This window comes from Etheostoma spectabile, chromosome 22 (assembly GCF_008692095.1).
Source record: "Etheostoma spectabile isolate EspeVRDwgs_2016 chromosome 22, UIUC_Espe_1.0, whole genome shotgun sequence".
NCBI classification, from domain to species: Eukaryota; Metazoa; Chordata; class Actinopteri; order Perciformes; family Percidae; genus Etheostoma; species Etheostoma spectabile.
The window spans coordinates 20,519,519-20,583,052 of record NC_045754.1 but is presented as its reverse complement, the minus strand read 5'-3'; the positions used below and the strand labels follow the sequence as shown (position 1 = coordinate 20,583,052).

Genomic DNA, 63,534 nt, shown 5'->3' with positions numbered 1-63,534 from the left:
TTTCTCTGCAGAAGCCCCAAAAGTACAGATGAAGCTAGTGATGAAAATGTGTCCTGAGAAATGTCAGGAAGACATTAAGTCCAATACATCAAAGTGGAGCTGCAGTCCCTAAGCTGACTGCCAGCTGATGCTCCCAGCCTTTGGTTAAACGGGGGGGGGGGATTGGGGGACACGCCACAACCACACCACACCCACGCCAGCAACCATGCAATTTTTGCCAACTCTGACCATTTGTCCCACGTAAGACGAGCAAATAAAGACACGAGCGGCTTCCGTCCGAAGAATAACATCCGATACGACGCGGTGGGAATTTCATTAGTGTGCAAACGCCATTCTTCAGATCTGTCTGATCTCAATGAAGTGTGAGAGTGAGGGGAAAGAAAGGAAGAGGGGGAAATTGCCTTTTCATGTAGATTTCACTAATCGCCTCCCTGACAAAATACGGCCGACTTGTACTAATAAGTAAGTTAAGGCTCAGTGGACAGATGGAGTGAAACAGCGCACGGGCTAATGGAATTGAGAGCGTTCCATGCCTCCATGGGTGTCCTAATTGTCACAGGGAGAGTCTCGTAGCCTATGAGCGTTTTCGCCACTCGCCTGCTGGATTGTGGGAAGTCTAAATTGGAGTGCGACTCACTGGGCTTGTCTTAAGCCAGAGCTGCTCTCGTGCGTGCGAGCTGGATCCAATCCCTTCTCTAATGTGTGGAAACGAGTCCTGCGAGTCCCTCGTGTGTATTTGGGAACCGGCTTCAGCAGAAGTACACATTTCCGATGCAGCCAGTAGGAACTGCAGCAGACTCGCACCAAAAATCTATAACTTCTGCTGTTCTGTGCTTTTTCACCCTGCGCTCTCTCCTGGAATGTATAATGTGCTCATTTATTTATTTATTTTTGCGTGGATTTATTTACTCATAAATATTCATTCTGAATGTCATGTATGTGATACATTTGAAGAAAAGAGAAAAAAAAAATTGCTTTTTCAATCTCAGCCAGCCAGGATTTATTGGCTCTGGTTGCTATTGTTATCACAATATAACTTTTTTTTTTTTTTTTAATAGTAATCTTATTTTAGCTTTGCTGCTCTTCACCAAGAAATCCCAGCCACCGTGGTTCATTAGAGGGGAAATTGCTCGGCACGGGACTCCATGAGAGAAAGAGAGTGTGCTTTTAATCTAAAAAAGGTCAATGTGCGCCAGCTATTTTTTGAGATTCACTGCGGGCTTATAATTGGGGCCTTGTCTGAAGACGATGTAGAATTAAATGAAGACAAAGTTACCGAGCGCGTGGCTGGCCTTTGATGAGAATCAGGGAGTGAGGACCCTTCATTTGCAACCTTTAACCAGTCCAATAAGATCTGATTCGCATGCAATTCCAGAAGAAAAATAAGTAAGGGGAAGAAATGAAATGGTAATTAGTATTGATTACCTATGCGCCTATGACCCTGTGGTCACCTCTTGCATTCTTAAATCAACTCAAATTATTGGATATACTAATTTCATGGTCAGAGAGCAGTAGCCGGCCACATGGCAATGTTTCCACAATGAAGCGCGTGCCCATTGGGCACCGAGGACATTACAGCGATGGGAGGCATCTTTTGAGGCTGAATCCACCACGCTGGTTTAAGTTAGGGATGATAATTATTCCAGGAGGGTCCGGGGGGAGTAAAGGTGATTCAGGTAGCTCTTTCTTCAAATTACATTTCACGTCCCCGCGCTGTCGCTAAGCAATGGCCTCAGCCTGACCATATATGCATGTAATTACTCGCAATTAAAACAGAAAGAAAGGACATTTAGGTGGGGAAAAACAGCCCAATTACGTGTATACACAATTAATACACCCATGGGAAATTGAAAATGTTCTTTAAAAACGATAAGATTAATTCCTAATTATGGCCACAGATACATTCACATTCACGCAAGGCCTCGCACACTTAATCTGCTTTAGCAATAAGAAGCCCCCATGTAGTGGAAGTGTGAAGAGCAGAGTGGACAGCGACTGATGGAGGGAATCGGTGTCATAATGCACCCGGTGAACCCGGCCTCAGCCCGGGCGCCAGTGCTCTGCCGCCACCTGCTGGCCTTTGGCGACAACAGCGCTGGTGCATTCTGGGACTCTTTTTGAATCTTGTTAGACATAATTGGTTAACTCTGTCTCACGGTGCAGGTATTGTCTAGACGTTTCTTAATCAAGAGAGCACAAGATGCCTCTGTTTATTCCGTTTCCACATTTCATCCCTGACATCTTTGGATTTATTGGAAGTGTTTTGTTTTTTTCTCTTCAGCAGTCCAGTCCCTGAAAGGATCAGATTTTCTTTTCTGTCAGAACAGCAGTATTCTGATAAGATAATTAATGGATGTATTTTTATTTGTGGCTTTTATATGTTTTTTTTTTACTGTTTTGAATGCCAAACAGAGCACCATCAAGGAGCTATTTTTTTATATAAAAACCCACTAACATGGCTGATTTTAAGACACTTTGCTGCTCAATGATCCATCCAATCTCAACAAACAACGCTGTTCTTTTGAGTCTCTTTGTTAACAGTCATTTTAAACCGAGGCTCTGGTCCAGAGAAGCCCCCAAATAAAAAATAACTTTTAATAACTTTTTAATAACTATTTTTGTCGTCCAAGCTTTGGTGAAACCCAAAGAATTTGGGAATTTATTCAAATTCTAGCAAAGATCCAAATGTTTCAATGGATATCGCAGGCTGAATTTTTGGAAAATGTGTGTCAAATCAGGCCCAAGTTATCTAGTATATTGCCATTAGACAGAATGGTGCAGCCATAAAACCATGGAGTCGTGCGTTTCAATATTTCATGCAGTGAAAATCATAAAACTCAAGTGAAGAGCTGGAAAGACTGTGATAAAGAATAGAGTAAAATGTGTTTTAATAAATGTGGAGGAGTTAAGTCAATAAATCCAGAGACACTAATAGGGTCCACTTTTCAAGTGGGATTTTTAATCTGTGGGAAACATTAGTCTCTTACAGTACACATAGAACTTGTTGGTGCATTAGGACAGACAGACAGACGCAGTACAGCAGTGCCTACTGTTAATAAAATATCCATATTCACGAGCAAAATAAGAAACAATGTTAAAAAGATAAATATTAGCTTCAGTGTAAAGCACAGCACGCACTTCTCTCGACTTGCAGCAGTAGAACTGGATTGCGTCAGTCTCTAATAAATTTGCTGAACTTCCCACTGGTTCTAGGCAGATACACACGCTGGTTTTTCCAGCGGATTCAGTGTCTATTCTCTGAGCTTCAGAGCCTGCCTAAGCAACTGGACACAGAGAGAGTGCAATTTTAAAACAGCGGGGGCATTAAACATCCAGGGCAACAAGGGCACACAGCTGTGTGGACGTGTGCCAGAGCATGAGGGTGTTTGCTATTAGGGGCACTGCAGAGGATAGGTCCCAGTTCATGAGTTTGTCAAGACAAAACAGAGCGGAGTGACACACACAGGAAATGAACACAGTATGTGGCCAAACAGAGATGGCTGCTGATTACCGGAGCTCTTTTACTACACACTGACTCCTCACAGACATGTAGTCTTGCATACAGACTGCATTCTGTGTTAGGCCTTCAGATGGCTACTGAAGCGTCGGACTCTTTAGGCCGGTTGCGGACGACGTGCTCCAGCTGTCCGGAGTCGGACACGTCGAAGGTTGTCTTGTACTTGGCGAGGATCTTCATCAGAGGACGCAGCTTCAACCACCACTGCTCCTTAGGGATCCTGTGACTGCAGGCAGGCGAGAAAATAACAGATATACAGGATAAATACAGTATATACATAGAACAGGGAGCATGTTGATATGTGATACAAGAGTGACTTTAAAGGCTAAAACTGGTGTTTGGGTTCATTGATGGATCAGCTCGAATATGAATCCAACAATATTTAGCCTCATTCATTTTTAGTCATCTTAGTTTTGGCCCCACATCGTCACATTGGGGGGGCTTAACACTAACATGAACCACAACTAGACTAGGGGTTTAAATCACGCGTTATATCCTGATACGATATTATATCACAAAGTCTGCCCCGATATGATTTTAGATTCTATTCAGCGGCCTGCGACTGATACGAGACCATAAGCCCATTAAACCCAATCTTGTATATATTTACAAAAAGCAACTGAAATGATATTTGACAATTTCATTACTGAGCTCTCCCAGACAGTAAAATTAAAACAAACTACTTTATTTAATAAAAAGAATAAAATCTGAAGTGGGAATTTCAAAATACAGGCGCATCCCAAAGAGGACGATATGTAATGATATTTGCACTTTGTATTGATAATGTTGGACGATTACACCCCTAACCACGACTAGAACAGGGTTCCCACACCATCTTCAATATCAAATTCAAAGACTTTCCAGGCCCAGTTCCTTCAAAGTCAAGCATCAAACACGGCATAGTTTGAGACCCGGGTCAAGGTTAATTACTGCCACCATACTGGCAGTTTTTGTATTTTGAGTAAAATATATAAATTCAAGAACTTTTACTGATTTTAAGTGTATTTTCAAAAAACTTTAAGGCCTTGATCCCCCCCACCCCCCTCAAATTCACAACTTCAAAGGATTTCCAGGACCCGTGGGACCCATGTAGAAAAAAAGAAAGTGACATTGGTGGAGTGTGAGTCGTGTGATACGTACACAAAGTCGGTCTCGTCCTTGAGTTGAACGACGGGCTGGAAGACCAGAGCCCTGCGACGCATCCCCAGCAGACAGCAGGACTCCTCGGTGTTGGCAAACACTCGGCCTGCAGGGAAACACGGAGCAGTCAGAGGAGGAAACACAGGAACGTACCTGTCCCTTCGCTGGGTGCAGATAGACGTGGGGCAGTGGGTATGAGAGGGTCTACAGCGGGATGAAAGCAGCTCTGCGTGGATCTACAGGAGGAGAAAGCAACTGAGGCAACACCAAGCATCATAGGCAGACAAGAACATGTGGGGTAAAGCAGCAAAATGGTTCCACTATTGATACAGCTCACACTAGGAGTTCCCCGTCGTACAATTTCAGATGACTTAGGAACTGGAAATAGAGTAGCATGGTGGCTAATGCTAAATTCGTGACTTTGGGTCCTATCTTGCACCCGGCGCAGCGCAAAGCCCGACCAAAGTGTCTTTCCTATTTTAAGACTGACGCAGTTGTAGAGCAGGGCAATATATGGATATTACATCAATACTGATATATGAGACTAGGTATTGTCTTAGATTTTGGATATTGTGATTTGGCATAAATGTTGGTTGCTGGTTTTAAAGGCTGCATTACAGTAAAGTGATGTCATTTTCTGAACTTACCAGACTGTTTTTTATCAAAAATCTCATTTTGTGAAAGCACCAATAGTCATCACTACGTTATCTTAGTTTGCGGTATCAATATTGAGGTAATTGGTCAAAAATATTGTGATATTTTCTCCATATTGCCCAGCCTGATGCAGTTGGTAATTTCCAGTCCAGATCCTGCGTTGTTTAAATAAAAAATGCACCTGCGTCCATCTTTGGCCCACGGGCGTGCTGGTCTTACAGGGAGGTGTGTTCAGGTACATTCTGGGCGTGCTGGTCTTACAGGAAGGTGTGTTCAGGTGCATTCTGGGCGTGCTGGTCTTACAGGGAGGTGTGTTCAGGTGCATTATGGGTGTGCTGGTCTTACAGGGAGGTGTGTTCAGGTGCATTCTGGGCGTATTGCTATCTTGAGGCAGCGGGGAGTGATCACATCATTGACCAACAAGAACCTGGTCTGAAGTCAATAACGCAGCATTTCATTATTTTAACAGCAAATTAGTACAATGCAAAAGATTAAAAATAAAATATTACAACGTGAAATAGAATTATGATATGCTTATATGCTTTCACTTAACGCACAAGCAGATCAGTTTCTTCTCCTGAACGTCTCCTTCTTGTTCAGCAAATCCGCCATCGTATTAACATCGCGCCAAGATACAAACATGCCTGGCTGTTAAAGGGAATGGGAGAGGACTTCTGATTGGCTGTTAAAGGGAATGGGAGAGGACCTTTGATTTGCTGTTAAAGATTGATTGCATGTTACGCCCAAAACGCACCTCTGATTAATGAAGACACTAAGGACAACCCTTTAGGACCATGCGCCTGGCATACAGAGCCTTTTTCTCCGTTAAACTAGCTAAAGAGGATTCGTACGCGCCCTAAACACACCTGCGCCAGGCGCTTAGATCATTAAAATAAGACCCGAAGACAGTAGCAACACTAACCGGTCTTAGCTGTACCCCACAAGTGCCTAGACCGCCTGAGGGATCGTAATATGACAGAATAATCACAAAGACAACAGGGAGGCACATGGAGCTAGAGATGGAGATGGAGATGGAGATGGTCATGGAGCCAGCAATAAAAAAAAGATTTACCTTCGTCTTATGTCATCCATGTGTATGGGAAATAGACATAAAAAACAAAAGAGGAGTTTTAACTTTAATTGTAGCCTTTATACACATGCAGTGTATCACACATCACTCACAGTTGTTAGTGACGTTCTCATTAAATAGTTATGATGATGGGTGAATATGATCAATACACGATTTCCTTTCAGAGGACAGAAATACATCAAAATGTCAGACAGTGACTCCATGACAGAAGGGTCCGCCTCTACAGGGAGGAGGGATCCACTACCACACGTCGTCTCAGTAATACTGCAGTGGAGCATTGACCTTACCGTGTCTGAATGTCTCCAGCAGCTTTTTGCTAATCCACTGCATCGCCTTGGCAGAGATCTTGGTCCCGAAGTTACGATCGAACGGGGACGGTGCTCCTCCCTTTTAAAACAATCAAAGTGTTTCATTTTATCACATTTTTTTAACCCCAAAAAACATGAGGATGAAAACAACTTGACATTTGATGTTTTGTCCATATATGCTGTATTGAATAATTATAAGGTAAAATTAATTCCTGTATTGAATTAGTGATTATTTGGCTAAAGATTTCTATTTCTCTCTATCTACCCTGCTGACACTGAGCTTTATGCAAATGATTGCGTAACCCTAAAAGGTCTTAAAGTCTTAAATGTGACTTGTTGAAACCTGTAGAAACCCTGTATTCATCAAATGTATAGGACCAGATTCAAACCCAGAGCCACCAGGACACCCGCCAAACTTGTTTTTTTTAATTATATTTAACGGTTGTTATTTGTGCTATGTATTCTGGAACCAAATGTACTTTGATAATTCCTGAAACCCATTATTTGCTGCAGGCACAACGCACTTCCCCTTGAGGATCATCAAAGTTCAGTTTGATCCAGTTTTATCTGCTCTTATCTCGAGACACACAAAGCCGCAATACAACAAAGCCCTTCCATGTAAAATGAAGATCTGCATATTTATGATACAAATATAGAAATATGTTATTAAATCTTTCCTTAGTCGGAATTCATTTTTACTCCTGATCCAGCTACAGAAAGGAAACACACCCATTTAGTCAGTAAATTGTTTTGTCGTTGTACATTATAAGGTTTGGTCTCTAGACCTATTCTATCAGTAAAGTGTTTTGAGATAATTTCTGTTAGGATTTGACACTATATAAATGAAATTGTATTGAATTTAAATAAGAACCAGTGTAGCTGTGCCTACCTGCTGCATGTGTCCCAGCACATTCTTCCTGGAGTCAAACACTCCCCTCCCTTCTTCAGAGTACAGCTGGTAGATAAAGTCAGTGGTGTAGTTTTCATTACAGTTCTCATTCCTAAACCCAACACACACAACACACACACACACACACACACACCACACAACACACACACACACACACACACACCACACACACACACACACACACACACACAACACACCACACACACACACACACACACCACACACCACACACACACACACACACAACACACACACACCACACACACACACACACACACACACACACACACACACACACCACAGTTATTAGTCAGATGTCTGAGTCTACATAACCATTGTTCTTTCCTCACTGAGATCATGTCAAAGTGATCAGATGTCAGCTGTTTTAAGTGTTGACATCAACATTGCTTCTGTTTACTATACAAGCAGCTTAAAATCAAGTGCTGAGGACAGGAAATACTGGATCATAGAACTTTATAAATGCAGCAGCAGTACACGGGTTATGTGTCTGAATCTCATGATTACTAAGTGGCTCAGCCTTAAACTTAGCTGTGACTGTCTGGACTGCTGGAATCATCATGTTACCTGAGGACCAGTCCTCTTTGAATGCTGGTCTTCATTTTCTCAGTCAAATGTTCAACATTGGCCTGTAGGAATAAATAGGAAATGTGAGTGACCAGTAGATGGCATCGTACTGCTGAGGCCATCCCACAATTGGCCTGAAGGCTTCTTGTATATGGAGTGAGTGTGAGTGGGCATTCACACAGCCTACGTCGGCCGTCAAACACACACAGGTCTTTCCATTAATTTTGAATGTCGATTGTTACAGCAATCAGACTTGTCAGTCAGTATTGAGTGTGAGAGTTCTGTACAGCAAACAGGAAACATCACTACCTTCATCGCTGCCACAAGAAACTTTCTGAAACACAAAACACCAGCACTGAACTGCCCAGGAGGGGGAAACAGCTGTTTGCCAAACAACAAAGCACAGTGGATCTGTCTCGCTTGGCTCTTTGTCTTTTCTTTCTCTTTTACTCCGTGAAATAATGCTGCCGTCATGTGCAGTCGGATACAAACAATTTGACGGAAACTGTGAAATATTAAGTCTACTTGTGCTACATTGGGGGTTTTAAAAAACACAACAGGATGTCACACAAATGGGCAGTTTCTGTGACACTCCCACACCGCCGCACAACCCTGAAATCACCAGATCCCTATGTTGGCCTGAATGGGGCCTCAGGGAGTGAATGCCTTGATGGAGAGTTGAGAAATTAAAGATGAGGCAGTCAATGTTGAGGTGCATGTGTGCACGATACTAAGACATGATGTGTTACCTGCAAGTCTCTGATGTCAAATGGCTCCTCGTAGATGTAGGCAGCATCGGCTCCAGCAGCCAGGCCGCCCACGCTGGCCAGGTAGCCGCAGTATCCTCCCATGGTCTCGATGATGAACACGCGTCTCTTGGTCCCACTGGCCGACTGCTTGATGCGGTCACATGTCTGACACATGCACATGAGCTCACAATGTCAGTACACAGGATGTGATTATTACAGCTTAGCATTATGAAACTGTTAATATGTGAGGTATCTCCAGATAAATGTCATGTTTAACATATCAAAGTGCCAAAAAGTCAAACCAGCAAGGTCAGAAGGGTGATGATTAGTCATGTTCTGAAAAATACATTCCACATAGAAATACAACAGAAAGACACTAGTTTCAAGGCCAGCATGCTTATTTTTCAATCTGGATAAGAGTCAACTTGCTAAGCAATTCAGGCAGATTCAGGCTAAAATGCTGCTTTGCCAGTTACACAGGAGTCCTGCATAAGGATGAGAGAGGACATCAAATGGTAAACTTTACATATTTAAAATTCAAATGTTTGGTTTGGAACACTTGGTTAGAATTTTATTTGTAGATGTATACTATCTTTTCTATTTGATTTGACATTCAAACATTATTTTAATAGTCCAATGCTGTTAATCAGTTTGACATCAGGTGACAGTGATGTCAGTAATAAGTCGAGTTTCAGATGCTACAACAATGTTAAAGGTGCATTACACTGATTCAGCATTACACATCTACAACGTTGGGGGACTCACAAGAGACGGCTCAAGGCAGCTGAGGCCGAGATATTCTCCACCAAAATTTCCCATAGTGCAACTTGATGGCATATTTCATTAGACCCTACTTGCCTTCAGTGTTTTGGTTAAGGTTAATCCTGAGGTATAATGTTAGAACTACAGTTAGGCTAAGATGTGAGTTGGGATAAAGTTAGGTTAAGATACAGAGAAATCTAGAGATTCATGCAACACTTAACTGCACATCTGCTTTTGGAAGCTGAGAGTTTGCGGAGTGTAAGCACTGGACCATTGACTCCACTGATATGTGATATTATGTGTCATTTTCATCCTCTGTGAATAAGCATTTTGAACAAAGCGGTCAAAGTTGTGGGGGCGGCGGTTTGTCTGCCTTACCTCCACGATGGCATTGAGGGCCGTGTCTGCCCCGATACTGAGATCTGTGCCCGGTACATTGTTACTTATGGTGGCAGGCAGCATACACATCGGGATGCAAAGCTCCTCATAGGCAGAGCGAGCCTCATACAGCTGCAGCAGACTCTCAAAGGCCTGAAGCGGCAGTACATGAACACACGTTAGAGCCACTAAAGGCTGGCCACTGAGAGAGAGGTGAATCTCTCTCAGTTTACAGGAGTGTATCCTGCCATTCCGGCTCTTTCCGTGTGATAGTGGCAATGGCTTCCCTTTGGCAAAAAGAATGGAGGGGCAGAAATGTGGGCAGAGAGATAAAGAAGAAAGTGAAGAAGGGAAAATGAAGAGAATGGAAGGACAGGACATTGAAAGGACAAAATGTAGAAGGAAGGCGATGGAACAGATAGAACAGAGGGAAGAAAGACAGCAGTCTGTGTGTTCGTGATTCAGCAGCACAAAGCCGTGACGCTGCATAGGACAACCATATGACGGCCACATCTGCTGTGGAAGGTTATCTGCAGGCAAGACGAGCACCAATCGAGTCGGCATACACAGGAGGATGAATAAGATGGTGGCGAAGATTCAGGTTTGGAGATGTCATCCTGTTTATATTTGCGCTGGTTCTTTAGTTCATTTGAGTTACCATGATGCTTTAAACAAACACAGCAAGAGCAATGTTGGGTAGTTTTATTACTTTTATATATTCTTTGCATAAATATCCTCAAATTTATGCAATGTTACTAAAAATATAAAGTTTGTATTGAAGCTTCATTATCAATAAAAGCAGATAGATGCAATACAGTGCATGTTAACTGTACTACAGGGTGTTAGTTTGTGCTCTGTAGCTGTATGTGAGAGCTAGCTAGACATCATGTTAACCACTCATCTTGATGTTAATGATGTAGGAGGACAAACACACAGACAGGGAGAGCAGAGCAAACATGGCGGCCACGACTCTCGTGCACCCCACAGCATGCCCGCATGTTGTCACTCACCTACTCACCTGACAGGGAAGGGAGGGACGGTACTCTGTAGCTTGGTTTTACCTTTACCAGTCAGGCCTCACCGTACAGACGTGACTCTATTTGTCTGTCTGGCTGAGTTGCTGATGTTTTAGTTTCAGTCCAGATGTGGCTGACAGGTGCAACGTTCACAAAATTTCCTCCAAATAATTCACTGACTGGTAAAATGACTGAGTGAGCAATTTTCCCCTTTCTGAAACATGATTGGCTGGCTATGTGAGCATGAGCAAGTTTGACTGTTTCTCTGCTTGTGTCCATGTGTGTGTGGTTTCAATCTGTCTGGGTGTTACTGTGAGTTCAACTGTTCTGGTTGCCAGCCCCATCACTTACAGTAGTGATGGCGTTCAGAGCTGTGTCAGCGCCAATGCTGAGGTCTGAGCCCGGCACATTGTTGGAGACAGTGGCTGGGACCATGACCATGGGCACACAGAACTCGTCATATTTCCCGCGCGCCGTTAACAATTCCAGCAGTGACAGGAAGCCCTGCAGGGCAGAGCCAAGCACTTTAGTGTCTCCAAGGGTGGCTGGCAGGTTGGTTTGGTTGAGAGGTGCTACTTGCCACAAGGAGGGGAAGGACAGGGTGCCAAGGGGAGGAGCCAGGTCTATCACAACGGACAGCAGCGAAACAGACAGGTACCACTCCATATACTCAAAACATTATCTCTGTCACACATATACACATCCATACATGTACATTTACTTGCATATTTCAAAGGAAAACAAAGCTGGTGAGCAGATAAATGGGATTGCGTGAAATGGCTGGAAAAAAAGCAGGTGCTTCCTGTTATATTTCAGTCACAGTGTGTGTTGCTTTACTTTTCATTTCAATAATTCAATGCCCCACATATAGAATCATACTTTCTCTCTATATTTAGAGTAATGAAAATCAACAGTGAACCAAGAAATTACTTTGACGCACGATTATGTAGATGACTATGTAAGGAGCCATATGGTGGTGTGTTGACATAAAATGGGATAAGACTGATGGAAAGGATCAACATTAGTGTTCACTGTCATATACTGTACATATAGACATCTGGCAATATAAATAGTAATGCTTCCACAGTTTGACGTTTTTAATTGTATGAGCATTGTGACAATGTTGCTGAATATGAAATATAGTATTAGCACTCCTGTCGTGAATTTTCAAATGTCTAAGAGCTTACAAGCTTATGGAAAGTAAAAATGACAATGTAGCCTCATAAGCTATATTAGCTAGCAGGGACAAAAAAAGCTTTAAACATACCTCAAATCCACCAACAATTAGGAGTGCATTAATGTTGTGCATTCGCATCTGCTCAGCAATTTTGTCAATATGCTTTGCAGGAAGTGTTCTGTAAGAAAGAAAAGAGCAAAGTTGTTATTTATTTATATGAACCAGAGGCGAATACAGCTTCCACCTAAAATGTCAAAAAAGTAATGGTCAAATATGTACTATTGTGTTAACATTTTATTGACTAAAAATGCGTTCATCTATGACACGAGTTTGTTCACAGATGACACAGCTAATTTCACTTTGAACAATGCTGTGTTTACTAAACACCAACTGACAAAAGTTAGGCTACATATACTTTAAAAGCCAAAATCTGTATCTGAGTCTACAGCAGTATTGATATCTGAGTTTACAATAATCCACCAGTCCAAGGAATGACATTATATATACTGTATAGGTGCTGTTCAACCAGCGATAACAGAGCCAGACGTTACCTTTTGGTTCCCAACAGGGATCCACCTTGTCCCGTCCATCCTCCGACATCAGCCCATTTGATCTCCTTAATCTGAGGGAAAGACAACACTTGCAAATGTTACGGCATCACGTTTTAAATTGATCCTTCTTTTAGCATTCAAATGTATGAATCCTATGCCTAAGATTGATTCTTTATTGCTGGTGGTCCATTTACCTCACACCTTAATACATCCAGAACCTCCAGTGTTAGTTCCAGTTCTGTATTATTTGACACGTCTTGTTAGGCGAGTTACCTTTCTGGCTACACTCTCTCATATATAACAGAGGAACTGGACCGGCGATAACCCAGAGGTGTGTAGCAGCGAGTCCCAGAGCACTGACGTATAGAAATCCATTACTCCTGCTGGTCTAATCTTCTTGGGGTCAGTTGGTACAGCCTGACTTCAGCTAGCCAGAGCACAAACTGGGTGTTTAACTAAGCACTAATACTGAGAACATTTTGATGAAGATAAACGATCAGATTGTTTAAGTGCTGATCTTTGAATAAGCCAAGTTCGGACTGAGGTGACTTATGTTTTTTTCTCTCTGGGAAAAGGTCAAAGGAGAATAAAGGAGAGGAAACCAGTTCTACCAGTCATAGAGAAGGAAAATAGCAGTGTCTCAAATTACAGACCTGGGTTCACATATCTACGATCTGCTTTTTCCTTTCATTCATCATTCAAGATTTCCTCCATAGTCAGATCAGGTGAACATCCTCCCATTGATTGATTACTCAGAGGCTGTGTGTTACTGTCTGTGTATTTTTTTGCCCTCTATCAGTTTTTTGTGGTACTGCATTGACTTTGTCAGAGCAGGGCAGGGGCGGGAGAGTCTGTGCAGGAAATTGGTTTGCATTCATCTAGACAGATTATCGCTTGTGTCCAAACAGTGGCTGTGCACTGTCTGACTCGCCAACTCTGTCTGAGCTATTATATATATATATATATATATACACACACACACACACACACAGTATATCCATCCAAATTTGATGTGATAAGTCTTTTTATTTAAGCTATTTTGTAATTAATACATTTTATTTATTTTGATTGATTGGATGAACTATAATTTGCCTAAAGATGATTATTTTGTATTTTTGTCTGACTGATTGAATGCTTGTGCTAGAACAGTTACTCAGTACTTGAGTAGTTTTTTCACCAAGCCCTTTTTTACTCTTACTCAAGTAATTATTTGGATGGCTACTTTTACTTGAGTCATATCATTCTGAAGTAACAGTACTTTTACTTGAGTACAATTTCTGGCTACTCTACCCACCTCTGGTGGTGTATTATATACATGCAACAGTGCACTAGTAAATATATAGTATAGTGTATAAGTCATATACAGTAGTACCCACCTGGCCTTTGTAGAATCCCTCAAACCCATCACTGACAGCAAACATCTTGTGCCCCTCAGAGATGCCCACCCTGACGGCTGAACGAACGGCAGCATTCATGCCCGCTGCAGGGGCCCCAACATTCAGCACTGCCACATTGAAGTTGCTCTGAGGGCAGAAAACGGACATCAAATGGGACTAACATTGTTTATCATCCCACCAAATAAAGACTGTTTGTTGCAGTTGTTTTTGGAGGACAGTTGATCAAGCTCCGCAGAGTGAATCAATAAATGGTTTCTGCTCTGCTCTCAGCTCCATGCTGGGCCTACATTGGTCATTATCAAAAGCGCATGGGGAGCCAAACCCTGAGGCGAGCTCCACAGCATGGCGTCTGGCATGCTGCCTCTACGCTTCACTGATCTGAGCTGCTTCTTTTGGAGCCACAGCAGCAGGCTGTCACAGCTACTGGCAGGGTTGAACAAGTCATCCCTTAGCAGGGAGCCAGGTGTCACATGATATCGCTGTACGACAGACCAACACTGAGCCACCTGGGCATTCTGCGAAGCATACCACTGCAACTATAGCCTACACAGCAAGCAGGTAAAATAGTTTATTATTAAATGGTTCCCATAATTACAAGTCGCCTTATTTTCCACTTAACAGCAGGAAACAGCTGGCACCATGTTTAACTAGCATGCTTTGAAATTCTCCCATTACTCTATATTGCCAAACCACACACTTACAGGAATACTTGAATCAGCACATGAGCCTTGTTTTGCCAAGGATACCTCTGAAAATAGCAGCAGAGTGCACCATGATTGCATCAGCTGAGTCATTTTTTGTTGGCAGATCCTTAGGAGGGTAATAAAAAATTAAACATCTCAGTGGTTTGGGGAAAAAAATATAACTCTCTAAAAACTATGGTGCAGGCAAGATGGGGGCTGCTACTATGTGTGAAAGAAACAACTCCTGCTTGGTGTGTGTCTGTATATTTCTGGCTTGTGTTAGGAGCGAGGAAACCGAGCTGACACTGTCACTGTCAAAAGGAAAGGAAGTGTCAGGATGTCGTGAGGTGACTTACAACTGGCAGTTCGGATTCTGGTTTACGATGAGCCAGCAGTTTGTACGTCTTCAGGTTGTTTTCAAAACTCCTGCAGTAAAACATGTCACATGCAATATTGTTACACAAATAGTTTGGAACATTTTCAGCACCACACGCATAAAAATGCACAATATAGCAGTCCCTTCAAGTTTCACTGGCTTTTTTTTTTATTGTTGCTGCCCAAAATGCCAGATTTTGCAGTAGCTTTTGTAAAAAATTGCAATAAAAGTTGCAATGTTCTGTATTTATGTAATGAAATAGCTGGAGATGGTGAAAATTGCTAAAAGGTTTTTTAGTGTACTTCTTAAAAAAAGGAAACTTGTTTCAGGGTGACTAAAACAACTCTGGGCTGAGTGTTCCTAGTAGGCTAACCTTACCAAAAAGGCTCAGGATGCTGGTAGAATATGAAAATGGCTTATGATTTATGACACAAAATAATTATTTACAATTGAATTAATCAAATTTGATCATATCTGTTAGTGGCTGGTTAATGTTCACATTTTGAAAGTTAATTTCCTATCCTGGTGCAATACATTCACTTAACGGTTTGATAAAGCAGCCAACTAATTGGCTTTTAACTTTTTATTGCACTTACAATAACGAGCGATGCTGTGCTCAACTTAAATCATCTTATTACCTTCTCATCTCCGGTTTATCCTGCATCTACTGTGTGTGTCTGTGTGTTGCGGGGAGAACTGAGAAGGCAGACAGGAGTGAAACAGCAGCAGCTTTTAGCGACTTCAGAGTGAAAAATGTTTACAGCGTACATTAATGGTAAAATGTGTAAAAGTTGGCAGGACAATCTGAATTGTTCTGCATGGTCATTGGTGTTATGTTTTGTTGGTAATTGGAAATGTAAAAGGAAATGTATTTAGCGGCGTACGAGTGTGACGTCAACCTGTTCTCAATTCCGCTTGGTCATTGGCTCTCAGCATCCGCTACCTAGGCAAAAGTCTGGCACGGGGGACTGCTGTGATTGGTAGAAAGTTGAGGACACTCAGTTCACTGGTCAAATTTCCAGTGAAGTTGAGACGATTCGACAAAATTGCGAGTCAAACGCAAGGAGATTGGTGGAATTGTTGCAATGCCCGAGGGTCAGAACTGAGGGTTGTAAATTGAATTAGCTGCATCATTATAATTTACAACCAATTGTTGACTCTATGCTGTGTATAAACGACAGACTGATGGTGCTCAAAATAGCACCATGGTCCACTCTCTGTACACCTGTCTACAGTATGCAACATCAAACTCCATGTCTTGATCTTGAGTTAAGTGATGTCTTTGGTATATAGGATTGGTCCCAGCGAGCAGTCAGTCATACCTGCCCCGAAGCTTAACAGCCTCCTCAAACCGTTTCCCGTCCATGGCCCTCTGGACCTCTTGAGTCTAAGGAAAAGAGAGGAGTATTGTATGGAGTATGTTTGAATTCAGTACAATTACATACATTGTACTTCCTGTGTGTACAAAAGCAGAGTCACTTTGTTTAAGTTATATCAGCTACGATGAAATATATGTAGGCATTCATACTGTGATCTTTGAAGGGCCTATTATGAGCGCAACAATTGCTGCATGTGGGACTCACCACCTTTCTATTTTAAAGAGACAGAACAATGCAATGTCTTCAATACTCAGCTAATATGAAACCATGTTTTGACCTGGAATAGAATTGTATTCCTTGAACCACTTTACAAAATCTGAAAGAATAACTGAAACATTTGGCAAGATTGTCTCTTGACTTCTGTCAAAATCCAACAACAAAGCCTCTTTATGTGTTTCTATGGTGATGGGTTGCTATTACATCACCATCCAGCAGGCAGTCATCGCCAACCCTGCCAAATGCTTTACATAATCATTAACCAGACACAACTGCCTCTCAAACAATATAACTCCCTTGTGAACATCAGTGCCACTTCAGGCCCGATGGACCATTCCTTAATGCTCCCCCATTCCTTAATCCCCCCCCCCCCCCCCCCCCCATTGACTCTGCCTCTCTTAGTCCAGCTGAGTCATTTCCCAGTGTTTGTGTTTATATGTGCTTCGCGGTTCCCCTCTCTCCTCAGCTTCCAGACTTTTGTAAATACATGTTTGTGTAAGTATTGAATGTGTGGCCTGTTTCCAGCCCAGTCCAGTGCCTACCATCTGTACACACTCCATCAAAGGCAGGCGCACCGATTGGTTACCGCACAGAGAGACCACGCAGGCTGGCGTGTTGGCTGTGGTCTCAAGAAGGGCAAGAACAGCCTCCACACCCATACGGCTGGCCTGTGTGAGCAAACACACACAGATACAACTGCATCATCCTCACTATCAAAACCTTTCTATGTTTTTCCTGTAAACATGCAATGTTTTATTTGCCAACACATTCTTCCACAAATCCAGTGATTTTTTTTCACACCGGACACAAAATTTGAGAGAGAGAAAACAATCGTTAGTTATGTCTTTTTCTCTGCTTCAATTTTTAGTTGGTCTGTGGTAAACGTGAAGAGATTTCTCTCTCACTGTTTGTGATGCAGTGCTTCACGTGTTGACCCTTAAATCTGTTAATGGGCTTACCCTGAAACCTGGAGCCATTTCTCCTTAGACACACACAGGATTAAACAGGAAATGCTTTGGACAACTGGACTATTCCTACCAAGATACGTCAAATGGAGCGCACAGAAAACATGTACAACAGATTGATAGTGTGCACACTTTCTATTATAAATGCTACAAGTTGTAAAAGTCAAACATGTAAATTGTAGTCAAACAAAGGCAGATAAATGAAATCTGACAATGTTATTGTTCTAAAGTTAGTGTATCATCAAGTGTATATTAGGGTTACAACTAATGGATATTTTCTCCATTAATTGATTTGTCAAAACGCCCCAAAGATGTTCAGTTTGCTTTCGGATAAGGCAAAGAAAAGTATCACACCCTGATACTTCAGAAGCTGCATCCAGCAAATGTCTAGTATTTAGCTTGAAAAATTAATCAATTCACGTTAAAAAAATAAAGAAATAAGTGGTGGACCTACCAGGATGCGGTCAAAAGCAGAAGGGGTCCCTCCTCTCTGCACATGCCCTAGGATAGTCACTCGTGTGTCAAACCCCAAGCATTTAACAACAAGCTAGGAGGATAAAATGTACACGTCTTAGCAAATACTGCGGCAATATTCTTTGTTATTCCTCTAAGGCTAATACTTCTGTACAGTATATTTAACAAATTCATGAGATTATGCAAATGTATTTAATGCCTATTAGTAATTCAGCTAAAAGTGAAATTCTGTCTGCGATAGAACCATACTATAAAAAATGTGTATGCAAACGTACAGATACATACAAACATGACCAGGCACATCACACGCTGAAACACAAACACAATAGAAAAGCTTAAGAGAAGGGGAAACAGCAAAGCACAAGCAAGCCATTCTAATTTTTCAGTCATGTTAGCGGGGAGCTCTTAGCTTAAACTGAACATCACAGAAGATCCCAAGCTGGAAGTGCTAAATGAAGGGGTGATACTCGGGTACAGTACGAGAAAACAAAACGCCTGAAATGTTTGCCTTAAAAAAAAAAAAACAGTTAGTGCATTGGCGTGGCATACAGTGATTATCTCTGTGAGAAAGTTTACACTGTCATACATACCCGTTATAATTAAAAAAGTATTCAATACAACTATGTGTGAAGCAGTTAGAAATAAATGACACTGGATTTCACAAATGTCAGGGCGTGAGGTTTAGTGAGGGTATCTGCTGGGGGTTTTATAGCAGTAGTAGTATCGTGACAGCCATGACTAGAGAGTGTGTCTGATAGAGCACTCCAGGAACACAGCAACAGAGTCAAAGCCACATTAGGGCAGCAGTAAGTAGTACAGGTCATACAGGAGGCAGTCCAAGCTGGCACTCGCCACACTTTTAAACAAAGCTCTGTACTTACATCCTTGACATAGTCAGTGGTAATGGGTGCGTTGTTACGATCAATCGCCCCTTCGGCTACAATTATGATATTCAGCCTTTTCATTCCTGCTCGGTTCTACAAGGAGGAGTGGTGGAGAAACAACATGACAGAAAAACTGAGACTGTGGCTGCGACGTGGGCTTTCAGACGCACAGGGGCCAGACGATGCCAACAGCCGGGGGGCTGAGAATATATCACTTCATAATGAAATTTGCCACTGCAGCCTGTGTTTGCACTTTGTAATCAGCAATATCCTGCCAACCTTAAAGCTGGTCATTACGGTGTTTGGTGTTTCAAGCCCCCAATGTTAGGATTAGGCAATACTTAGGTGCCTTGAAGTCGACATTGGGGACTTAAAACACAATTGAGCGGTCATTACTGAATGTTTTTCTTATCATCCGGTTAGTATATTCTGATGCCAATTATCAAGAAAACTGCAACACAGACTATTTAGGATATTTGTGGCACAGAAGATTGATTTCCATCAGTCGGGTCTCCATGCTTCTGGCTTCCCCTTTCTTTGCATTCAGGTACTCACATCCTTGACTATACCAGAGGTTATGGGCTTCCCATGTCTGTCTATGGCTCCCTCTGCAACTATGATAATGTTCAGCCTTGTGCCCCTGGAACGGGTCTGAATCATAGAACAGTGGCATGTTTCCAAAGCAGAAAAAACACACAATTATGACACCAGAGGACTAAGACTAAACACCGATCCTTCACATACTGTGAGTCTTCTCTGATAGAAGAAAAACAGGATTTTCTCCTTGTAGAAAAACAGAAATGTTGTTCGGAATACTAATATTGTCATGTTAAACAAGACAGCAAGAGAGAAATATATACATTTGTTATGAGTCACTGGGTTTACTGTGGGGAAAAAACAAGATTGTTACCGCAGACAGTTTTTCACACATCTTGTCCTCCCAGCCGTCCTCCGGGGGCATCTCAGGGATCAGCACCCAGTCTGCTCCACACGCCAGGGCACTAACCAAGGCCAGGTAGCTAGGATAAAACACACACTGTTTCATTATCACACATGTTTTGGATAATATGTTTATAGATATGTTTTGGGATCTGCTATTGAGTTTATCAAATGCATTCTTACCCACAGTGTCTGCCCATCACCTCCAACACAAATGTTCTCTGGTGACTGAAAAATCAGAACAGAAAATATGACTTAGCATTTGAGTAGCACAGCGCTATGCTGATGTATTCAAAAACAGACATTTGTAAGGTGATGCTAAATAGAGCTGAAATTAGCGTAAACATGGTAATGTGTTTGCTGTAGAGCTGGGCAATATATCGATATTATATCAATATTGTGATATGAGACTAGATAGTCTTAGATTTTGGATATCATAATATTGTAATATTGCATAGTTATGTCTTTTTCTGAACTTACCAGACTGTTGTAACTGTTGTATTATTTGCCTTTACCCACTTAGACACCCACATTACTGATGAATATTTATCCAAAATCCCATTGTGTAAATATTTTGTGAAAGCACCAACAGTCAACACTACAACATCATTGCGATATCGAGATTTTGGTCAGAAATATTGTGATATTTGATTTTCTCCATATGGCCCAGCCCTGGTTAGCTGTTAAATTGCCTGACAGGTTGACAATGGAGCATGTTTTATTTCAATTTTAATTCCTCAGGGTATATTGACATTCCGTTTCCAATAATACATTGACCTTAAATTTGTTAAAAAGCAAGTGTAAGTAGTGATAAACAAATATTTCATAGATGTTTATCCTACCATTGTCATGCTAGGATAATGAAATGCTTAGTCACAGCAAGTACAAAATCCCCTATTTAGGGATTATCCACCCTTTGTTTCCAAGTTCAGGGTGTAATTCTGCTCATAGCTTTATCAAATATAACTTATATAAATAAACAAACAAATAGAGCTGCTCTATCTCCCCCTCACCTCTGTGCAGTTGTCATAATTGCATCCACCACTTCAATGATTCTGTGCAGAGCAGAGTCAGTGCCAATCGTCATGTCAGTTCCACAGAAGTCGTTATCAATGGAGCCAACCATCCCCACGATGTGAAGGGCCGAATACTTCTGAACAGCATCAGCATCAATCAAGCCTGAAACGATCAGAATTTTTTAATGTTTCTCGCTAATATTGCTAGATTCACTTTTCTAATGAGCCTACACATGCAAAAGTGAAGCCGGCAGCTGGAATGGTTTAAGGAGAAGATCATATCTGAACATAGCAAGGCTGTCTCTTTAGCTCTAACTTGAATAAAGACAACCCTTTAATTCAGTTTTCCTGTGAGGTAGTTAAATCCTAACAAACATTTAGCCTTTGCCGCCACCTATGACGATTGTGATTGGTTAAAAGAAATATCAGTACACCCAGAGCAACTTTTTCTCCCATCCCGGAATGCTGTGTGGACTCGCCAGACGCTGCGATTGAAGGTCTGGCAAAGTGAGACTACTAACCGCACATCGTGTAGTTAATGGGTTTGCATTGAGCACACCTGAAACTAAGAAAATAGTACGAGGGTTAAGCAAAGAGGAGGTTTATCTTTCTTCAGTACCTTGCTCCGCCAACTCCCCCAGCAGCCCACTCCATTCCTCCCTAAAGAGGTTGGCTCCGGTCAGGCTGCCATCTCCACCGATCACGCACAGGTTGGTGATGCCGTGCTGCACCAGGTTGTGAGCTGCCTTTAGGCGACCCTCGTGGCTGCGAAACTCTTTACAGCGGGCACTGCCGATAACAGTCCCACCCTGATGACCACAAGCGTGAAGATTTCAGCCTATTGCACTCTTTTCCTGTGACTTTAGGTCCCTCAGCTTCCTTTTTGCAACTCAAACCCTGTGTACTTGGTGCAGTATGGTGTTTAGTAGAGGTGGAACGGTACAAAGAAGTCACGGTTTGGTTCATACATCGGTTCAAACATCCCAGTTCGGTTCGGTACAGCGGAGGGAAAAGCAAAACAAAAATGCAGAAGGCAATTTTTTTTTATTGTCCAGGCTGTACCACTTAGTGTCTAACAGTGTCTCCCCTGAGTGTGTAAAGTAAAGTACCCCACTCCATCTGGGACTTGTAAACAAAATAAGACAATCAGCTATAAAACTGAAAATGCAGCATCTCTTACTTATGACAGTGCAAATTACATAGAATAATGACAAAACAAAAAAATTCCTCTTAGGCGAGACCTTCCCCCACAAAAGATAAAAAAGTATTCTTGATATTAAGTGCGACAGGCATACATTCCTAGTTTCCACTCTGCCACGATCTCCTGTAGCTTCTCATCTAGGTGTGTGTGTGTGTGTGTGTGTGTGTGTGTGTGTGTGTGTGTGGTGTGTGTGTGTGTGTGTGTGTGTGTGTTTGTGTGTGGTGTCTCATACAGGGGCCGCATCTGTAGAACTGATGCTTTCGTTTTCCTCAGAGTCAATGAAATGAGCAGTCACCGTGACCTAGCTTTCTGTAGTACAAGAAGAAGTCCAACCATCAGTTGTTAGTGAAACGAGCAGCAGCTGACAACTCATGCTCCATCAACGTCCAAGATGAAAGGGACTAGCTATAGTTTCCCTCGTGTGAAAGGGAGGAAAAGTTGGACGTTTTTTTTGTCTTGTTCCAGTGATTGGCACATCTGGGTGATGGCGTTGGATATGCGTTTGCATGTCAGATGTATTTCCACTCACATACCTGATAACTGCTGACACACAGTCCTCGTCTTATCCACCACTCTCTCGCCTGTACTAATGCGATCTTAAAGAGCCCAGGCGGGTCCTCTAGCTGTTGTGCGTCGCCACCACTCGCCATAGGCTAGGCTACTTGTCCATATGAGTGTGCTGCGAGCTCTAAGTCACTCACTGGAACGAGGTGGCGCTCGGCTAAGAGCTACCATACCTGTAGCTTCAGAGCTTAGGCGGGCTACAGGTTAGGTGTCAATAAGAAAACGTGTATCTAACAGTAGTTCCGCATTACATATGCATGCAAGTTTTTATTTTTTTATTGTGTATTCTATGTGTAAATTCATGTACAGAACTGAGACACCTGTACCGTTTCGGTTCATGAATACATATACCGTTCCACCCCTAGTGTTTAGTGTCTTGCTTAGGGACACTTTGACAATAGTGAACGCTGCTTATAGTACACTGACTGCTGGGATGTTAGGGAATTACCTCTTTAACCAGAACACAACTTAGAGGAACCAAATCATGTAGCTAATTCCTATTAGCTACATGATTTGCATGTTCCTCCCGAGGGCCCTATTGCATTAGATGTGTGGCTGCTGCCTATGATAAGTACTCACCACTTGTAGCATGCTGGAAACACTTTCCCATGTGGCTTCCTTTATGTTCTCGCCACCGTCCACCATACCCTGATAGCCCTGATCAAAAAGATGAAGTATCTTAGTAAATGAATATGAACTAAGATTACTGAACATATACTGCAAACAACATCAAGCTACCAGCTGGAGTGATGTGGACTCCTAATGGCAACATTAGCTCATCAACACTCGGAACTTAATAAATATGTCAACCTAATGCAATGCCATAGCAAAGTGAACTAAAAAAAAAAGATGTAATTGTGAAACTCTAGAAATTAATATGGTTTAAAAGTGTGTCCATCCTCATATGTTGTCTTGCAGAAGTGTGCATGAGAACAGCCCAGAGTATTGTAGTACATGAGTGGGAGGGTGGTTTCATACGAGGTATGCCAAAGCCTCAAGTCAGTTATGTAACAGCACACTGAGCGAGGAGGTCCATGACAGACACAGATGTGCAGGGATCACAGGGTGAGCGAGCAGAGTACAGAGTACCAAAGCTCCTGTAACATCTGCTGTGTGAGAATAAACATCCCTGTGTCCATTAGGGCTGTAACGATACACCAAACCCAGGGTTCGGGGTGTATCACGATTTTCGACCCACGATTCGATACAAACCTTGATTCTTTTAGTTTGGGGGGGGGGGGGGTTCTCAGTAAACATAATACAACTTTTGCCACATGGCATTGTTTTGTCACTGATTACATCCCACTTTGCAACACAGTAATACAACAGAGATCCTTATTTATTGATATTGATGGATTTTCAATTTTGATCAATACAACATCAAAAATAATGTTTCCAAAATTGTTTCAGTGGTTCAACTCGTTGGAATGAGACATAAGAATAATGGTAATGGTAACAGCTACGGACAATTCCGCTTGCAACCTGGAAAAGTGCTTTGGTGCCTAATGTCTAGGTGTGGGTTGACAAAATGCTAATGTAATTCTTGGTGGGTAACATAAGAGTATGTTATTGTTCAACACGCTCAGTTAGTTTTTAGCATGACCACGGTTAACAACTCTGAGCTAACCCACAAATTCATCAGTAACGTTAACTGTTTAGATAGATGCAGGGTGGGAAATTAACTTTTTTGCCCACCAGCCACAGTGGCTGCTGGATGCCCAATTTTACCAGCCACTTTTTCCAGAATTCAAATTTATAAAAAGTGCACTAGCATATTTTGAATTGTTTCAATACATTATTTTGTATTATTAATACATATTTTATTAATATAAGCTAATAAAAACCATGATGACTCTGGGTCTTTTATTGTCTCTAATTTAAGGTTAGTTGTTCCTCTAATGAACAAATTGCCACATTTTTTAAACCAATGTCACGGACTAGAGGTGAAAACTACGCCACCCGCCACTGTGGCTGGTATACAAAGCAAAGTCACCCGCCACTTTGAAAAAGTACCCACCATTGGCTGGTGGCGGGTGCTAATTTCCCACCCTGGATAGACGACTAATCTAATGGTAATTTAGCTAGCCTGTCCTACCCCTGTCTGTCTCACTCTCCCGGCGCTGCAAGGCTTCAGTCAGGATGAGAACTGACAACAGCCCCGGCCCGGGGACACATCCACAGTCAGCCCCCAGCCAGCTAGCATCCATCCACTATTATTACAGCCCCGGCCCAGGGGACACATCCACAGTCAGTCCCCAGCCAGCTAGCATCCATCCACTATTATTACAGGCCCGGCCCAGGGGACACATCCACAGTCAGTCCCCAGCCAGCTAGCATCCATCCACTATTATTACAGCCCTGGCCCGGGGACACATCCACAGTCAGCCCCCAGCCAACTAGCAACCATACCGGTCAGCACTTAACTTCGGTGCTAAGGACGGGAAAAGTTAACCCTCCGATAGCGTTACCGGTGCCCCCCCCTTTCGCTTTTAGCAGTCTTTACAGTTAGCTAAATTTACCAGACAAAACAGGAATAAGGCACCAAAAGGACTAATACTGACTGTTATGTAAAGATGTGGTAGCATTGGATCTGGACAAGAAGGATAACTCTGGGAGTTGGAAGAGGTGTGTCCTGATTCTGCCTTCTCACTCACAGGTTTGTGGGGTTGAGTGTCGTGATTTCGGTTTCATATCGCATATCGTTACAGCCCTAGGGTCGATAGATGTAGACTGGGATCTTACTATTGTCAATTAAAGACTGTTGCAACTAAAGTACAGCTGTTCCTTCATTAAATGCATTTAGGGTTAGGTACCTTTCACTTTTTTCATATATATACAGTATACTATATATACCTGTACATTAACATTAATTTCAGTTGTAAAAATAATTCCCCCAAATAAAAACCCCTCCCTCTCCCTGTCCTTACAACCTATGTAATAATTATTGTTTTTTTACACTACACTGTAGCTTTTATTCTTGTATTTGTATCTTATTCTCTTTTAGACTGTTATCATTTTCTATCTCTTTTTAAATTGCTCCTTAATGTTTTATGGAAAGTGTTTTGAATTGCCTTGTTGCTAAAATGGGATATAGAAATAAAGTTGCCTTGCCTTACAACCTCAGCCTGTCAGTCAGTCAATAGGGAATAGTGAACACTGTGGTGCGTGCCTGTCACAGAGGAAGTCTAACGTTAACCCATAGTGCGACTGCTTTCACCTCGCCGTAATATACGCTGTCTACGTAGAGTTTGGTGTAACTAGGCTACACTTGCAACTGCTTTACCATGACTTAAAGTGTGTGTGTGTGTGTGTGTGTGTGTGTGTGTGTGTGTGTGTGTGTGTGTGTGTGTGTGTGTGCGCGCTCCGCTCTCTGACCACATGTGCTCGCGCTAATGTGCTTTCAAGTAATGAAATTTAGCAGTGTTTGATTTAAAGTAAACTGGTCCTCGTAGTACCGAGGTAATTTAGTCGGTACCCAAGAAAGTAGCGAGTTTGGTACAAAACCCTAAATGCATTAATCTTAAACACTTGTTAAGACATATTTGACAGTGGTTTGCTAAATTATATATGTCTTATACTTCTGTTGTGTTAAAACAAAAGGTTAATAATTACACATTTTACCTGTGTTACCTGTGGACTCTTTTATAAAACAAACAGGTAATACTATATAAAGGTGATGTGGCTGCAAGTCATGTTTTCCTACGTTGGGCACACTCCTATTGTATAAAATAAACTATGAGCTGTGTCAAAGGCCTTAACAATGATAATCACAAAGTGGGGGCTCACCTCATGAATGAAATAAACTTTTGCTCCCACATATAACCCCATTCGAACCACGGCACGTACGGCAGCATTCATCCCTGAAAAACAATAAAGAATACCTGTAAGTAATCTTAACAAAACAACTTTGTGCAACACTGCAGTGATGAGCAGAGTAAATAGTTCAACTTTAAAGGTCCATTGTGTAAGAATTTCTCCCATCTAGCGTCGAGATCATAAATCGCAATCAGCTCTCTCGCACCACACAGTTCAAAGTACAAGTTACAGCTACGGTAGCCTACACGCTTCAAAAAGCCGGTCTTTTGCTCTTTTCAAAATCCTTTTTCTGGGCGAAGAAGACTACTGTTCCTAAAATTAGCAGCAGCTGTGAATTTATCATGTGGAAGTGAAAAATGTAAAGGTGGAGTAGTACGTCCTGTTAGTCCCACACCGGCTAACGTATTTCAAGATGGAGCATGACTATGAAGCGTCTTCCCCAGTTAATGCAAACGAAAATGTCAAATTTCAAGCCACTAGGAATACTTGGAATTGATGGTGGTGGTCAATTATTCATAAAAAAGGAGAAGTTTGTGAAGGGGCAACACAGATTTTGATAATGAACAACTAAAGATGTTACACACTGGGCCTTTAAAGAAGGAAAACACGTTTCAACTGTGACAAATCTTTAAAAAATTTGATTCGCATGGCTGCATGCAAAACTTTAATTCCCTCTCTCTTAGTATTTATGTTGTGTGTGTGTGTGTGTGTGTGTGTGGTGAGGGTGGGTTGCAGTCTATCTGTGTTTAAACTTATCTGTGACATGGGCCACTTTTTTCCCCCACCACAGCACACTGCCATTTTTGGTCAGTCAGTTACCCAGCTCCTCCTACTGCCTCTCAGTTACTTTGTGGTTAGTCCAAGTGGACGCAGTAACCAAGAAGGCCCTGCTCTGTGGCGTGAATGTCAATGGCAGGTTAGATTAAACACTGACAGTGGGAATAATGGATAAGGCTTTACCCACAGCAGGCAAACAGGAACTTGGCCGACGACTGTAGGAGATATAAACAGAAGAAAGGACTGAGGTTCCTTTCTACCGGTAAACAGTACAGACCTAATGGCAGCCAAGCAGTGTTGTTACCAAGCAACACAAAGATTTAGGTTAGTGGAGAAGACAGCAAAGAAAAAAAGACAGTACATGGTACACCATGCTGGGAAGTAAAAACCCTCCTACAGTCACAAAACAAAGCATGTACAACCATTAGAAAGGGACCAACAATTCATCATATCGGCCTTTAACGGTCGGGCTCGATTTATTATATATTACATAACTATATTCAAATACACAGCCTGGTTTAATCACAGTTAGAGAAGACAGAAGGTTTAGGGATTTATAAACAGACACACTAAGACTGCAAGTAAGAAAGACAATACAGCATGATACAATTTTAAGATTATCCCCAAAAAAATATCTTTCATGTTTCTTGTCCAGCTTAGTTTTTTGTCAAAGCTAAAAGTCTGAAGTTTTCATTCTGCATAAGTGACACTATTCTGGCGCAGAAAGCCCAAGCCAAGGCCACACAATGCCCTCTGACGCTGACATTCAGTTCCTGTCATGCATGCCGCTGCCTCATTAGTTTGGCTCTGGAGCCAACATCAGGCTTTTTTTTCTTCCTGTGTGTGTTAATGTGTAGGCCGCTAACAGTGAATTCCAATTCTAAAGCCACCCCCTAAAGATTGATTTTTTTTTTCATCCTAAGCCAAAGACTATATTGTCCGTAACATGACTGGCATTTACGGTAAAGCGTATAAAACTGCAGTGCTGCTTGTTAAAAATACAGAAAGGAGAGTGCAAGCTAAAACAACGTCTCCAGGTTGACCTCACGTTGACCTCACGCAGCATTATTATAATGCCATATTGCTACTAAAAAAGGCCTATTGGTGGTAGCTTTCATTTAACCCTCCTGTTGTCCTCGGGTTAAATTTGACCCCTTTCCAAAAAGTTTCTAGATCAGAAATTTGGGTTTCTGAAAAAGTAATGTGGATGGTTCCCAACAACGCTCCTCACAAGTTAAATAATCTGTTAACTACTTTTATTAAATGTGTGTTTTTGTCAATAATATAGAATTTGGGAGAAAACAATTTGTAGAACTTTTTTTAAACGTGTCAAAAAAGGGAGAAACATTTCAATTAAAGTGACTAAAATGTGACAAGATGTCAAAACAGTAACAAAAACGTCCAATAAGTGAGAAATGTCAAAAAACAAACAAAAAAGCTTTAAAAAGTTGAGGGAAAACCAACAAAAAATTCAAAAGGTTCAGAAAGAGTTGACAAAAGAGACAAAGTCATTGGGGGAAAGACAAAAAAAAGGGTCGAAAAAGACGACCATGACATTCATAAAAAGTTTTTCATTTTAAATTTTGACAAAAATGTCCAGGTCCGCAAGGGTTAATAACTTAGCCTTCAAAATTCACAGCAGGGCTTGAACTGAAAAACAATATTGGTTTTTAACATTAAGTTGCAGTAGCCATTACTACTACAGTTTTATGCAAAATGAATTGCACCAAATTACTATGAAAATGTAGTACTTTATAATATCGTGGTTGAAAGTGTGTATTACAACCATTGACAGTAAAAAAATGGATTATAACTGTTTCAGTCCAATGAAGAGACGAGCCGGTGAGCACGTGACCAGGGTTTCCTCTATGACGCACAGTGGGAAGGTTAAAGGAAATTTGATGTAGATATGCAACTCATCACGTAGACAGGATACAGGCATGCCACCAGAGATACTCACTATGACTGCTTTCGAACCACAACCTCATGTCTCATCTCACTGAAAATATAGCCTACATATTAAGGGTGCTTTTTTCAGTGTCCATATACACTGTCAGTCCTTGCTTGCTAGGTTAACACAGCACAACCCGCAGTGCAGTGGTCTGCACCTCTATGGCGGCCACTGCTTCATAAATTAATTAGTAGCCTACAAGTTAATTATATTGGAACCTCAACTCGTCAGTTATGCTGCACTGTGTCTGTGAATAGGAAAAAAGCGACACGGCTTGGCTCGACCTTGACAGCTCTCTTGACTGCTGTCACCGTGCTTAGGGGACAAATATGTCACCATATCAATGGAAGAGGATGATGCTGTTAGCCAGTTAGCAAGGAATGTCATGTTAGCATGCTAACTATGATACATCCATGATGCTAACTGGCGGGCTTCCTCGCTGAATGCTCGTAACCTTATTCACTGTTACTGTACTACTGTACTCTTACACTAGCCTATAATATGACAAGTTTAGCCGCTTTACTAACAGTGCAACATCACCCAGGTGTAGACTATGTGTATTTTTTGCTCTCTGCGGGCCTGTCCTCCCCGGCACAAAAATAACGTTATATTCTCTGGGAAGCTGTCAGTCCGACGCTTTACCTTGAGCATCCCCTCCGCTCGTCAGCACTGCGATGGCTTTCCCCGCTCCCGACAGGTTCTCAAAGAATATTTTCTTGCCGTCTGGCTGCGCCATTTTCACAGCGGTTTAGAGTATATCCCAGTCCAATTCGATAAAATAATACAACGGGACCGCAACAGTATAAAATTGTGCTAAAATGATGAAGGGCAACACACGTCCGCCCCCTCTACCTAATATATCTTCTCCTGTTCCCTGTTCCGCATCTATTCGTCGATTTGCAAAGTCCGACCGTGAGAAGTGTGATTGACATCGCCGTGAGCCAATCACATCTCGATTTAGGAGTCCTTCCTTTGATTTGAAACCAATTGGAGGAAATGTGGATGACATGTGGGCGAAGCAGACAGTGGGAGGATGCCGGTGTGGAACGCAGTTCTCAGGGGCAAACATGTTGTTGAGGGGTAAACCCACCTAAACTAAGTTTGTTTTACTAAATTACTCCTAATTATCAGTAATGGAAGCACTTCGAAGGCCACAACACACTGCAACAAGTTAGATGTGAAGGTTCCAGAGAGAAACAATGCTACAATGTAGGAGCCATACTGTTACATCAGCAGCCTACATAATAATAATAATAATGTCACGAGTAGGCTAAGTGGCTCAAAATGAATCAATACACACAATAGAGTAATTATCACAGTCTGATGGAACCTTCACCAATTAATCATAGACAAGTGCTTCATAAAAAGATTAATAATTATATATACTCAATATAATTTACCTTGGGCATGTTGAGTATAAGTATTTTTTTTGCATATCTGTATTTGTGTGTTTTCACTGTGTGATGTCTATTCTCTTTTTCTTGTCTTTATTTTGTATTCTTAAACAATTTTCTGATGCAGGTCGCCCCCATGTATCAGGAAATATATCCTCTTCACTCATCATATCCCAGTCTGCATCCATAGATGTAGTTCCAAAACACAGCTTGACACCTTTCTGAAATGTAATAATTAATTAATGAATTAATATTCGATTTAGATGGGGTCTCGCTGTCTCCCTCCAGTGGAGGGAAGAACAAATTACAGGCACAAAGACATTTAACTTGGTGTCAACCAACGGCAAATACAATATAGTCTAAAATTACACTGAAATAGTATGTTCAAGGTTTTACCTCACCCAAGATAGTTTCATACAAACACAATATGAGTATGTACAGGCAGGGACTGCAGGGCCAGGGATCGAAGTACCAACCTTTTGATTGGCAGGCGACTTACTGAGACCCCTGAGCCACAGCTGCCCAGATGTGGAAGCCTATTTAGTAGTTCTCATCATGATATGAAACTGGCTTCAAACTGGTTTCTATTCAGGCCTTATCTGTATTAGTGCCCGGCTTCATCTTAAACCCAGTTTCCACACTCACTTGGAAAGTTTCAATAACTTTCAAGGTGTTCATGGGCCCATAAAGACATGCCATTCTTTTGAAACAATGAAATTAGTGGTAAACATCAAACATCCTTTTATTTTTCCTCAGATTCCAATGAAATTAGTGGTAAAGTCATTTTATTTTTCCTCAGATTCCTATTCTGTACACCTGGAGTGTCATAATTTTATTTCAATGCCATCCTTTGACTTGAGTACTATAACCATGGTTGCTTATATTTCTCGGATGAGCTGGGAATAGTTTGTCCAGCATGTCTTAATCAGGCAGGGGACCTACCACAACAAACATGGCTTTATTATTCAACTGGAAAATCTAGAAGAAGTCATACTCATACGTGGATACAGGGCTGGAGTGGGACTCATTTTCAGAGTTTCAAGCCGTAGACCGACCCACTTTACTTCATGACTGACTACATTAAAATATGTTATATATATATATATATATATAACCTTAGTGTCTGCAATAGAGCACTGTTCTACGACCTTGTTATTCACTGTATTTTTGTAAAACATCACTATTTACAATGTGGGTCAGTAAGTCTTGCTTCACAATGTAAAACAGTATAATATTTTTACAACACAATGCTGTTCAACAACATCAAAATCTATTTTCTGTGCAAACAAGTGTTCACAGGCATCCAAACACTAAAATGAAACAAAAGAATTAATACAAATATAGAATAAAAAGACAACTTAAAGAAAGTACAACATTTATTTTTTCCTTTGTATAATATTTCATATTACATTCATCCCTGGGCTTTGTATATACACAGGGAAGTGGTTATGGTCATATGTCAGTATACTGATGGTGAGGCTGGGATTCCCATCCTTTCTGCATAGAATGACATTTTTATATATGCTTCTATGAAGTATATCTACCTAAATCATCGTCGTAGAGGCACACCAGAGTCGTTCAGCTTTGCAATAACAGTAATAAACTAATAACTAATAATCAGGATTGTTGCAAACACTTGTTGCTAATTAAATGACTTGTAAAAAACACAATGTTGAAAACATCAACTATGCATCGGAGAAGTAATTTCTATGTGGTGTGATGATTGCACAATCACCACATATCATTTATTTATGTGTCATGGAGCTTATTTTCTCTACTCCCGATATGTATTTCCCTTGCTGAGAGGCAGGTGCACAATCCTCTTCCTCATCTGATTCATATTTTTTATGAGACGTGAACATGTGATGTTTGAGAATTGCTTGTTCACTTGTGTTTAGCCTTTCTGGGGGACTTTAACTGCCTGACCTGCCTGACCCTTTAAGAAGAAAGCATGCACTTCCCCTTTAATGCTGGTCTATACACTCCATCCTTAACCCTCATGTTGTCCTTGTCAAATTGACCCGTTTTCATATATCAATGTTCATTTTAATTCCCCAAAATAACATGATTGATTCCACACAACGCTCTTTGGCAAGTACTGATCTCTAGTTTCATTAATTTTGGGGCGTCTTATTCAATTTTATAGCATTTGAAAAAAAATGAAGTGGTTTTGAAATAGTATTGAGTAAAAGTTGACATATTCCAGTCTGTGATTATCCATCAACATCCATTCCTTTCATTTATTCTAAATAATTTCCTAATTTCTGCTTTTCTAACTCAAACATTAGGTATAATTCCTATAAATGAGGTTTATTGACCATAAATTCCAAAAATAACTGTAAAAGTAAAGTTAATAAGCTAGTGTTACATAGTGTTGAAAGCGTCAAAAAAAGTGACAAACATTGAAAAAAAAAAGTGTATAATGTTGAAAAATGGGAGAAAAACGTAAGGACAAGTTAAAAACATTGATAAAAAGCGTCAACAAAAAGTGTTGATTTTCACTTTTGATGGGAAGACAACACAAGGGTTAAAGTGACTATATGTAACTTTTTAATGTTTCTAAAACTGTGTATCGTTCCCTCTGACGATCATAAGTTACCTGTCCGATTTTTCCCACAAAGTCATGAAACGATCTGCAGCAGGTGGAAGGCACTGCAGAGCACACATTCTGAAGGGTCACCGATTTCTTTGTAACACCAAAAAACATGGGTTAGTGTATCCAGCCAGTTGAGCCAGGTAAAAGGTAGCATGAGATTTCTATATACAGGACTAATTGTATTTTTTTTTTTGCAATCAAATATTTAAAATTTCTTCTTTTTTTTTAACATTTAAGAAACAAACAGTGACAAACAATACACTGAGATGAGGAATGCGTACCAGGGCCAACAAGAAGCAAAAAAAAGAAAAATATATTAATAGGAAATAATAATAATAATTCAACAGAGGAAAGACTGGAGGGAGGGTGGGAGACAAAACAACACAGACACACACACACACACACACACACACATACAGACCCAAGACAAGGGACCAAAATTGTATTGTAATGTTATTTTAGAAGTTATGTGCTGTAGTGGTGGCTGATACTGCGGCAGGAACATCACAGAAAAGAAGGAAATTAAACAAAGATCTAAAAGCTGAAAGGGAAAGTGAAAGACAACGGGCGAAGTCCCAGTCACACTCGGTCGGCCTTTCAACAGATAGAGACAATTACGGCATTGTAAATGATTCAAACCCCCCCCCCCCCCTTTATTGGCCCTCAAGTATGCAATATGTCTATTTTATTGTAATCAGTAGCCAAAATTAAATGACGTCGTCTTTCCATTTAGTGCAGATGTTTAAGTCCTTTTACTCTGCGTTATGTTGGCCTACTATTTTTCCTTTCCCTTGTCCCTCTGTACTTGTGTAAAGCGTCCTTGGGTTTCATGTAATGCTCTATATTAATCTAAGTTATTACATAGGTTATTGCTTTGGCTCTTGACAGTGATACCCGGTTTAGCTCACGAGGCACCCAAAGTAGACTAAGTTACCGTATGCTACTCTTGAAATGATGCATCTGTAATTTATTCCTCTTATTGGAAATGAATGACTTCCTGTCTGGGCAAAAGATTCATTGCAACTATATGAGGTACACATAACATCACATAGCCACTTTAAGTACAACATGTCGTCAAAAATAACACGTGCACTGTTATAGTAAAAGAATCTAATGACAAATGTAAAAGACAGTTAAAGTTCTCCCTTATCCTCAATGCAACTTCACCCTTTTTTTAGTCTCTAACTTCTGGGGAAGGGAATTGCTTGCTTTACATTAGTGAGCGTCCTTCCCCTCGGGTGCTAACAGCAGTCATATGCTCTCCCTCCACGGGGCTGCTGGGAGGATGGCTTTGCTGGAAACAGCAGAAATGGCTCTGCCGACTGGGAACTCCAGTAGAGCGTCTTCATTTTTTATTTTTTTATTTCATCTGTGCGCCTCGTTTTTTTTATATTTGCCTTCAGCTTTTTTGCTTCGCACGACATGAAAGCCCTGTTTCTGTTAAAGTATGCCATCCGCTACAGCACAGTGTGTCATCTGAGAACAGTATCAAAGTAAGCTGGGGACATTTTTATCCATGTGACAAATGAATGGGACTTTATTATTTTTCATGTCCGCAGCAGCAACATAATGCATGCACATTTACGTGATTATAACCCACTGTAAATATCCATTAAACCAGGGGTCTTCAACGTTTTCCAGGCCAAGGACCCCCAAACTGATGGCGAGATGGAGCGGGGACCCCCTAATTATATACATTGTATAAAATTGTGTTATATCAAACTGTTCCTATAGTGCCATGTGTGCATTGATGACTGAAAGACATCTTCTGCCTCCATTTATCTGTTTACTACAGTGTGTTGAATTCATGTTAATGTGTATTTAAAGACATTAGTCATCAATTAGTGGAAAAAATTGCAGGGGGGGAGGGGAATATAAAAAAAAGTCTAATCAACCAAAACATTCGCGACCCCCATGCAGTACCTCCTGTTGAAGACCCCTGCATTAAAGCGTTAAGTGACAGGTTGAATTTCTAAGCTACGAATTCAACTAGCGACTTTAGAAAGGTGCGAGAAACACCAGTGTTATCTCTCACGTACAGAGTTGTAAACCGCCCAGACAGAGCTCTACTGGCGGGCGAGTTGCCATCCGAGTTGTTTTCACGCGGCACCTGTACAGTAAATAGAGCTGTGGGTTCACATGGGAAACCGAGCCTTTGTCTTTGCCTGTTACACCCTGTTAGCTTCATCCTAGAAGCCGGCAATGAAAACGCTCCTGGATGGGAGGCCAATGGTTGAACAAGCTGTATTGAAGAGAACTGATTGTGTACATGTCTGTGGGGGGGGATTAAGCATGAAATTAACTAAATGTGCGTTATTAGTGGTGTGTCTAAACATTTAGTTCCACTCACGCATATGTTGATACGTACAGGAAGTCAACCATTTACTGCGCAATGTACTGTATATATATTTTTGGGCTTTTCCACCTATTAGTTGACAGGACAACTAGGTGAGAAAGGGGAGACATGCAGGAAATCGTCACAAGTCGGATGTGAACCCTTGACCTCTGCAACAAAGCATAAATCTCGACGTGTATGTGCGCCCGCTCTACCCACTGAACCAACCCGGCCACCATTTACCGTCCAATTTTATTGCCTTTTTTGCCAATTTTCACAAACTTTTCCTACAGTTTTAACCAGAAAATATTTCTTCAAACGGCAAGAAGGCTCTCAGGAAGTGTCGTTGACTATTACATCTTAATGCGTCCGAAAAGATACACGCTACTGTTTATTTACACAAAAGTATCGTATACATATTGAATATGTAGAGAATGCGATTTTGGACACAAGCCAAATTTTCCAAGCGATTCCAATTTAAAAAAAAATCAAACAAAAAAAAACGATTCCAAGTTGGAACCGGTTCTCGATGCCCAATCCCAATCCTAATCCTAATATATAATCCTGCATTAGTGAAACCTATGAGGTTGATTGGAACCGATCCCTCCCAGCAGAGGCCACTCACGGCACAGTCTCAAATCCCAGGGGTCTTCTGTCCCTTAAGGAGGACCTCGTCTCTGTCAAATTACATTCCCTGCTTGCAATTTGACACCAACAACCTGGTCCCTTATTGCATTGCTCAGTTGCTAGCTGTATCCCCGGGGAAATCAGCTCCCAATTTGAGCAGGTTTGTGCAATATAGACTAGCATTGATTGTCTGTTTATTGGCTGGAGGTTGTCATTCAGGTTGGTCCCATTTGTTGGGGACAAATTTAAGCAGATGGTGTGTCCTAAAGGGACGGAGCTCAATCTTTATTCATCCCAGGGGGAGAACTGCTGCCTCATGGCCCAACCACGTGGTTCATATCGAGCACGGAAATTTGGAAAAGCGTGAATCAAATCAAATCAAGCTTTCTTGTCATTGCATGAATACAGTGTATGCTCCAGATCAGTGCTTTTAAAAAAACACACACACACACACACACTCCTGACTGACACCCCCCCCCTGGTTCTGTTTAGGCAGCGGGACTTGACGAGCTCTTCCAGGGAGGGCAGAGGTCAGCCTTTGGTAGACCTGGGCGATATGGAAAAAAATTCAAATCTCACAATATTTTTGACAAAATCCCTCAATGTTGATATTTTGGCAATATTGTAGTGTGTAGTGTCACTATTGATGCTTTCACAAAATATTGTGTATAGAGGGAAATAAATCCAAGTACTGTGTGTACTGATGTGTTATGACCCAAAACTAAAATAACACATGTGTGATGATTTGTGGGTAATGTATTGTATTTACGTATGCATTTTCCAATCCACTCTGCCACCAAGCTGTGGCCCGCTTGGGATATCATAATTAACCATGACGTAATGTTTGCAGACAATTTAAATTGATTTTTAAAGGTCCCATGGCATGAAAATGCCACTGTAAGAGGTTTTTTAACATTAATATGGGTTCCCCCAGCCTGCCTATGGCCCCCCAGTGGCTAGAAATGGTGATAGGTGTAAACCGAGCCCTGGGTATCCTGCTCTGCCTTTGAGAAAATTAATGCCCCCCCACCCCCTTCTCTTCTCCTCAATAGCTACAGACACAGAAATGGCACATACTAAGGAAAGCTCATTGTGGGACTGGCTCTAGAGGCTGGAACTAGGAGACCACTAAGGTCTATATAAAAGAGACTTCAGATACAGTATTAGGGGACCACTAAGGTCTATATAAAAGAGACTTCAGATACAGTATTAGGGGACCACTAAGGTCTATATAAAAGAGACTTCAGATACAGTATTAGGGACCACTAAGGTCTATATAAAAGAGACTTCAGATACAGTATTAAAGACAGTGGCAGTCAGGAAGCATGTCTATTAGGGTCAGGAAAGCTTGAAATGCCAAAAATAGTTAATTGAAGGAAATAGGCCTGTCCCACTTTAAAAATTCCATTTAAATGCACTGAAAAGCTGGATGTTGGAGTTTTCCACCAATGCAACATTTAAGTCCTGGTGTGTTTAAGAGAAAACTCACATGTAATCCACATGTGTCTGGTGATCTATGGACTCACATCCAACAGTATGTAAATAAAAAAAACAAATTAAAGCTGCAAGCGGCGATGAGCGGACCCGCGCTCCCCGTCTACGCGGCTGAGTTTTTCTGTTACTGTCAGACATGGCGCGCTATATTTAAATTAATTTCCTTTCATAGAGTGCATAGCGTTGGAAATTTCAAATATCTACATTACCTCTATTGTCCACTATGTGGCACTAGAGAATACACACAATTTCCATATCATGTACATTTCAGGTAACTTACTTCCTGTTGCCAGTAGTTCATTATTGACTTGAACATGCTCTCAGGCCTGTTCTTTTATAAAACATAAAATAATTTAGGGCATATTAGACAGTGTACACAATTTTTCTTTTTGTGACTTTTATGTAAATGCACAGGAGGCTTTAAAAAAGCAAATGTTACTAGATAAATAACCCTGACGTTATAAATGGATATGTAGAATACTGACACCGATCAATAGGCTTGTATTTATTTGTAGAACTGTTTATCATTTGTTCAAGTTATTTGGTATTTGTGGATTGGACAACGCATTTATGAATTAATCACAGATCTTCATACACATCTTGTTTTTATTGGTGGTCAAGTCATGGGGTTCAAAATTGGCACCATCCACCAGCAAAATGCTGGCAAAATATGCAAGTGGCTGGTAGAGATATTTCAATCTGATATGAGATTAGATATCGTCTTAAATTTTGGGACATCGTCACATCATAATATGGCATAAGTGGTGTCTTTTCCTGGTTTTAAAGGCTGTATTACACTAAAGTGATGTCATTTCCTGAACTTACCAGACTGTTTTAGCTGTTGTATTAATTGCCTTTACCCACCTAATCATTGTATCCACATTGCATTTGATCGTTTATCAAAAATCTTATTTGTGTAAATATTTAGTGAAAGCACCAATGGTCAACACTGCAATATCGATATTGAGGTATTTGTATACAAATATCGTATTTGATTTTCTCCATGTCGCCCAGCCCTACTCACCAGTCAAAATTACCGCAATTGTAATCTATCGAGTGGCTATTGTAAAATAAAAAAATTCCCTAGGAATTTGGCTGGTGGATGAAAAAGTTCATTTTGAAAAAGTTCATTTCTCGCCACACTCCTTCTCCTACCACCTACTGTACAGTTTGTCCTTGTATGAACTCTGTGAGTCCTTTAACGATACCCCATACTGTGTGTATAGTAAGTAATTAGACTGTAATTTGCCGGCTGCAATCTAAAGCGTTACCTAAAACAATTATACTGCAAATAAAGCACATTATTGCACCCTATATAAAGCACTGTAAGCATTTCACCCATTTGCACGCTGTGTTTCTCGTATTCTTCATTTAAAGAGTGCAGTTTAGATTATGTTGCGGTTTTGTTCTTCTATCCTTTACATTAAAGTGGGATCATGAAAAGTACACACTGGACCGACATTGTGAGGTAATGGTGTGTAAAAAGTGGGGAGCTGTGAACAGTATTCTCTGAGTATAATTGTGCTTGTCATGCATGTCTGGTGATGTCATTTACGTTAGGCTGATGCATGAGGCTCTTTAAATATTGTACGTGGCAATTTTTCAGTTTCTTTAATGCCGGAAATATGCTGCACATGTGTATTCAACCGTGCTTATTAAAACCAAATGAGCATTCCTTCCGTTTTATTTCTTTTTGTCTGTAACTGGCAGACTAAATTAACACTGTTGTCACCATCAGGCATGCAAAAATACCTCGTCTGAGGTTAATAGAGGTCACATTCGGTGTCAGGAACATATATTTTCAGCAGCAAATTACAGAGAAGGTGTAAAAAAAGAAAGAAAAAAAAAGCGAGAAGTAACAAAGAGAATACAAAGAGATGGTTTATAATGTCAGACAACAGCATAGAGGTTGTGAACGGATTTCTTTTCCTCTCTGATTGCCACACGGGAACAAATGAGCGAGCTGCCAATCTGCTGAACTGATTTCAGGGGGCCTCAGGTTGCTGATTAATGAAATGTGGGAGGACAAAAAAAAGACGGCCGTGAGCCGCGCCACAGCCTACCCACAATCCCTCGCTGCTTTTTCTGATTGGGCTAATCACCCTATTGTCCCACAGCATTTAGAGTCTGCGATTTTAACGGCAAAATAGAGAAGCCTTGCGGAAGCGATCGCACAGAAAAACTGCATTTCCTTCTTTTCTTTTCTTTCCTCTTTGATCCTACCCTATCTTCTCTTTCGCCCATATCAAATATTGCACCATTACCTCCAGTTTTTCCATAACGCCTCACGTGTCATCCATCTAGCTCACTTTAATGGAAGCCTCGTAATTATTTAGATGATTATGTGTTGCAAGCCATTTAGCATGTTCAATGACACATGCTTAATTTATTTGCTGCGGCAGCTTCTCATAGAGAGACGGGTGGTGGTGGGGATGGTAGTGAAGCAAATCAGTGCTAAAATTGTTTGATAAATTGCAGCTGTTGATATAATATGCCATGCCACATCAAAGAGCTAATGTGATACAAATAAGGTGTGCTTTGTGTAGCATTGCAAGGCAACGTTTGCTCGGGCTAATGGCGTGTGTCTCGGTTGACCAGTGAACCCACGGAACACACCGCACCATTGAGCAAGCCATTAGGACGTGGTAATGGGCGAAGCTGCCGGATGCTGAATGCAGACTCGTTCCTTCTAAGGTTTTTTACAACTCCGACTGAAGGGAAAACCGCAAAACTGACCGGAAATTCACTTGATTTTCAGATTACTTCTTTATTTGAAGAAATATTTGGCATTCCACAGGCAAGAATTTTTTTTTTAGGGCAGTCACGGTTGTCTGTAGAACTCAAATATATGTATATTTATTTTTTGGCAGCAAGATAATCGTAATTTGGGGATTATATGTTTTGAAAAGACATAAAGGCTTTGAGTTCATTTTAAATCTACTTACTTATTATGTATTGCTGCAGTAGGGTCAGGTAACCACTAGAGAGTAGTATAACCTAATTTGAAGAGTAAAAGAAGGCACTGATTCTTCCTAGTAAATGTTTTTTTTTTTGTCTTAAAATATACAAAAACTGTATGTTTTTGACAGACGTGATTGCTTTAACATCTATCATAATCTGTTTATTCTGTAAATTCAATAGTGTGAAACTTGATTAAAAACTAAATGAGATGAATGAGTATAAAAAAGTAAAAAATACACATGTAAATTAGGTTTTTTCCTTTTTAAGGTTTGCATTAAGATGTTAAATGCTTTTATTTTCAGCTCCACTCAAATTTTCTTCATACTGTTACTTTCCTTTGATCGTTGACCTTTGCAGAATGAAATATGTGCAGCTTTTGACAGTAGAAAGCTGTTTTCATATTCATGAAGCAGTGCTGTAATCAAGATCACCTTTGTCGAGTCCAAAACAAGTCCAAGACCGGGACTGGTCGAGACAGAGTCATGACCGAGACACAAAAAAGGAATCCTCTTCAAGACCCCTTACTTCCAAGAGACAGTATCTTCTATTTTAAGGGGTGACACTACAGGCAAAACCAGAATTTTTCAAGTTTGAGTTTTTTGGGCTGTTTTGTTTCCATAGCTTTTAGACTATCGGGGAAAAAACATTAAAATTTCACATTTTAGATGTATATTTTCCCACGCTTTGCCTATTTGCACCTTGTAGATTTCTCCTCAATTCCCCAAAAGTTAACATTGGATAATGCAATGCATGGATTTTCATAATCCATATCTCCAAAGACCTTTCAGTTTAACCAGAAACAGCTCTGAAGTTACTAGCGCTAAACCCACCAGACTCCATTTAAAAAAACTAGACTTTTAGGGTGAATAGAGCCAACATACTTTCACATGTAAATCAGTAAACTATGGGTTTATTTCCACCAAAACTAGAGTTGTGATGGTTGGAAAAGTGGAAAGACGACCCAAAATGACAAGAAATGAAGAAAAAAATGAAAAGATAACCCTTTTCATAGTTTTGTTTTGTTTCTGTCGACTTTGAATGATATATATTTATTATGCTAAAATAATACATGGAGTCTGGTGGGTTTAGTGAACGCAATTTCCAACTTTCCATGATGTTGTCAGACACTTAGAATAATAATCGGAGCCTGTCCGCGGCAAAACGAGCACTTTTGTGAAGATTAATACAAGCTGAACAATTGCCCTATTAAATTACATTGTAGCTGGTTTTGCCACTGCCGACTGCAGCGATCACACGTAATACTGGACCACTTTCAAAGATTGCTCTTCCCATCAGTCATGTATACACAAAAACATAGGAATCCAGGAAATGGTAGTTACCTTGTAAGATGATCATTAACCATTATTAATGTAATTATCAAAAAGCAAGTGCAGAGTAACAACCCTGTAGGATCAAATTAGGCCATATTATTTATTTTAAGGAAAGCAATTTCACTTAAGTCACATAGTGTGTTTCACATTTTAGATGAGTCTTTGTGTTATGGTGTAACTATAACATTGTTGTTTTGAAGGAGGAAGTTACTTTAGAAAATAAAAACATATATTGCTGGACTCGGTTAAGAAGTCAGAGACAAGTCCGAGTGCAAATAGCAAAAAAGTCCAAGACAAGAGAAAAACTCAAGACTGGATCGGAGTAATCCGGTCCTAATGGAGGAGTTTCTGTGAGCTCACCTTAAATCCGAGTTTAACATGTGGACTGTACGTCTGACCAGGGTTTTGCGATCACATGGTTAGAAGCCAATCCTGGTCCAGTATGCAACTTACACAAGTGTGATGTGGAAATTTGGCACTTCCAGTCCAACAACAATGACTACATACAGTATGCATGCACACTAATATTCCACTATCATTCCCACTATGACAGTATTCAGCATGTTACATAAGTCATGTACATTTTGAATGTTCAGAAAAAGGCCTTTTTTCCGAAAATAGCATTTTACGTTTAAGACGTGATATTCTGGTATTATTCCGGTTTTAGAGGCATTCTTTGGACATGTCTACAGTGCATTCACAATGTGTGTCTCAATCTGTGTTTTACCACAGTTTATGTCCAGTTTACAGCTTATGGTCAGCTCGGTGCAGTGATGTGCTTGCTGTACTCAAACCAACCAATCTGCACCGTTTGACGATAAAATTGAATAAAACGCCCAAATTCAATGAAAGTAGTGAACTGCTCATTTATTTTACTTGCGAAGGGCGTTCTAGGGATCCATCCAAAAACAAACGTAAAATGTACAGTAACGTACTGGCAACAACTGTCCAGCAAGTTACTGTGAATTCTTTTTACAGTAAAGGTACCAAATTTCCATTTACAGTATTTTATGTATTCACTGTAACAAAACAAAACAAACACAACATAAGATAAAAAAGTTAAAATACAGTAGTTTACTTTACTATTTACTATAGTGGCTGTATTGTGATTTGTTTTTTTTACAGTAATGCTTTGACTACTGTGATTTCAACTATAATACTTAGACCACTGGGATTTTGTCATGTCGACAAGGTTGTAATGTAACTTTACAGCATTCTACTGTAAAAATCATTTACAGTAGTGGTACTGTGAAATCTAAAGGAAATAACAGGAGATTTCACAGTTATTATTTACAGTGTTTGGCGGAAAGAACCCCAAATTTGTGATACAGAAACTTCATATGTCAAATTTGACGTGAGGACAACAGGAGGGTTAACGCAGTTTTGGAGGGGGGTCTTTTAGTGGTAGTGAGAAGTCTGTTAGGACTCTGCAGACTCAGTACGGATCTGTGCTCGCATGGCGCTGAGCAGCACAGCTTGCAGACAGCGCGTCGGGCGCAGTGTGCTGCAGCTGGGTCTCGATGTACGCTGAAGTCTGTCATTGCGCTCCCACATCGCTCTGTCATCTCCAGCATCTGCCGTGACTTGTTGTTGGAGAAGCTTCTGGAACAATCACAGTGCTCTGCTCGTCAGCACCTGGTGTTCCTGTCTGCTTCCCGACAACATGTCACTCTCTCTTTCTCGCTCTCTCTCTCTCTCACACACATCTACACACACATTTAACTACTTATATTACAGAACTAAAAACAGATGGTCACGGGCATTATTCAAAGCGTCAGGCTCCAAAAAGCCTTCACTGTAATTTAATTCTGAGTAACAGAGTACTGTTTGTGCAAAGGGTGAATTTATTTCCTCAACTGCAATCCAACTTTTCAAATATTTAAAACAGCAGATACATCCATCTGCTTTAGGGTTAAATACTGACCCAGAAAACCCCAGGAACATTTATCAACACAGCAGTGAGCCTTTTTTAAGTGCTGCTTGTATAAAATGTATATATAGAAACTTAGCTCCCTTTGAGAGATTGATACTTCAGAGTATTGTAGCTTTGTAATGTGGAGGACATTTACATTTTTCATTCATATCGCAGAAATCAAAGCACTACAATCATTTTAACACTGTAACATCACAATTATAATTCCACTCAGCAGCTGTGCGCAGTGGCTTTGTTGTACAGTACGCAGTAGAGGTTTCCAACAGTGAAAAAGTTGTAGTTGATCTCATGTAATCAGCAGTAATAGCGATGATTTGGGGAAATTTGATGCACAGTTTTAGATCAGACTAAAGTCTGACACCATCTCACGTCTAAAGTAATCTCTGATGTCTAATGTAATATGCAATTACTTTCCACTGCACTTTAATTTGGATAGTTTCTGCCCAAACTTTACTTTATTTGTACCACCTTTAAATCATTGTTATACTGCTCATTTTAGCCTAACTTATTATAGCTATCTGTAAAAATTCTGTCAATAATAATAATAGCCGCCTGTATATATATATTTATAGTACATACTCACCTGTAAAATCTGTAAACCATTAGTATATTATGCTATTTGCACACATCTGTAAAAATGTGCAATTATAGTAATATCCACGAAATTCCTAGCTGCAAATCTTGCTCACAATACTTGTTATCTATATTTTGTATTCATAGGACAAACCCATCTGTAAAATTCTGTTTATAATAGTATTCTTTTCTATATTTATTCATCACATATCCATGTCTTGCACTTATGGAACCATTGTATATATCCTGCACTTACTGCTATTGCACTTCTGGTTAGACCCAAACTGCATTTCGTTGCTTTGTACCTGTACATGTGTAATGACAATAAAGTTGAATCTAATCTAATCTAAAGACTGGATTGGAATGATATACAATGGCAGTTATAGTACCAATAAAGATAGTGGGACTTTGACTAGAAATAACAGTTGTAGCAGTTCAGGACATAGCGGGGTGTAGCAAGACATTGTGGGGCATAGCAGGGCTTTGAGCAGGACCATGGTATGAAGTAAAACAAATAAAAAATAAAGAGGAATAAAAAGAGATGACATCACATAACAGCAAGTCCATCAAAATAGGTTTTAAAAGTTGATTTGAAAGAGTTCACTGGTTCTGTGAGCCTTATCCCCACAGGCTGGTTGTTCCATAGTCAATGGGCTCTGATGGCGATAGCTCCAACACCTTTTGATTTGAGCCTGGATTTTGGCCAAAAGGCCCCGTCCGAGGATCCAAGGCTACCAAGTGGCTCATATGGGGTCAACACCTCGGCTGTATATAAGTGATTGGTAAAATCCATTCATTCACCACACGCCCACTCCAAGATGGCTGCATGTCTTTCTGTCTGCTCTTTGTCTGTGCATTTTAAATTTTAAAAAAAGGTTTTTTAGGGCACCTTTTCACGGAAATACCATATGATTTTTATCAAATTTTTAAATAATTTTTTTTGTAGTTGGGGTATTCCCCTTATTTTTTTTGTGGGTTTTTGGCCTTTATTTGGTTTGGGCCTATTTCATGCACACCCCAGGATCTGCTGCGGGGGCTTTCGTCACCTGATCTGGACGGGTTCTTTGAAACAGGTTTACGCAGATAAAAACCCTCTTCTCCGCTGTACGTGACTTTTTTTCCACAACCTAAGCCTACTTTCGGGTAAAGCTTTCGGAGGCTCCGGCCTTCCCCGGTCGAGGCCACCTGTTGTATTCGAGAGGATCCGCCTACTTCCCTTTGGTCTGGGGCCCTACGGATCTGCTGCTTGTGTCTGCCTTCAGGCTAGATCTGGGCAGGTGTTTTCGAACGGATTACCAAGATACTTAGGTTTTTTCCAGAAATTAAAGGCTGGTACTTACTAAGAATCTGCTTTTCTTTATAAACACACTGGGTTTCTGGATTTTGGCACTCACCTTTTTGTTGCTTCAGTACCGGCCTCAGGCCTGGGTAATCACTCTGGGGGCAACCACAGCATGCCGCGGGGGGCATTGACTTTTTCTTTAAAAAGAGTGCAATCCTTTGGATTCAAATCTTGGGATTTTGCCTCCCGGTTTTCGACCCCCCATATTTTTTCAATTTTTACTGCAGGAACTTTTTTACTCTAAATGCTACTGGCTTTGCCTTTTTAAAAAAACAAGCAAAGGATTTTTCTGGTGGCTCTTTAAAAATGCTAATTATTCTCATGTTTTTTCTCTGGTAATGTTCACCAAAGGGGCCCGCTAACTTAGCTCCTGCCCCGTCTTTGGCGAAATTTGGGGGCCGTAAAAAAATTGGTTTTTTACATGTTCTGCGTCTGATGATTCAAGCTTTTTACACTTTTAAAAAAATTGGGGCCCAGCAAATCCGATGTTCTTCTATCTCTAATCCTTTTAAAAAAGGGAAACCGATTTTGACTCTTCATACCGGGCTATAATTTTCTCGGGCAGACACCGGGGGGTTTGGTGTACTATGTATGTTAAGGATTATCTGAATGTACTGTTTTTTCTTTCTAATCTCCTAACCACTTAACTACTGGTACAAACTTAGGTTTTTAAACTCTTTTTCTATTTCGTTGCGTTTCTATAAGCACCTTCACTCCATTTCTGCACTCAATTTTTAGTAAACTCTCTCCTACATTCACGAGTTTGTCCTTAGGGGGTGATCTCGGGGTTTTGCAATCCCCTGCGTTTTGCAACAATTGATGCTCTAAATCTTCCAATATATCTAGCCCACCAACCTAATCCTAAATCTTCTTCATCCAACGATGACCTTATTGGGGACTAACACCCATCTAATTATAAAGCCGGAGTTTTCATCAAAAATGATCTTGCGCTTTTGCATGTATACTTCGGGCCCTTTCTTAAAAAAGGGCCCCCCCGTATTGTACCAAAGCCCTTTTTGAAAAATCGGATAGCCCCTTTTCTCCAAGATTTTGCGGTTGGTCCTGGACAAATTATTCCTTTTCCCCCCCTTGGGAAAGCTGGTCTTTTTTAAAAAAACCTTTCAGTCTGTTTTGAAAAACTGCCCCTCTGAAAAAATTAGAAAAAAATCGAATATCCCGGGTTTTTTCCAAAGCCTGGCCGAATTATTCATCAAAAAATTCCCCTCTGGAAAAAAGCCCCACTACCCAACTCCCCGCAAACGGCTGGCCTTCCGTCATGCAAAATAAAGCAACACAGCTATCAAAATCCAAAACTTGCTTTTAAAGAGAACTCCCACATTGGCACGATGCTGGGGCTTTCGGGAACACGAAAAGGTAGGGAAAAAAGGGTTTTTTCCCCCCCTTTTACCTTTTCTAGTTATTTAATGATATTTTATTACGAGAATCTGGGATTTTTTCCTCCAAACCACCACTTTAATCAACCCTAAGTTTCAATTTCATCCTAATTCGTTAAATAGCACTTCAATAAAACTGCGCAGATGCAAAACCTTTTTCCTAAAGCAACAGTGGTTCCCTTTTCCCTTTTTCCACCCTGAGTCCGGATGAACTCACCAAGCAAATACAAAAAACTGCTGGCCTTGATGGGCTTGCCCTTTTTAAAAGCACTCCCACATTCTTTTTGCTCCTCCGAACCTTTAACATTCCCCACTCTCTGAGTTCCCTATGATTGGGAAAACCAATAATCTCTCCCCATTTAAAGGGGTTTTTTAAAACTACCCTAACGTTACGACCAATTTCCATCCTACCATGTCTTGCCAAAATTCTGGAAACTCGTACAAAACGTTAAAAATTTCCTGGGTTTTTTTGACGGGGCATGGGTCTACACCCCCCGGCCTTGAGATTATTACAGCTTAGACGCAACGATCTGTATTTCCCACCTTTTTAGACCTTCCCGGCCTTTTACCTGTTTACCCAGTATCCCCTTACACAAGCTTTCCCGTATTGGCCTTTCCCCTCTACTGTGACTGGTTTGCCCAATTTCTCACCCCCCGGTCAAAAATTGAAGGGTTTAAATATTTTCAAACCCCTTTTTATCTCTAAAGGGGTGCCTCAAGGCTCTATCTTTGGGGGAAACCCCTTTTTTTTATCTACTCAATGATAAACCAAGCTGTTGGAAAAACCCCTCGGATTCATCTTTTTGCAGATATCCATTTTTGGACTCATTGGGTTTCCCCTTTCCCAAATTTCCGCCTTCTTTTTTAAAATCAGCTTCACCAAAAAACAGTTTTTGATAAAACCCAAATCCGTTTAAACCATAGACAAATTTTCCTTTTTTGCCGAAACCGATCCCCGAGACTCCACCTCAATCACCCTTTTGAACGAGGGGTTTTGGAGTACGCAATAAAAAAAATTCTAGGTTTTTGGTTGGGTTCATCTCTGTCTTCAAAACCACATCAATCCTCAAACAAAGTCAAAGCTAACTACCTTTTTTTTTCCCTAAAAAGCTTCCTTTACTCATGCTACAAAAGCACCCTTTTTTAAATGACGTATGCCAATTTTTGGGCTATGGTGATATTATTTACAAAAAAGGGACCAACCAGCCCTAAAAAAATACACAATCTACCTTTAGCCATTTGTTTTTTTTTTCTAATACCCTTTTTCACTCACATTTTGGGCCCGTCAACCGGGGGGATGGCCCCCCTTTACACCCGCGGCTACTCACGGTTTCTCTTTTTATCAAGTCCGGGCAAACACCTCCCCCTTTTTTACTCTTCTTCTTTCCTTCATAAAAACCCCATCACACAATCGATAATTTTATTAAAATTTTGTACCCCTCCTACCCCTACTACCTTTGGCTTAATCCTTCCCTTTGAGCAGTACTACTGGAATCCTAAAAACCTGAAAAATTTCTCTCTGTCCCCCTTTCCCCCTTTAAGCAAAAATCCAAAATTACATTTTACTCTTGTTCCTGCTGACAACAAACCATTTTATACACAATTTTTAAACTCTTTTTCTTTTTCTTTCTTTGTTGCTGTCTTTTTTTTTCATCGCTTTTTCATGTGTCAGGGGTTTTTACTATGTAAAATTTTTAAAGTTGTTTATTTCCTTTTTATTCATTGCTTGTTCTATGTGCTGTGTTTTTACTATGAAAGTTGTCATTTTTCATATCTTTCTGTACCCTTGCCGGGCTGTTTGTAAAGAAATTGTTCTCAAAAAGTTTACCTGGATAATAAAGGTTTTAAAAAAAAAAAAAAAAAAAAATCCACGGGGCCAAAGGGGGCCAAAACCAGGATTTGGATCAGGGATGTCGTCTGTTGAAACCTTGGCCCTGCAGTCCCTGCTATGTCTGCCCTTTCAATCTACTATCTTAGTCACTGTTCCATTATCTTTTACTGGGACTGTTATTGCCACTCTTCATTTCAACCCCAACCGCCCCGTCAGACTCCGCCTACCAAGATCCGGGGTCTAGACCTGCTCGATCTGTAATTTATAGAGCGGTCTAGACCAGCTCTATGTGTAAATTATAGAGCGGTCTAGACCTATTCTATCTGTAATTTATAGAGCGGTCTAGACCTGCTCTATCTGTAAATTATAGAGCGGTCTAGACCTGCTCTATCTGTAAATTATAGAGAGGTCTAGACCTGCTCTATCTGTAAATTATAGAGCGGTCTAGACCTGCTCCATCTGTAAATTATAAAGTGGTCGAGACCTTCTCTATCTGTAAATTAGTCTAGACCTGCTCTATCTGTAAATTATAGAGTGGTCTAGAACTACTTTACTCTGTAAAGTGTCTCGAGATAACTCTTGTTATGAATTGCTACTATAAATGAACGTGAACTGACACGCCTAGCAGCTGTGTTCTGAACTAGTTTGAGGTGTTCATGTCACCTCAACCTGTTTGTGCTCTGTTGTGTACCAATCTGATATCTTGCGTGTATCACTACACTTTAATGTGATATGAGGAATTTGAAAGCAATTTTTGAAAGGGACACAAATAATGGAATACAGCCAAAACTGTACAGTTACATAGAATATGGGCATAGTTGTAGGCCTGTAATGCTGTGGTAGTCTACAGAGCCCCCCTGGGGTCAGCTGAGGAAAAAACTAAACCGAGTGCCAGTAAGTCTGAGTGTCAGACTTGCTGGCACTCTTATCACTTACAAAACGCACACAAGAGCTGTGTTGGAAATCGTTCACTCACTCAATATTCCCCATATAGTGTTCGTTAAATAGGGGATTACATGTGGAACGCCCAAACCAGATTTATAAATAATAGATTCATAAAATTACCCAAAACAAAAAACTTTTAAAATGTCCCTGAAACAAACCGAGCACTCAAGAGAATAGTAAAGGTTGGATGTTGCATGTTACATTAACTAATGTTAGGAAACAAAAGCCTGGTCCATTTTTCCTTTTCAGATTTTATAGTATTTTTATAGTTGGATCACCGAGACGCCCCTACTAATTTTGGCTGTATGACATTATTTGTCTCTTTCAAAAATTGCTCTTGAGAAATTGTATGGATTTTATAAATATGAATATAAGCCAACTGTTAAACACTGTACTGTAATGTACTGCAAAGTAATGTGTATTTTTATGTAATGTGTACTCCCATGCTGACATGGAAGAAAAGGTAAAACATAAAAATAAGAAAGAGAGACAAGATTCCCACACAACATGGCATTCCGTACACACACACACACACACACACCACACCACACACACACACACACACACACACACACACACCCACACACACACACACACACACACACACACACACACACACACACACACACACACACACACATACACACACACACACACACACACACACGCATTGCCATTTCGGCCAAGTTTGAGTCAACAGCTCTGAGACATATCCAAACGCTTTACACAGGGAAAGAGAAGCAAAGAAATAAGAAGTTCATATTCCTCCGCTCAACTTTTGTCTTCGTCTTCTCTGAATCTCAGATTCCAAACTCTCTGAAAATATTTTTAACCTCTTCACTCTTCATGTTGCTTTGCAGACAGTCACTCGTTTTTTTTTGTTTTTCACCCAGTATCTCCAAAGTGGGGTACTTCTGATTTATATCTCTTCCTCATCGCTATTAATCGCTAATTAAATGATGATTGAAAGTTGCCTCACCTGACTGCTTATGGAGATGTATTTCGCTCGCTGATTGAAGTCTCTCAATCAGCAGCTAGGTCTGTAATCAACATCTGATTATAATATGCAAACATGCGGTGGTCCTTCTGCCCCCTTCCCCATCCTAAAAGCATCTCTCCATTTATTTCAATTAATCAGTTAATGGCATTAAGGTCAGTAAATGTGCTGCCTCTCACACCCCTTCTTTGTCTTGACTCACTACCACCTGAATCAACCCAGCACTGCTCCATTCACTCCATCACATAACATATTAAAAGTTACACAGTGATAATCTGGATGTTTTCTCAGTGATTGATTGTCGAGTCAGAGAGCGGGGATGCTGTTAAGGTCTCAGCTAAAGTGACACCACAGCAAAGACTGTGTCCCACTTTATTTCTCCTCACGTATGACGCAGATCGGATGTTTTCCTTATCACTGTGAACGACAAAAAGCTGCACACAGAGACTACTGAATTACATGAACATGTGGCACAAAATCAGATTCTGGGACATGCAAATGAACAACATCAGATATATGTTTAATCCCAAAGAAAGAAAGACAAACAGAACTACTTGGAAAAGGCGCCTAAATTCAGTCTAAGGTTGCAAAGCATGATTGAAAAGTGTTCAGACACACTGGAGAAGCGTAGATACAAAAAGCAACGTGACACCTTTTGTAAACGGCTGTGTATAGACTTTGACAGCGGTGTCTGTTCACATTGGGTATAAAGAATGTGTCATGTTTTATAATAGATAGGAGCAGTCATCCAAAGGAAACCAGTTATAAGCAGGAGTTTTGACTTGATATTAAAGACTTAGTACAGTGAAAACAGCCCGAATAACATCCCATTGAACACAACATGAAGAAATAGTTTCACATTCTGGGACTTATTCACTTTGTTGCCAAGGGGTTTTATAAAAGAGATCAATACCACTCAAGGTCTGAATGTAAAATCTGAAGCCTGAGCCAGCAGAGAGTTAGTACTACTGCTGACTAACTAACTAACCCAGTTTGTAACTAACTAACTAACTTTGTATCATCACTAACTAGTGCTCAAAGCCCTATAGCTCACTAATTAACACGTTACATGTTAAATCTGTGCTCAAACTCACATTTTAATGAGGGTTAAGTTGTAAAATTTGGAGTTGCTGGTAGGCAGCCAGGGTAGCTGTTTCCCCCTGTATCCAGTCTTATGCTAAGCTAAGATATTCCCCCCCCCCCCCCCCCCCCCCCAAGTTAAGCATTCATTATTCATTAAGAATGGTATTTCAACAACACTAGGGTGACCATATTTTGATTTTCTGGCCTCGAGACACAAATTCAGACAGGCTTCTCAGAGGTTAATGAATATGCTTTATTATGCCTCAATGGTACAAAATAACAAAATAGCTTTTTTTTTTCAAATAAATAATTAAATATGAAATAATGTACATGTAGCTTCGAAATCCAGCTCTAACTAAATATCTCTTAAAACCTTTCCAGTGTAATAAGATCAGGTTTTTTGGTGTCCGTGTGAGCTTTGAGATCTCCAGTTTTATTAGACACTGAAACAAATGTGCTAGCATAATATATAATAAAATATAATATATATAAGGCAGCCTCTCGTGAATTACGTCACGCAACAAAGTACCGTAGTATTGTGTGCAAAGCGCCAGTCAATTTAAGTACACGCCTAATGCTAATGGGCCCATGAAAACAGTGAAAACCGGACATTTTCATGAATTTATAACCCCCCCCCCGGGACGCCAAACATACAATATGTTTTAAATCATTCTTGCTAAACCAAATTCAAATAAGAACTGTTGCCATGAGGAAAAAGACCCATTTAGCATTGAGTGTCCCGGAAGCCCAAAAAACCCCAGACCCTCAGATTTAGACCCTCAGATTGATGACACACTGTTCTGCAGCAGCAATCACACTTAAATTAGATATTAGACTCTAATATGAGATTAATTGTGAGTGTCATTGCAGGACTGACAGTAAATTTGTCACTTATGGGGAAACAAGTCAGCCTTAAAAACATCATCAGTGACTTTACCAGGGAATTAAATAAAGTAAAATAATAAAGCTGCTTTCACTATCCAAAGCCATGACTGTGCTTTGCCATGTATCTTCATGTACCTGTTCTTTAAGTCTCAGAAAACTGCTGCATTTGTTTAATTAGACACCAAATTAGGTTTTTACAGTGCGAATGTGATTGGCTAATAACTGTATATCAGCATTATAGCACGTTTTTTCTGTGTTAATAAGGCTTTACACCCATTGGCTTGCATTCCCAAGCGCAAACTCCCTGTGCTGGCCCAGGATACACGGATAGGTCATTGTAATTTTACTCCTTTAAAGGATTATAGCGAAATACTGATTACCTGACAGAGGGAAATGAGACGACGGCCAGTGTTAGTGGGTTTTTTCCAAATCTGAATTGACAGGGCGGAGGTGGGTGGTTAAGTTCAATCCACTATTGCTGATGAGCAGGCTGATTTCTATTAACCTGCAGCCTGCAGACTGTTCCATGCTGCCGCTGAGAGAGAGAGAGGGACAGAGGGAGAGAGAGAGAGAGAGAGAGAGAGAGAGAGAGAGAGACTCCGCCACCAAACTTTTATGACACAGAAAGTCTGCTTAATGGGCTGGAAGATTCTTCCCATTTAGTCCTGTGCGGAAATAAAAGGAAGCTGGTCGGTGCTCAGGAAAAATGGCTACTTCCAGTTAAGTCCCCCAGTGGATTGGAAATTAGGAAATTATAAGCAGAGTGATCAATCATGGAGGAGTGTGTGTGCTCTGGCATGAAACGCCCCAGCATTCTCTGAGATGGGTTTGTCTTGTGAGAATGTAGAGTGACGTCAAACTTCATCCCAGCAATTACCATAGGTGCATCGCTGCCTGTCCCATTAGCTCGACCACGGCTGACAGAGCATGTACCCGACTTCTCGTGTGCTTATTCACACACAGATGAAATAGAGGCTTGAATTAGCTGCCATTGGGATATTTTTAGGCACTGACACCAGCGTGTATGTGTTGGTCTGGAGACAAATACAATATGTCACAAAGCCAGAGTAATCTGAGTGATATCCTTCACATTATGTCCCGAATGTCCCCAAAAAGCGACTTTTGTGTTGTGTCCAGCCAGACGGGAAGCCCACCAGCACAAAAACAGACAGAAAAACAAGCCTAAGATGCAGTGTTAAAAAAAAAGAAAGAGTGGCCTCGCAGCCTCGCCATGTTTGACACACGAGCAGACAGAGCCGGCAGTGCCGGCACTACGAGATCAGGAAGCCCCGAAAGGAGATCAGAACCGGGGCTGATGGGGGATGTATGTCAGCTGCTGGGGAGGGTTGGAGGGTAGAATATTGATGTAAAGCAATCATGACAAACAAGATGCAAATTGTCATCATAAGCAATCAAAGGTTTTTTCCCCCCACAGTTGACAGTCTCAGATGATTGATAGTGAGAGTGAGTCAGGGGGATCAGAGCAGAATTGTTTGAGTTTAACTTTTAAAGGGGCCAGCATACATAAATGGGAAATTATTCATTGATATTTCTAATGTATCTAGACTAAAGTGACACAAGTTCATGTTTGTTTTCAAAATTATGAACTTATTTCCTAAGTTACACTCTACATTGCCCATTTAGGGTAACATTTTGCATTGCAATCTTTTTATTATAATTCATGTGCCAACTTTTAAAACAGTTCATAAACAATGAATTAGCAACATTATTATTTTATGTTATCCATACAACATTAGAAGAATTTAGAAAAAACCACAGGGGTAAGCCTCTCCTCTCGAAGCTAGCTCCAATGGAGCCATTTTAATGCTACGAATCCATCACCTGCAGTTAGCATCCCATTGACTCCCATTCATTTTGACTTTACATCTGACTCTCTTTGTCCGTTGTTTATTTCTAAAGAAACAAGACATTGTATAAAAGGCTCCATTACCTTGTAGCTCATGTTATGGCTCCGTAGCAGACGTTTTTGTAAAAATAGGCTAACGATTGTGTCATAACCACGCAACTTACTGTCGCATAGTAGACAAAACACCGTATTGTCAGGAGAAGCTCACTGGCAGTTTGGACTTACATCAGCTGTTAAGCTTTAATTACTAACGTTAACGAGCATATCAGTTAGCAGTAATTAGCCTGTGCCTATGTTAATGTTAACGAGCATGTTAGTTATCAGTAATTAGCCTGTGCCTACGTTATTGTTAACTAGCATGTTAGTTAGCAGTAATTAGCCTGTGCCTATGTTATTGTTAACCAGCATGTTAGTTAGCAGTAATTAGCCTGTGCCTATGTTATTGATAACTAGCATGTTAGTTAGCAGTAATTAGCCTTTGCCTACGTTATTGTTAACTAGCATGTTAGTTAGCAGTAATTAGCCTGTGCCTACGTTATTGTTAACTAGCATGTTAGTTAGCAGTAATTAGCCTGTGCCTATGTTATCTCCTAACATATACGTACTTCTCTATGAAGGTAAATATGGTGCAAAAGTGAGAGCGCGCAGATGCGATGTGAGCACTTGTAAAATTTGACTTGAGAGCGAAAATGCGATGTGAACACTTGTAAAATATGACGTTTTTTTTTTTTTCTTCTTCCCTTGAGTCACTTTTCCAGTACAACCACAACTCAGTGATTCCGACCTCTGGAATCTGTCGCGGCAGCGTGCTCTCTTGCATCACACAGCGGCGAGTCTGCGCTCTCGAGTTTTGCAACACTTCTTGCGATACATTTGGTGCAAAACTAATTTGTACCTGTGGACTTGTGTTGCAAAAGTTGAGGGCGCAGACTCGCCGCTGTGTGATGCAAGAGAGCACACTGCAGTGACAGATTCGAGAAGTTGTAATCACTGAGTTGTGGTTGTACTGGAAAAGTGACTCAAGTGAAGAAAAAAAAACAAAACACGAGTACAGATTTTTTTCACAAGCTCTCAAATCATATTCTACAAGTGCTCACATTGCATCTACGACTACAGATTTTTTTTTACAAGCCCTCAAGTCATATTTTACAAGTGCTCACTTTGCATCTGCGCGCTCTCACTTTTGCACCATATATACCTTCATACTTCTCCGTCTCTGCTGATTGGGAATGATTGAGATTTCTCTTGCACAGCTACCAGAAGACTCACAACTTTCTGTTTCTGTTGGTCCATTTCTTTGACTGTCTATGAAAAACTTTATCTCCCAAGCTACGTTGCCCATGTAGTATATAAATGTAACATTTCATACCTTTTTAAACAGTTCATGTGCCGATTTTAATAACACCTCTTTCCTGTTTTTTTTTAATTCTACCATCTTCCCCGTGGTGCATCACACCAGATATATTCTATGGGCGATGGAAGCTGGGTAAACAGACAAAATCAAAGAGCATTTTGACTAGTGACCAGGCAAAGACTTACTTTGCACTTCTGACACATGACGGATGTCTGTCCATCATGGCACATCCTGCATGGGCCTTTCACTGACGGGATAGGGAAGTGGTCAATCCGGTCATGTCATTTGATCACTTCCAGATGATATCTAAAAAGATATTTAAAAGTAACAGATATTTCCTGAAAACGTGTACACTGGTGAATTCATCCAAACATGAGTACATGTCTGAGTGATCAGCCCTGTTTTATACCCTTATATGGGCAATGTATCCCCCAGGATACAGGCATCCAATGCCTGATTGTCAAAGTCGTGAGAAGATCATTTGAAAAATGTCCACGAGAACATGTAAAACTATCCTTAAAAACTATTTTCTGAAAGAAAATCCCTCTAAAATATCATAATCGTGAAAAATATAACACTGGCCATGAGGTAAGTGTTGTTGTATTTTTCCCGATTATGATATTTCCTCTTTCTTTGTCCACATATACCACAATAGACACCACAATACTGCACTAAGGGCAACCTGCACAATTGGTTCAGTTACATTTTAGCATACATTTAGCATATTATTTAAGCAGTTGCACATGTTTTCCCATATATTTAAATATTCTTTCTCATATTTTATTCCTATTATTATTTCATGTATACTGTATGTATGTAAATTTTTTCCTAGTATCTAATTTATATTTATATTCTTTGTTGTGTGACTAATGTATGTGTACTGCTGTAACACCGTAATTTCCCATTTTTTGGGATCAATAAATATCTATCTATCTATCTATCTATCTATCTATCTATCTATATGCTGCCATTTTGGATTTTGATACAAATGTTGGGAATGTTGGCATAAAGTCACATGTCCTGCATACATGACCCATCACCCCATCAGTGTTCTCATCAACTACAACCACATAATGCCCCTCCCCCCATAGCTCCTCCCCCTACAGCCTGTCAAATGACTGCATCCCCCGAGATACAGAAACTCAAACCCATTTTAACAGCGTCAATTTTTTATCGCAAGATTAACGTTCTTTTTGGCCTAGCAGACTTTTTAGTTTTTTTCACATGGTGTTACAACATCTAGTAGCGTTAGAAAAACTACAACACCACACCGGATCGAGTTAACTATGACATGAATGCGATTTCATATTTCAATCATTTTACAGCAGTAGATTAAAGATGCTACACAAAAGCAGATCACACAGCGTGATACCACAGTGGAGGGATGTCAGGTCCAGCTCCCGCTGTGTTGACGTCCTGTTTTATTTTGAAAATAGTCAGCGTCTGTTTCTGTTACAGGTCACTTGTCTTTGTGTGTACAAAAGCCTACCTATACAACTGTATCTATGAGTTTCTATCAAAATAACTGTAGTTGAATTGTAATGTCCTGTTTGTATTCAGCATACATTTAAAAAAATTTGGATGTAGATGATTCTAATACCTTACTACGATGAAAGGGTGTTAGTTTAGGGTAATAATAGGAATAACAACAGATGGTGTGTTGCAGGTCGCCTCCACACTGGGCACCAAGTTGTGATGTGGGAAATGTCTGCTTCTGCTGAGACTCCATGCTCTGCTTCTTCTCCGCCCATGCATACCGCTGCACTAATGACTTGCAAGGCCGAACATAGGAGCGCCCAATTCCTCACGGACATTCCCACTCAGGTGGATTATTTCAGCCTCGTGGGCTCTTGGTTTTCCAGTTATTCATTCTGTTCCTTACATTCTATTCATTACTTTCAGGCTCTCAATGATGGTCACTTAGTAGCAAGTGCTGACGAGCTTAAGTAGCTTATATCAAGTGTATTATATTATTAACAGCCGCCATGCTCTCTTTATGTTTGTACAACATCCTCCGTCAGGGCCTGATAAATCGTAACCAGCGAGTAGTTTATAAAAACATGTTGTGATGGTTTTGGTAAGAGAGAGTATTAATGTTGTGAAATAGGCCCTGTGATGAAAGGTGTGGGCAAGAAAATCTTTTATATAAATTGTCTGTATGAGGTAGAGATGAGAGGTGAGGAAGAAACAGAAGGAGTAATGGCCACAGAGCTGAGATGTCTGGGATGGCTATAGGATCAGAGAGAGTGTGTGTGTGTGTGTGTGTGTGTGTGTGTGTGTGTGTGTGTGTGTGTGTGTGTGTGTGTGTGTGTGTGTGTGTGTCTGTGTGTGTGTGTGTGAGAGCTGCAGCATGCACAGGGAGCTGCAGTGCTGTGTGCTGATCATTCATGATGGCACCTTAGAGGCCATCCTGTAAGGAAGAAAAATGAAAACTATTAAAGGCTCGCTGGGCTATGTTGGCTTTGGTGTGTCAGCAATTATTAGCCAGGGACATAAGTCTTTAGGTCCTCAGATATAGAAGAGTGGGAGACTGTGGCAGAGCAGGGAAGGACACCGTGATCCTGTTATATATGCGTTACTCTGCAGAACCTTCTGCACTGTGTGGCAGCAGTGGTGCTGAGGGTTGTCTTTTATCAATGGATTTTTTTGAGTGGTTGTGTAGTGGTAATTACGGAGCGCCCGAGGTGACATGGAGGGAGAAAAAAAATCAAAAAAAAAAAAAAAAAAAGAATTACTGGAACAATCACTTTTGCAAGATCTTGACTTTGGTTTGCAAGATCTTGACTTTGACATGGAGAATTTTTTTTTTTTTTAAACAAAATTTTTTTTAAATAATGGAACAATAACTTTTACCAGGTCTTTGTTTTGCGAGATCTTGACTTTGACATGGAGAAAAACAAATAGAATACAAATAAATAAATTGAAAATACTGGAACAATCACTTTTGCGAGATCTTGACTTTGGTTTGCGAGATCTTGACTTTGGTTTGCGAGATCTTGACTTTGGTTTGCGAGATCTTGACTTTGACATGGAGAAAAAAAACTAGAAAAAATAAATAATTTTAGAATACTGGGACAATAACTTTTGGCAGATCTTTGCGCTATCTTGACTTTGACATGGAGAAAACAATAGAATAAAATAAATTTTAAATACTGGAACAATCACTTTTGAGAAATCTTGACTTCTTTTTGCGAGACGAAAAAAAAAAAAAATGTATATATATATTTTTTAATTTAATTTAATTACATTGTTCTCTTCTTCTGGCTCCATCTCCGGAGTTGGAAGGCAGCCAAAGACGCTGTGGTGTGTCTGCATTCAAAGTTCAGCCAAAGGTCAGCTGTCAGTCAAACAGTGTGGGTGGCGCTCGGACCTCTTTTCTGTTGATCACACCAGAGATCCTATAATATTTTTCTCTCTCTGTGTATCCATGGTGTTTTTACTTCTCACACGAGCAGCATTTCTTCAGCTATTTATTCCAGAAGTGTTTCCATCTCTGTTAACTGCCACTATAGCAGTAAGTCAACATGGTATTTGTGTATGATTCTCTACATTTTTACCCTAATGTTGTTCTTTACTAAATGTGCAACGTATTATTTTCACTGTGACGCTGCACTCATGAACAGTTGGGCAAGCCATAGTGATGTGCACACAATTAATTGTGTGCCCTCCCCAAGGCTAAGACTAATAGCACTGACAGAAGGCAGACGCATGGATTTTACTGTAGAAGATATTGTGGTTCATTTTCATGCTCGGAAATGTGGAATTCCTGGAGTTGTGGAATGCCGGGCTTACACTACATGATAATTTGTCAATTATGTGTCAGATTAGACAATCATAGAGTCATAAATTCTTGTTGTGACTCAGCCGAGAGACATGACAGACACATTGGTTCCCGACCAGTTAAAGCTGGCTTGATGTCATCAGGAAGGAGATGCTGGGAACTGACTTCCAAGAATATGAAAACGACTGTGTGTGTGACGCTGGCTCTCCTATGTCTGGAAAAAAAAACTCCAAAGTAGAAAGAAAAAAACGACTGTGACCTAGACTGTTTCACAGTCCCACCCATTCCTCGGTCTCCTTGACCAGGGCAGATGGCTCTGTGCTCCTATTGGCCAAAGTCACAGATATGAGGGAACACGTGTTGGAAGGAGAAAACAAACATGGCAGTCTTTCTGTTCGGACGTCACACTACAGTACATGCTGCACCGGTTGCAGTCTGTAACATGGGATAAAACGCCTAATTGTCGTTCCCAGTCTGAGCCTAGCCTGCGTCTGCTGGGTCGGGCTATAATCAAGCTGATATAGTCTGAAGCTACATTGCTCTTACTTCCTACCGGAACTTAAGGGAGAGAAAATAAGTACTGGGATTAACATTCCAACGTAATCACCAGCATTGTAGTTAGTTGTCTTTTAGTACTAGTAATGCTTTACACAATGCTCTTCATTCTGAATGTCAGCGGGCATGTGCTTCACAACTTTACAAATCAAAAATTGGCCTCAAGGGGCTTTACAATCACTTAAAATGAGGAAAAACTGCCCCAAAAAGTTGAAAACAAGGTAAGAATGAAAGAAAAATTAAGAAGAGCAATAGAGGAGGGATCCCTTTCCCTGGACGGACATACATGCAAAAGATGTGTGTACAGAATAGACTAGTCTATATCCTCAACGTTCCACTTCCGGGATTGCTCAAATGTCGCAGGAAATCCGCCGGATGCATGAATTTTTGGCCGGATGTCCGTCTCCTTCCTCCTTTGTGTTGGCGTTCTAACCTCCGGTGGATTTCTGAGGACTATGGTTACCTGGTCCTCAGATCTCTGCAGGGTAAATCCAGACAGCTAGCTAGACTATCTGTCACATCTGAGATTTCTCTCTCAAGCTATTTTGCAGCGGCTCAGTGCGGAGCTTAGCACCGCCCAAGACGATTGTGATTGGTTTAAAGAAATGCCAATAACCAGAGCATGGTATCTCCCATCCCAGAGCCTCCTCTGCTCCGTAGCATAGAGACTAGTATAAACAGTCAGGATGAAAAACATTATGCAAAACAATGTGATGACTGAGAATTATGACCAGACACACATGACGAGTCCAATAAATTTAGATTAAATGCAGCTTTATTCAATTATTGAACAAGGAAGATAACCGTGTCTCTGTGAACACCAGACTAACTGCGTTTCTTCTAGGCTTCTTGTCCTGCCCCGGTCAGTAAATCTGTTTCTGTGAGACATGGTTACCTTTGAAACTCCTTATTTGTGAGACATTTCTACTAGTTTTACACACTCTATTTTCAGCTGTGGGATCGCCTTCTGTGGAAGATCCTTAGAATAGATGAAATAGTTGAAAACTTACATGCTTAAATATTTACAATTTTGGGTATGAAACTGATGTAAAACATGTTTGCATTGGACAAGCAGAAGCACCAAACATAATGTGCAGTGTCCAAATACATCTGACAGCTCATGATGTAAAATCAAAGTTGCTCAGTTGGCAAGACAAACATTGATTTATATAAAACTGCTACTGATGATTACTTATCAGATTTTCATTGTCAACACCATAAAAAAAACGTCAGTAGGGGCATGCATTATAAATCACATAAATGAAGGTCACGGTGTTTATTAATGCATTGCCTGCTGGTCATATTCACATACTGTATTACATTATCAAGCCATACCTTCTGGTGGATGTGGTGTCCTTGCCTTTGCAGCCCCCGCTGGAAGACTGATCCTCCATGGGCAAACGCTCATTACTCATTACAGTGTTTGAGGACGCGGGGGACCACCTGCGACACTTATAAATGACTTGCTTGTACAGGTTGCCTCGGGCGGAGCTGTTGCTGGGCCTGACCAGATGGCCTGTGATCGACTCATGTGGCGCGATACACATGGAGCGCGGCCATTGCCCAAGGGCCCAGTTTACTTTTCACGTGCATTATAAAGTGGAAGAAATGCAGAATCGCTCTTTCTGGAACATGTTATTTTTTTCAAGAATAAGTAAGCAAAACACAGGTTATCTGTTATAATTTACATGAGGCCTATTAGCTTCAGTACGTAACTTTTTTTATAGTTTTATAAGCCATTGCCAAATGAGTTGATACAAAGCTAATTAAGCTTTGAGCTATCTGTGCTAGCTAATTGTGGACTTTTGCGTGCAGAAACTCGAGAGAAGATAATAATGACCTCTTCTGAAGAGTCCATGTTTTTTTAACCCTCCTGTTGTCCTCGGGTCAAATTTGACCTCTTTAAAAAGTGTATATATATATCTGAAATATGGGTTTCCTTTTAACCAAATTATCACAACAAAATGGATTGTATTCCTTACAACGCTCTTTGCAAACACAATTGATCACTTTTATTCCTCTGATCTTAACTATTAGTAAAAAATAATTCATAATTTCTGTTTTTTTAACACAAATATTAGGGATTATTCTATATAAATGAGGGTAATTGCCATGAATTCCAAAAAGTACTGTAAGGTGGTGTTAGTAAAAACTAACAAAGTCTGAAAAAGGGACAAAAATGTCAATTTTTTGTCTGTTTTTTAACTTGGGAGGACACAAGGGTTAATCCTCTGTGTCCTCCTTGGCTACTAGCCACTGCGTGGAGAAGGGGTGGGGGGTGGTGTGCTTGTAATTTGGATGCGCCAACATTTGGGTTGTCATTACTTACTCAGGGAGACAGAAACTACGCACTGTAGCTTTAACTAAGACCTCATACAGACTGAATTCCCATGTCTTATAGCTATTGTTTTAGAGTTTTACTCAACAAATGATTGCGTAGGGGCGCCAAAGTAGCTCACCTGGTTCAGCATGGGCCCCATGTTCAGAGGCTCAGTCTAAAAGCCAAAAATGCCCCCAAAAACAATCAGATTTTTTTGTATTATTTTTAGAAGGCACTTCAGTAGGTAAGTTTTTACCTGAAAATGTCCCTTTTTCCAGAAAACTTTTTAACAGACAAAGCTCTTTGTCAATCCTCATCTTCTCAAGGAATTTGTATTCTGGTCGGAAAACAAAGGTGGACAATGATCACGAATTAGGTTTGCGACAGTAATCCATGCTGGAGCGGGAAGGTGATGCAAGAGGTCACTGAATGTAAACGCTGCTGTTATTCGGGTAGTGTTA

The 63,534-nt window shown here is 40.6% G+C and overlaps 1 protein-coding gene across 9 annotated transcripts; it reads right to left on the bottom strand.

Moving 5' to 3' along the window:
- Nucleotides 1-2,932: 2,932 nt before the first annotated feature.
- Nucleotides 2,933-30,389, bottom strand: pfkpa (phosphofructokinase, platelet a). 9 transcript variants are annotated; one of them, XM_032503564.1, is made up of 23 exons: nucleotides 30,118-30,389; nucleotides 26,718-26,791; nucleotides 23,511-23,588; nucleotides 21,786-21,975; nucleotides 21,164-21,329; nucleotides 20,334-20,378; nucleotides 20,122-20,230; nucleotides 19,767-19,862; nucleotides 18,308-18,400; nucleotides 17,431-17,556; nucleotides 16,616-16,680; nucleotides 15,274-15,343; nucleotides 14,214-14,360; nucleotides 12,838-12,908; nucleotides 12,377-12,464; nucleotides 11,461-11,613; nucleotides 8,954-9,118; nucleotides 8,205-8,266; nucleotides 7,599-7,710; nucleotides 6,689-6,788; nucleotides 6,384-6,389; nucleotides 4,658-4,763; nucleotides 2,933-3,743 (listed from the first exon to the last, which is right to left on the bottom strand). In XM_032503564.1, exons 1-23 carry the CDS (start codon nucleotides 30,209-30,211, stop codon nucleotides 3,587-3,589), a joined length of 2,373 nt encoding a protein of 790 aa, XP_032359455.1. In that variant the 5' UTR covers nucleotides 30,212-30,389; the 3' UTR covers nucleotides 2,933-3,586. The 9 variants fall into 9 exon arrangements, with proteins under 9 accessions (XP_032359455.1, XP_032359453.1, XP_032359456.1 ...); XM_032503562.1 differs by lacking the exon at nucleotides 11,461-11,613 and adding an exon at nucleotides 10,094-10,246; XM_032503565.1 differs by lacking the exon at nucleotides 19,767-19,862 and adding an exon at nucleotides 19,209-19,304.
- Between the last annotated feature and the right edge of the window lie 33,145 nt (nucleotides 30,390-63,534).

Coding starts and splice junctions, on each gene's coding strand:
- pfkpa (XM_032503564.1), bottom strand. CDS start 30,211: ATGGCGCAGCCAGACGGCAAGAAAATATTCTTTGAGAACCTGTCGGGA. Junction 23,589..26,717: donor AAGTTTATTTCATTCATGAG/GTGAGCCCCCAC, acceptor CTTTTTGATCAG/GGCTATCAGGGTATGGTGGA. Junction 15,344..16,615: donor GCTGTTAAGCTTCGGGGCAG/GTATGACTGACT, acceptor GTTTTACTGCAG/GAGTTTTGAAAACAACCTGA.